This window comes from Spinacia oleracea, chromosome 4 (assembly GCF_020520425.1).
Source record: "Spinacia oleracea cultivar Varoflay chromosome 4, BTI_SOV_V1, whole genome shotgun sequence".
Lineage (NCBI taxonomy): Eukaryota > Viridiplantae > Streptophyta > Magnoliopsida > Caryophyllales > Amaranthaceae > Spinacia > Spinacia oleracea.
The window spans coordinates 25,498,421-25,570,509 of record NC_079490.1 but is presented as its reverse complement, the minus strand read 5'-3'; the positions used below and the strand labels follow the sequence as shown (position 1 = coordinate 25,570,509).

The window sequence follows — 72,089 nt, the reverse complement described above, 5'->3', positions numbered from 1 at the left end:
ATTAACTATTTATTTAATGTGTTTTGCAAGTTAGTTATTTCCGCTGCGTAATTCTGGTAAATAGCCTTAGCCGTTATCACGGCGGCGGTAATATCTTGTTTTAAGTTGGAAAGTGTTTTATAAAAAGCAAGGAATTATTAGGGTGTTACATTTGCGCCGTGGACATGGGAGCCATGCAAATTCCATGCGCCACTCCCATGCCCACCATGCATATTCTGTGTGCCACTCCCATGACCACCATGAAAATTCTGTGCGCGGTAAGTTTATTTGAAAACAATTTTTTTTTTTAATGTAAAGTTTATTCGAATTTATATTATAATTTGTTAATTTAATTTAATTATTTATTTTAAAAATTATGTTAGTGATTTTATAAATTTCTAGAAATTATGTAGTGATTTTTAGAATTTATTTATTTTGGAATTTATTTAATTTAGAAATTATGTTAGAATATATCGTGGATTCGTGGGCGGCGAGAATACGGGAGAACAAACCAGACCGGAGTTCGGCTGAGGTGGTGCCGGCGCAACTGCTAGGGCTGCCGACGAGGAAGGGAGGGAGGGAGGGAGGGAGGGAGGGAAAGAGCAGAGAAGGAGGAAAGGGTGATGAGGGAGGGGGGTGAATTTGATTTTAATGGGCAGGATCGTACTTTCACGCAATAAATTAGGGCGTTTTTAACGGAATAGGAAATCCCCTAAAAAAATCGCACCGTATTTTCTCTTGCAAGTACTATTTATGTGTCTTACTTTGACTATGATTTTCTACTATTTGCCTTCGGGAGAATTATGAAATGATATCTTATATCTTGAAAATGTAATCTTCTTTAACGCTATACTAAAACAGACAATAGAAATAACACGTGTTACTTCATGGTGCAAAATTTTCACCCAAACTATTTTTTTCTAAAAATCATCTATATTGTATTTGTTTTTCATTTTCTATTTTTTTAATTAACTGTATTTTTATGGTAAAAGAAGTGTATCATTATTCGACGCCCGCGTACGCTACATCGGTCGCGCTTTAAGAGTGAAAGTACACTTTTACCCTTATAAAATGTTACTCCCCATTCATTATTTTTACTCAACTTTCACCCCTCCCCTCTCTTTCCCCTCCGGCAGTGTTGGTGTTTTCCGACCGGAAACCATAAATTCCGGCCACATTTTTTATAACAATAATAAAAAAAATAGATAATCAAATATAAATTATATAGTAATAATAATAACAGAAAATAAAAAAAATTAATAATAATAATAATATATTATTAAACAGAAATAAAACAATAATAAAAATGGAAATTTAAACATAAATTATATCATAATAATAATAACAGAAAATTATTAATTATTAAAATAGAGAATAAACATTAATTATAAAAACATTAATTACAAATTCAAAAAGTTCCTTATAGTAAAAAAAAAAAATTAGATAACAAAAAAATCAAACATTAAACATAAATACAAATAAAAACAAAAAATTAGGGAAAAAAACCTTCAAATAACTGCTTTCCCGCCCGCGCACAGCTATTGCGTGGTATTCATAGCTGCCGCACACAGGTTGTGTGCCGGTGACACGGGAGCTTTGCAGATCAGCATGTGCGCGGCGGCTATGAATACCACGCAATAGATGTGCGCGAGCAAATTTTTTTATTTTATTTTTTAAATTTGCTCCACCTTTGGTGTTATGCTCGCTCCGCGTCTGCACTGTCGCTCGGCCGATTACTCACAGAGACCGTATGTTTCGGGTACCCTAAAAAGAAAGGCCGAAGATGAAGGAGAGGGAAAGGAGGATGGAGGGTTGAGGACGAAGGAAGAAGGAGGGAAGGGCTGAGGACAGAGGAGGAAGGAGGGCGAAGGACGAAGGACAAAGGAAGAAGGAGGGCTGAGGTCGTATGTTAAGTTTCGGGTGGGTGGCCGGAATTGTGGGTGGCCGGCTGATTTAAGATGGGCTGAACATGGTTGGGTAAGGGAGAAGAGGGGGAAGGGAAAACTCGTACTTTCCTGTAAAAAATGAGGGCGTTTTTAACCAATAAGGGCGTCGAATAAAAATCCCCCAAAATAATAATGGTTTTACAGATCATGGCAATGTCTATTATAGAAACGTTTTCTAAAATGACTTGTGGTAATTATATTTTAGTCAGATTGGTATATAAATAATTGAATACGATCGAGTATATATTTACTCAATATTTTTGTTAAGTTAACATATGAATTTCTTTTAATAACATGTTAAGATATAGTACGGAATAGTACTTTTGGTCACCCAATAGTGCATATGAGGTGATTAAATAGATATATTCAATATTTATTAATTATGTAGTAACTATTAATAAAGTCTTGATTTAGTGGTTAAGACTAAAAGCCTATGTATGATAGGCTTTAAGTTCGAAACCCCCGCCCGTTTGTAATTTATATTGCCCTTTATAGCTCATTAACACAAGAAGAAATATTTCAATATAAACAATAATAATTTTAAAATATCATGCGTACATGGGATCTAATCTACTATTATAATTATTATTGATTTGATTTTCCCTAAACATGCATCCCCCTATCCTCTATTTCCAACTTGTTCAATATATTGCTATTTCATACTCAGATTTAAGTACTACGTGTAGCCCTTAAACCTTCGTCACTTAATTATTGGATTTACTCCCTTGTTACTGTACTCGATCTTGTTTAGCATAATTTGGTAGTGTGGATTCAAGAACTTAGCTTGTTTAATTTATTTGCATTCATATTGACCTTTGCCTTTTTTTGGATCGATCCTTGTTTGCCCTTATTTGACATAGTAGGCGACATTTCTCTTTGTGGCCTACAGGGATAAAGTGGTCATCGCACACTCACAGACAAATTGTGAATGCACCACAAGGACATTACTAACTATGCATGTAAGAGATGAGATTTGAACCTATGACCTAAAGTACAAGATTTAAGTATTACCAAAATACCAAATTATACTATTATAAGTTGTATGTTGCGACCTTTATCATTTTTGAATTAGGTATTAAGGAAAAAATAGTCAATTAACCATCAGAGGCCAACTGAGGTATTTTTAGCCCCAAATCGCAAAGTAATCACCAGGCCACTTTGTCTTGACACCAGTTTAACCATCCATCACGGCATCACCACTACCATCATTAAGAACCCTAACCACATTTCTACCACCCACGTACATCCTAGGCCTTACACCATTAGGCATTAGCCTACGACCACCCGGGACCTGTATCCTCGTGGTTCTCTTGCTCTCTCTCTCTCTCTCCATCCTGCCTCCTCGACTTCATTGCAACCTATATTATACTACGTCCCGGAGGATTGTAGATGTATTCATGCATATAACGTAATTTAGATGGTGGACCATGATGCACAGTAAACATGGTGGACTTTAACAACGCAGATAAATAGTTAAAAGAATATTAGCTTAAGTAAAAAAGAACTTGAATACATTTTATACTTTTAATATAGGGATTTAGTATCAAATAGAACATGAATCACAGGTGGCTTGTTATTAAAAAGAACATGACACCAGTCCACGAATTGTATATATAAGGATCAAGTAGGCTGGGTTTGGGTTTAGATAAGAATACACTACATCATACGAAGTATTATTCATTTTCCTTATCTATATAGAGATACAAAGTTCAATCCTAACTTTCAGATGCTACATTTTAAACTAGTTAGACAATTATTAGCGACAATGTAGTTTCTATGCTTGACCAACTTTCGAAAGCAATTACTCTATTATTATGCATGGGGATCCGAGCACCCAACCTTAATTAACAGCAAGAATGTACCTTAGTAATCAATTAATCATCACACTTTCCACTAACTACTTCAATTAAACTAATTTAACCAAGCTACAAGTGATGATTATGTTCTTTTTCATTAACTAAAAACTTCAACAAAGATTCCCCGATGATTATCTTCTTGTATGTTTTACCAATTAAATATGTAGTAATAATTACTCGTATTTATCACATATTTATCAGTTGTCTGTTGGTTCATCCTTAATTAAGGCTAATCTGGATTTGGGGCGAGTTTTGGATGGATAGGTTCTAGTCCCCTCCCGATTGTTGTTGCGGGGGATTGAACACGAGTCCTCCTACCAAATTCAGCCTCAATCACCATTAGCTGAACCAACAGACAATTGGTCAGCTACGTTTCATATATAATCAACATGACATAATTACCATTATAGTACGATTAATTAATAGGCCCTAGTAATTAGGAGGTATTACTAGAAAGATTAATAATATGCCACTTTTTTCAAACACCTAATTAGTAATTAGGAGTATCTTTTTACATGGACCCCCAATCAAATTGAAGTTGACATTGCAAAAATAAGGGGGCCGTATTTTTACCAATAAAGTAAAAAAAAGGATAGAGTTACCACTGTTTATAATTGTTTTTATTGCCTAGGTTCCCCTATATTTTATTAATAAAATAAATTAATTATGGCATGTTAGAAAATATAACATTAATATTCACATTTTTGAGTATGCAATGTCTTATCAAAACAATTTCAAATGGACAACATAATTGTTGTAATTGAAGGAAAAAGAATATCTTTTTTTATACCTAAATCAAGCCTTTGTCTTCCCCAACTTTTCTCTTTATTGGAAAACTATTTGAAACAATTAACACTCGAATTAACACCTAACTAAGCTAATATTTAGGGTCGGTTCAAATTAGTGTAAATTTTCAGTGTTTGATTTCATGAATTTAAAAGTCGTATGATTCAGGGAAATCGTGATTTTATATTACATGATATCTATAATAATTTTACAATTTTTTTAATTTTAATTTTCTTAAAAGCGGATTGTTGGGGAAAAAAAATGATAACAAACCGGCCATTTAGCAATTATTTGAAACAAACACATGTTGTCTCAACTCCATGCATGTCTCCCTGCATGCATAAAGAACACCTAAGCAAAGATAATTATGAATGACTCAGAGTAAAACTAAATTTTAGCAATCTTTACGTTAATAGGTGGAATGACTTTAATTAAAGGTTTAAGTAGTACTAGGACATGAATTGTTAAACATGAAGCATAATTAAGTGTAAAGTTATTTTGTGCACAAAGGATTACCATCGATCAAGGTTGAAGTATTGGCTTCCATTAAACCCTCGGATGTCGGATGCATGTAGCCTTTGATACACCAAGTGCTAACTTTTTGCATCTCTCAAAAGTTATGGATAAAAAAAGCGGACATGTTCAAGGCCGATAGCAGTAAATATCGTAAGGTGAATGTAAATTTAACTCAAAATGCTTATAAGTTATCACAGTATAATGTAAATTTTTTTTTTTTTTTTTTTTTGCATGTGTGATAAAATTTTCACTTTAGTAAAATTCTTCTTTCAAAATGACTAATAACGTATACGAAAATGATAAAGGTCACAACATGCGACCTTTAAGCCGTGTCACAATGATGACATGGCATGCTTATGTGTCATGATTTAAATTGGAAACTAAAATATTTAACTTATATAATATATTATACATGTTTCAAAAAATGTAGGAAAATATTAATATTCTAATTTGTTTCCTTATTTATACCGTCTACCTTATCTACATATTTTCATAGTAAAAATATTGAATTGATAGTAAAAATATTCTGATGACACATAGTCTACGTGGCGCCTATATGTACCAATTAAACTGCAACACGTAAGATTGTGATATTGTCGCAACTTGCGACCTTTATCATCACCCGTATGTATAAAGCTAACAATTTGACCCTTTTAAAAAATTATCCATCAAACACTACTTAATAATATAAATATTTAATCAAAACATGTAAATTAAAAAAAAAAAAACCAGTAAAAGTATCCCTGTGTAAAATAAATTTTATCGGACATCGGAAGCGTACAAGTCCTTTTGTCAGGGTTAAGCACAATGATAGCTTTTAAGAAAAGCTAAAAAGTTAGTTATGTTAGCTTTACGTTTAAGTCATTCCCTAGCATTTTGCAATTGATAGGCTCAACTCGTAGAGGGCGTGATAATAGCAGCCATGCATGTATTTGCAAATACATGCCAGGGGCATATTGGTACTTTCGCGCACAATTTGAAAATGCTGAGCAAGCAATTCCGTTTGGCTACGTGGACTCCGTAACGGCCAACTTGTCATCCTCACTCACTCCTCACTTGAATCATCTTCCAACTTCTCTCTCTCTCCTTGGTCGCGATTTCTGAAAACCCAAAAAACGAAATTGAATTTCTAAAAACAATCACTCAAGGTGCGTTTGTTCTCGGAGGAAGCATTCAAGTTCTAGTGACAGAAGTTCTCGCAAGAATCACTAGGAATTTGGTCCAATTTCTGTTCGTGAAAAAGCCCCAAGTTTTTGAGGTAAAACCCTAATTTGAAATTAATTAGTGTTTTTGTTTATATATTTGAAATTATTGTCAATTGTTTATAGATTTGGGCTTGATATGATTTTTGCATAATGTTTGCATAAATTTTTACACCACTTGAGCAAATGTTTGCATAAATTGTATTAATTCGCACTAATTTACCCTATTTTGTTGAGAATGGATTTTTGTTGATTTCAGCTGTGAATTGCTTGTGCATTAATCCTGATAAAGATGATAAATTGAATGTGATAAAGTGCTTGCATCATTCCTGATAAAGATGATAAATTGATACGATTTAATTAATTGCTTGAGTTGGTTTTATAATTCTGTTTAAATGGTTGAAGTAGTTTCAATTTGTTGGTTGAATGGGAAATAGTGTTAGGTTTTTTGTCCAATAATTTGGTATTGGTATTTGCAATTCATCGAAATAGAAATTGGTCATAACTTTGTTTATAATGAAACTCTGATTGATTTTTTTAGAATAAGGTGGTGGCATGCCTTGTTGTGATGGTGGAGGTGTAGGTGGTGGTGGTGGTGGTGGTGGTGGTGGATGGGTCTGCTAGTTGTGATGTATCGATGTATGGTATTTGCAAATCTTGCCTTTTTATCTTGTTTTTTGATTGGTGTTTGGGTAGTCGGAAACCGGTTCTATAAAAAGAGGAGTATTTTGATTTGATTGAATGCATGGTATTTGCAACAAGCTTGTAAGGTTTGTTGCCGTTGTTGTGAAAGTGTTAGGGAACCCCCGCTTCTTGTTTGTCAGTTGTTTGTTGTTCATTGAATGTTAATCGATGTTAATCGAGTTTGTGTAGTTTGAGTGTCCTGGTATTAGTTTTGTAGTTTGACATTCCTGGTTTAATTTTGTGTAGAAGTTAGTATGGCGAATTTAAAGATGACGAAGAAAGGGGGTGGTTCAAAGAAAGCTGGGAGAACCCCTCCGAAGAAGCATGTTGTGAAACCTAGTGCAAGTGGTAGTAGGAAGAAGAAGAGGCAGAAGCTGGTGTACCAGGAGGCAAGTGAAGATCTAGATGGCGTACAATGCAGTGAGGAGGAAAGTAGTGAAGAGGAGTCCTCCTCCGAGGAGTCCTCCTCCGTGGAGTCCTCCTCTGAGGAGTGCTCTGCTTCATCTTCTGCGTCATCCACGGAAGGGTCAGAAGGTGATTCCTCGTCTTCATCTTCTTCGGAGGAAGAGGAAGAGCCAAGAAAGAGAAAGAGGAAGAAGTCCTCGAAGAAGGCCTCGAAGAAGGCCTCAAAGAAGGCCTCAAAGAAGGCCTCGAAGAAGGTAAATTTTAGTATTTTAAGTAATACTAAATTATTGTTTTAAATTAAATAAGTATTATTTGCAATAAAATATAAATTTAAATCAATTTAGTATTATTTTAAATAAGCTTTAACAGGTTTGCGTAATATATTTTCAGGTTTCGAAGAAAAAGAGCAAGAGTGCCGGGGAGATTGTCAAGGCACATAATCGTGTTGTCTTGACGCATTTACGAACTTGTGAAAAGGTAAATTGTGTTATTTATGTTAGATTTAACATTTGAGTATTAGAATTTCTTTAGTAATGTATTATAAAAGTTATATAAGTTATAAAAGTTATATGTATTATTTTTAAAATATTTCTTAATCAGGCCCCTAAAATTATTTGCCGGGTCGAGTCGTTCGTCAAGTTAATCAAGAAACTGGATGATTCAAGACGGGAAGAAGTAGAGAAAATGGGTTTCTCGGGGTTGTTGGAAATGAAGTTGGGGAAGTTGGACAGGAGGTTCTGTTACTGGTTGATGACCGGGGTAGATGCTGAGGGGCATGTAGAGTTTGGGGATGGGAATGTGTTCCGGTTTACCCCGCAACCTGTTCAAAGGATTTTTGGGCTGCCAATGGGAACGAAGGATGTTCCTGCACCTGTGGCAATTGATTGGAAGGATCAGCAAATGGTACGTCCTGCCATTGAGCTATTTAAGATGTACAGTACTGGAGTTGCTGATCCTTCGAAGGATATGGTGTTGTTGGCGAAGGTAGCCAAAGTTGTGGAGGGGGAGAAAGATTCAGCGGGGGAGGTTATACCTCTAAGTACCCCTGGTGAGAAGCTAGCATTTAGGAATGCGTTCTTGGCTGTGGTAGTGGGACACTTACTTTGCCCTACAGCCATGTGCACCAACCTGTCACACAAATTGATGGTTGTTGTTTCGTTGGGTGGTGTGGCAGAGGAGTACGATTGGTGCACGTGGACTTATAATAGGCTGATGGAACGTGTGGAAGTGTTTTTGAAGAGTTTTTACGATGATGGTTATGCTCGTGGATGCGGTGGCTGTGTTGTGGCCTTAATGGTAAGATTTGTGTCACATTTTAATTTATTTATTTGATTTTATATAACTGCAAATCTAGTTCTAATACTTGTTTGACTAAATTTGCAGATTTTTTACCTTGATCGCTTGGCGGGAACCCCCGTTGATATAGAACCTTTACCTAGGTTGAAGGTTTGGGGGAACCTGGAAGTGAAAAAAGCAATCAAGAGAGACAAGAGAAAAGGATATGACTATGGTAGATCCAAGGTAATACAAAATTACCTGATGTTTGATTGAAAAATATTTAGTTACGTTGTAATTAACGAGGTACTTATGTATTTGCAGTCAAAGAAGGTGGTTTATGATGGTGAAGTGAGAAACAGTGTTAGTGGCCTGACAAACAAGGAAGTTGACAAGCGGATTGATATTGTAGATGAGCCGTTGACCGGCAAGGGCACGGAAACTGATCCTAGTAGGGCAGATGTTGGCAATGCAGGGGGAAACGCTGGTGTTTCCCTCTTAGGAAATCTAAGTAGAGATAGTGCCGCTGTACAAGAACTGGCGCATCAGGTAATTTATGTGCAAATCAGGAAACTACTTTAGATTGAATTTTTGTGTTATTGTTGGTTAGGGTTAGTGTAATTTATGTGCAAACCCGAGCGTATGATTTTTTTGGATGTTGAGTTGAGTTGAGTTGTTTTGGTGCACCATGTTTGGTTTGTGCAGGTACTTGAGTTGTTCAAACCCGAGTTGGAGCGTATGATTGTGAATGTTGTGTCCGAGAGGGAATGGTTAGCGAGCGGTAGTGGTATGGGTGTTGGTGGTGATGGAAGTGGGTGGGGTGGTAGTTTGGTTGGCACTGAGGGGTTTGCTGGCAGTGGTTGGGTTGGGCCTCGTGGTGGGTTGGTTGGCACTAGTGGGTTTAGGGGCACTAGGCGGTTTGTTGGCAGAGGTGATTACGGTGTTGGTACGAGTATGGGAATGGGAAGAGGGGCTGGTGGTATGGGAATTGGAAGAGGGCCTTTTGGTTTTCTTGGGGGTATGGGAAGAGGGGGTGGTGATGATGTAAGTTTAGGTCTAGGTCTAGGTCCTCCTGGGTTTGAGAACGCTCCTCGTCAAGGCTACGATGCTGCTGCTCGAGCACCGATCGGCTTTGATGCATTTGCAAGTGGAAAGAATTCAGGTGGATCAGGAGGTTCAGGAGGATCAGGTGGAAAGAACATTGCTGGTGGGGGTTACTCAGCAGGAGATTCTGGTTCGTTCCACTATAACATTGGTGGTGGGGGTGGCGGTGTTTCAGCTGCTGGTTCGAACGGTCTCTCGACTGCTGCGGCACCTGTTAAGGTCGAGGAAGGTCTTGTTGGGATGGTTGGAATGGTGGCAGCTTCGTGTGTGAAGCTAGCTAATCAACTTTCGTCTGAGGAGATGCTAGACTCTACAACTGGATCTTCAAAGAAATCAGACGCCGCAGCCGTTCCACCAAAAAGTTGAGCAAGTGACAAATGTTGAGCAAGTGACAATTGTAGATAAAGGAAAAGAGAAAGAAAAAGAGAAAGAAAAAGAGAACGAGCCAGCAATTACTCCCGGGACTGGGCCCAAGAGAGTGACTAAGCCTGCGTTGTCTTCTGCTGTGTAAGAGTTGTCTACGAATCCACAGAGAATTACAGCGTTTGCAAACCGTGTCCTTGTATTCATCCGATCTTGGCGGTCATCAAGGAACATCCCCACCTGGTATGAATATTTAAATAAATCGTTTACATTTATTTATATTTATTGAATGTGGCTCTAATTGCAAATGAATTGTATATTGCAAATGAATTGTATATAGCCCGGGACCAGAGATGATTAGCTGTGATGGTGGGGTGGCTGATCAAAGGGATTGTTACCACACATTGATGGCGAGCCAATGTGTGAGTACCGGGTATGTTCGGATGGCGTCCTTTCTGTACACTAAGGTGTGGAGGGTGAAGGAGTTCGTTGGAAAGAGTGAAAGGATATTGCTGACTGCTGATTTTGCCGTAAGTATTGTCGGGTTAACTTTATTTTTCTTTCCCATCTATGTTGGTTTGTATTATCTGACTGTTGTTTTTCTTGGTTCAAAGTTAAGGGTATTGGAACCCAGAGACTCCAACTACATCATAGGCACCAAGTACGGCAAGGTTCTGAAAAACATCCCGTTTACTTCTCTAGCGACGGTATGTTTTATGGTTTAATATATGTGTGGTTAATTTTTAAGTGAAGCAGTTATAACGGGACACCTGTGTTATAGGTATTTGTCCCCGTACTGGTCAAAGAACATTGGTGGGGTGTCTGTTTTGACATTAAGGGGAAGGCAATAAGATTGATTGATTCGATCTTCAAAAACCCAGCGGAGAAACATGCCGATAACCTTAATGATCTGGTAAATGTTGAGGACTTGACTTTGTATTGATTTTCATAAATTTGTAGGAGTTTGTTGAGGATTTAAAAATGTGAATATTGGTATACTCGTACCAGGTTAATGCAATGGACACCATGTTCGAGGTGAATGTACCTGGATACCAGGTAGGGACAATGAGCAATTGGCGTACTGAGGTCATCAACATAGCAGGCAATGTGGACAAGTAAGTATATATGCGATTTATTTGTATTCTTAATCGTGCCTGTAAAGTTTATTATTTGTTTGACTTAAAAATGTGTAAATGTGTTGTAGTAAGTCGTGCGGGGTTATAATGTTAAGCTGCATGAAGGCATGTGCGCCTCGGTTCATGGCACAGTATGAAGTGGTAAGTATAATTTTCTCAACTTCAACTTCAAGATTTTGTGTGGTCCAACATAGTAGTAGGACTTACATTTTTCCTGATTTTGTAGCATGATTTGGTGAAATTAAGAACGACCTTAATGCTTGACGACTTGCTGTCGAAATACAATGACGTGAGTTACGCCATGCTTGAAGCAATGCTGCCTCGAGCTAGGACAAGGGGGGGTAGTAGTGGTTTGCCCTAAACTGGTTCTTGGATGATTTGCAGGATAATGTGGGTGATCATAGTTGTTGGATAAATTGTTATTAATTTGTAAATTTGGTAGTTGGAAGACTTTGTTGAATATTTAGGATGTATGTTGTTGGAAGACTTTGTTGAATATTTAGGATGTATGTTGTTGGAAGACTTTAGGATAATATTGCATCATGGATAATATTGTTGTTGTTGTTGCGATTTAGGATCGATTTAGGATCATGGATAATATTGCAGTTGGTTCAAGAATTTGTGATCATGGATGGATTGCAGGATGAATATTTCAGGCTTTTGAGGATGTATTTTTTTGCAGGATGCATATTTCCAAATCTTTGCAAAATATGGCCCAAAGTCTTTGCAAAATATGGCCCAAATTAAATGCAAAAAATGACCATATTCGCACCATTTTTTTCAAAAAACAGTACCAATTTTGTACCCTTCTTAACACCATAATCATACACTTAAATACCAATTTATATAACACGAATACCATTTTTAAATAATGAGAACCATTCAATGTAAATTAAGTGCAATGAGTACCATTTTTATAACAAATAACACCATTGTTCTATTAATAAAACCATTTTTGATGACTATGTACCATATTGGAGAAAATAGTGGCACACTATTTATAAAGTAATACCATTTTTCATAAAACAATACCATATATAAACGAGTGAAGTATGGTTTAATTATAGAAAATGATTAGAGTGAAGTAAAGTATGGTTTAATTTTGAAATTAGGATGAATTTCTATAATTAAGAGTGTAAATATTGTATGAAATTAAGGATATGATTTAACGATTTGATTTATGATTCATATTCACATAACGATTTATGATTCAATTATACAAATGATTCAAATTTACGATTCACATAAGACTCATGGTTACTCAAGAGAACATGGTTCCCTCTAAATCATTTGAATGGGAATTTGATGGTTAATGACTCGATTTAATGGAATAATTAGGAATCATAGTTTAATCAATAAAATATGGCGAATGACTTAATAATCAATCCAATTACAATTGCTATATTATCATTTTAATTATAAAACATAACTTTTCAAAGATAACTTAATACCATTATAGATATCTTAATACCATTGTAGATATTTTACTACCACTTTCTTTAACCATAACACCACCTTTGACAACATAGTGCCACTCATTTCATAAATGAATACCACTTTTACCTATTTGAATACCATTTTTATGTATTTTGAATTAAATTTGGAAATTTTGAATTAAATCATTAATTTGATATGTGGTTAATTTTAATTTTAGGGTGTGTAATTATAGGTGAGAGTTAAATCATGGATAATGATTCGTATAAAATCATGAATTGTGATTCACAATTCGATTCTACAATGAATTCAAATTAATGATTCAAATGTAGAGTTGAATAAGGTGAATGATTGATGATTCAATTCCATTCCATATTGAACTAGGATATTCGGTAATTATGTGAATAAGGATGATTGGATTCATGGTGTAATGTTTTGATTAATTAATTCGAATTATGTACGTGGTGTAGTGACTTAGTGTGACTTAATGGGGTTTAGGGTTTGGGGTTTGGGGTTTGGGGTTTGGGGTTTAGGGTTTAGGGTTTAGGGTTACATGGTGTAAAATTTTATTCTGTTTTTGAATGCCATTTTTGGGGATGACTGATACCATTTTTGACAATATAACACCATTCTAAATGTATGTTAAACCATTTTTCAGAAATCAATGTCATTTTTAAATTATTAAATACCATTTTAGGAATTGGTAATATTGTCAATTTTGAAGTTAGAGTTAAAATTTTTAATTTTTAATTTTGAATTTAGAGTGATATTTGAGTAAAATGGTTAATTATTTGAATATGGTTGACCCTAAGGTTGATAGATTATTCGATTTCTAATTCGGCATATGAATCAAAAATCATTCTAATGATTCGATATACGATTCGATACTTTTACTTATAAACAATGTTTCTCCTTCACATCATTCGTATAATGATTTGATTATGATCCGATGAATTCGATGAATTAATGATTATCGATTTCACGAATGATTCAAACATGGTGACTCAAGCGAACATGGTTCCGGCATATGAATCAAAAATCATTCTAATGATTCGATATACGATTCGATACTTTTACTTATAAATAATGATTCGATTTCACATCATTCATATAATGATTTGATTATGATTCGATGAATTCGATCAACTAATGATTCGATTATGAATCGATTTCACGAATGATTCAAACATGGTGACTCAAGCGAACATGGTTCCCTTTAAATCATTTGAATAAGGGTTTGTAGCTCGATTTATGTATTCGATTTATGATTCATTGTTAGTTTAATGGAATAATTGGACTTAATTATTAATCATAGTTTAATCTATAAAATTCATGGTTTAATAATCAATCTAATTTATAACTTTTATTTATAAATGGTTTATTTATTCAAGCGAACATGGTTTATTTATAAATTTATTTTATTTATAACTTTTCATGGATTTTATTTATAAGTTTTCAAAGAATATTAAAGAATCCCATAATAAAGATAATTTAATACCATATATGTTCATTTTAACACCACTTTATATAACTGAATACCCTTTTTACCTATTTGAATACCACATATATTCATTTTAACACCACTTCAATTTGGAAAATGGTTAATTATTTGAATAAGAATAAGGATGATTAAGGATGATTGGATTCATGGTTTAATGAATTGATTCTAAGATTCGATTCCATCAAACGTATGAATTGCGATTCGATAACAATACTCGATTTGATGGAACAATTAAAACTACTTAAATATTTTATAAAATAAAGTACTTAAATATGTCATAAAATTAAAGTACTTGAAATTGGAATTTTTTATGATATTTAGAAGTTATATCTTGAATAACACCTTTAAATGAGTACCACTTTTGTAAAAGTAATACCATTTTTATGTAAATGAATACCATTTTTTGTAATTGTGTACCATTTTTATGTAAACGAAAACCATTTTCATGCAAATGAGTATCATTTTTATGGGCCATTTATATGGCCCATGCAATATAACTTCATTTTTATGTAAATGAATACCATTTTATGTACATGAGTGCCATTTTTATGTAAATTAGTGATAAAAAACAACGTATGTTTGGATACTCCAATTTTGAATATGGGCCAATTTTGCATATGGGCCTATTTTGAATATGGGCCTTTGAAACTATGCACTAGGATAAGGATAATGTAAAAATGTACCAAATCAATTGTAAACAAAGGAAAATTAATTCACAAACAAAACAACTATTCCAATTGAGTAAATCACAAACACAACAACTATTCCAATTGAATGAATTACAAGTCCTTAACCTTCGCCATTTCCTCCCAACAACATATTTTGTATAAATCTAGGAACCACCATCGTCGCCTTTGAACCACCATCGTTGCCTGAAACAGGTTGCATAGAAACACTTCCATTTTGCGTAAACGAAGGAAAATGGTTATTATAAACAATAGCAGTGTTGTTGTTGATGTTGTTTAGTGGACGAAACTGACCTACGGAGGAGGAACACCCTTGACAAGATGACGACCCAGGATGGTACGAGTTTATAACAGGGATCGGATGGCCCATTTGAGACGGATGGCTCACCTCAGAAGGATGGACAATTTGAGAAGGATGACCTATTTGAGTAGGATGGCCCATTTGACAAGGATGGCCCATTTGAGGATGCACCATTTGAGAATGCCCCGATTGAGGAGAACCAAACGTGACATGGTCCCCAGACGGGTCTATGTAGCCATCAATATATCCATCGCCAACATATGGTCGTTGTTGTTGATATACACATCCGGGAGCTGAAACAGGCCGGGCATAGTACCTAAAGGAACCATCCAACATTTGTATACCACCAACACTTTGTACAAATTCCTGAAAACAACAGTGAAAATAAAGATCCAACTTGTCCACTTAATTTCTGAAAATAAAGACCCAACTGCTAAAACCAAATCAAATCAAATAAGGATCCAACTGCCAAAACCAAACCAAATCAAATCAAATCAAATCAAATCAAATCAAATAAGGAAGCTTAATTTCCAAATCAAAACCAAACCAAATCAATTCAAAACCAAACCAAATCAAATCAAATAAGAAGCTTAATTTCCAAATCAAAACCAAACCAAACCAAATCCAATCAAATAAGTAGCTTAATTTCCAAATCAAAACAGACTAACAGACCAACTGCCAAAACCAAATCTTTACTTTGAAACTGCCAAAACCAAATTAGAGACTTAATTTCCAACTGCCAAAACCAATTCTTCTGGTTCTATTTTACTAAAATAGACTTAATTTCCAACTGGTGCTATTTTACTTAATTAACTAGCTTAATTGTTTAATTTTTCTATTTTACTTAATTAGCGTAACTGGTTCTTAAACTACATAACTAGCTATTTCTTAAACTACATAACTAGCTTAATTAACTAGCTTAAACTATATTTCAGACAAAAGATGAACTTGTATAATGAAAGCTTTGTAAATTACCTGTTGGGGTGGCTGGGGATGCACGAAGTTTTATTGCGGTTGTTGTTGCTGCGGATGCACTATAAGTTGTTGCTCATCAACCTTCTTGCTCTTCCGTGGCTTCCTGGGTGCTGCTGGCTTCCTGGGTGCTGCTGGCTTCGTCGGTGCTGCAGGCTTCCTTGGCGCCGCTGTCTTCCTCGGTGCCGCTGCCTTCCTCGGTGCAGCCTTTGGTTGAGCTGGAGGAGGACATGGAGGACAAGGAGGGGGACATGGAGGAGGACATGGAGGAGGACATGGAGGACAAGGAGAAGAAGGACCAACATCATTGGTTGAGCTAGGAGTTAGAGTCTCTCTGTTCATTAGTTGTTCTTGGGTAATTGGCCGCTTCAGACGCTCGATACATGACCTATACCGGTAACTAGTAGTCCTGTGGGCCGGTCTTGGAGGTATTGGAGGATCTAACAAAGGAAAAACCTCATTGCCATTTGCTTGGACCCCATCTAGGCCCACATCTATGCTTCCAAGGCTAGGACTGCCACCAACATCATCATCATCATGACCAAAGCCACCTGTTAAACCAGCTGCAATTGCATCCATTGCATCTATTCTATCATTGAAGCTTCCTGATAAACCCCGAGCAAAGCTGCCAGATAAACCTCCAACGCTTCCCGATACACCATCACCACCAGCACAACTTCCTTCATGTTCATTCGTTTGTGGGGGAATCAAACACCATCGTACGTCGTACCCCAATAGGTTGTAACTGGCCAACGGATGAGGGGGTCAATTCCGTACCACCTTTCTCCAAACACACAGATGACGGGGTACCAACTACAACATCCTCATTTTGCCTTTGCCTGTCAAGCATTGCAATCTTCTCATCCAAACGCATTGCCAACAAGTGAGATATATTTTAACAACAACATCCATAGACTCTTTGTAGGTAGCTGCCCTTGAAAGTAAAGGCTCAAACAACACCATTAGCTTATCGTACCTGTCAATATTAAACATTATATGTGAACAACAGATACACAATGACAACATGTACACATTATGAGGTATGTCAGCTTTAATAAAATAATAATTGTTTTAATAAAATAATAATTCTTACCTACACACAACTTCTGTCTTCAATGGGTCGTGGTACATCACCCTGACCTTCGTATGCTTCCTTTCAACATCTTTCCGCCAACGACGAAGTATTTACTTGCCAGGAATTTCAGTCTGGTTATTCAAGTCATAAACCAATATCATATGCCTACACATTATACCGTGACATTCAAAGTGCTTACAATCACAAGATGCTTCCTTGGTAACGTAATTATACGTTGCAACAAACTTCGTCTTATGCTTCGTAATAATCTCCTTCCTTGCGTGTTTAGGCTTTATCCAAACCCTATCCTCAAGCTCGTACTCTTCAACAGACTCATCCAACATTTTCTTGCTCAAACACCGCACATACAGTACCCTACTACACTCTCTTTGGACCTCATGAAATTTGGCGTCCGTGTATAATTTCTGGAAAAGTTCCTCAGCTGGGAAACAGGTGACAATTTGCCTTAGATTTCTCGCAGTGCTCGTATCGGCCATACTTTCTTCATTTGCCCTTGCCTCCATTGCTTCACAGTAAGCCTCAACAAACTCATACAAATGAGTATGCTTGTGTACAAATTGATCAAAAAAGCTGTTTATACTTTCAACTCGTTGGGTCGTCTTCATGCCAGCCCAAAATAAATGCTTCACATACGCAGGAACCCACATGTTCCTTTCCGCATACAACCCTGATCAGATGAATTTCACCAAAAACTCAGGTAACTGATCAGTTGCACAGATCAGGATCACTGATCAGGTAGACTGATCAAAGCACTGATCAGGAACACTGATCAGGTGCACTGATCAGGTACCCTGATCAGGTACACTGATCAAGTACACTGATCAGGTGCACTGATCAGGTGCACTGACCAGGTGCACTGATCAGGTGCACTGATCAGGTGCACTGATCAGGTGTGTGCAAAGATCAGTGGTGGTGTGTGCACAGATCAGTGGTGGTGTGCACAGATCAATGGTGGTCTGCATCAATCACTACTACAAAAAATGGCAAAGAGACCCTTCCAAAATGGCTTAAGAGATCTCCTTTCAAGGGGTCTCTATCTCACAGGTCTCTTTGATAAAGAGACCCCCTCATCGAGAGGGGGTCTGTTTGTTAAAAGTTAGAGACCTCCACGTAAGAAAGGGGGTCTCTTCTGTAAATGTTGGAGAAAATATTTTAGAAGGGGAAGAGACCTCTTAATAGAGATGTGAGATCTGTTTGTTAAAAAGTTCAGACCCCATAAGTAAGATATGAGGTCTCTTTGAATATTTAGTTAAGACCTCATATGTAAGATAGGGGGTCTCTTTGTTATTTTTATTATTATTATTTTTCACAAATTAAGACCTCGTATCTTAGATATGAGGTCTCTTTGAATTGTTTTATTATTATAACTAGAGAGCCTTTATTACACCTGACGGGTCTCTTTGCAACCTTATTTTTTTTTTAAAAAAAATCGATAATAGCAGAAGCCAGCTACGCCAATTCAGAATTAACATACATAATACACCTGCGTTTACACCTCTATAAATATCGGGCAGCAGGAATCAAACGCACAAAACCACAAAACCACACCTGCTAATCTGCTATAATACATAATTTGTAATAATTTGAGAACAATTCCATAATCCATATATTACCAAAAAAATATATTTCCCACAAGTAATGCTCAAAACGCAAGCTTTTGCATAAATTGTAATTTGCATAAACGTCAAAGATTTACATCGCAATTTCCAAAAACGTAAAACAAAAATAAATTTCAAAATATAATCATTCATGCCAATTTACCAACAATTGGAACCGAAACTAGTGGAGTTATTTTCATACCATCAACTTGGTTTTCTTCATCTGCTTCATGCTTGAGCAAATACTCGACCCACATGTCTCTAACCTCATCCTCATTTTCTGATGAATAAGTTTCTTCATAAAACTGTAATAAGTAGCATAATTAGTAGTTAAACAAAGGATAATTTGTAAAAACCGACTCATTTACCGATTTACGATAACATGAATGATGAGAAAAATATAAACAGTTAAATGTAACTTTGAATACCAACCAGCAATATATTAAGGGTAATTTATTTGGTTGCCTAAACTAAAGGGCATCAACATTAAGGCACCAAGAAAACTCCAAAAAAAATAGCAGGTAGCCATCCAACAACACCAACCAACTGAAATTCTAACAGGACTGCAATCCCACTGATCCACAACAAAAAAAAACACCACCAGAGGCCTGTTGCAGCAGCAAACCCACATGACATCACTTCATACCCCATTCGGAACTCATAGAACAAACTGGATGTCCATTTATAAGTTTTCAGAGCCTGGTTTTGAGGTTCATAATTGGACTGTTGGTGGTCAAAACAATTGATGCTTGTTACAAATGATTGAGGATCAGTGGATATCAAAGTTAACTTTCTAAAGAACAATTTATTTCACAGGAAGTCATCTAAAACGAGCAACATGGATATCTTGTTCATTCACCAGACACTAATTCACACATAATGGAATATGGCAAATAACATAATCTTTCTAGTAAAACAATATCGTATCAGGATTCAAATATTGCAGAAATATGACATTTATAATACTGAGCACTATCTTTTCAGAAGCTTTCCATACCCCGAGTAGCTTGCACTATTAAAAGTTCCATACTTCAGTTTACTGTATCCAAGTAAGAATGACAGATTACAACAACAATGTAAGATTTAAGATGTACTTGTTTGCAATTCGGTAATAAAAGACAAACCTTTATGAACATGGACGGTGAATTTATTATAAACAGACAAGTTCAAATTCAAAATTACGCAGCAACTATCAAAAGAAAATCAGCTAAAACTCAGGAATTAGGGCAACACAAGTATACTTGAACAATACCCAAAGATCTTGCAGAAGCTCCACAAATTAGTTGTCATTTGGCTACAAGAATGACAGGGAATATTTTCGACTCGCTTTGAACAAAACTATTCGCCAAAAGACAAGATAGCAAGCAGTCTTGCAACTAAGTATGAAGAGATACGCAGAGAAACTAGCAGATTCTTCAAACCTACCTTTTACAGTGACAAAACGCAACCACGGTGCTGGTGCACAAGTCTGCCATAATATATGCCCAAGTGTGCGTGGTCTAGGTGGGTATGGAGCAAATCTTCATAGCAAGTTCATAATTCAGCTCACAAGATGTCAGACAAGATAAATGAAAGAAAACAATGTAGTCAAAGTACTTGAAAGAGAAGTGATCAAATACCAATAAGTCGCATACACACAAACGCAGACCACGCAACATACCATTCAGTAGCCAAACTCTGAGGCTCCGAGGCCCAACAGTAACGTTCTTAACGTTCTTAAAACATGACATTCTTAACTTTCTCTTTCAGGCCAGGAAGAGGTCGCACAATTTAATTAGAAGTAGGAGATCTTGTACTTCGCCCGCCTGCTGAAGTGATACCCCCACGACCACCAGCAGCCCCAATTGTCATCGAACCACTATCTGAGGTCTCTGGCTCCATGTAAAAGTGAGCATTAAATGCAACAAGATGGGTATACTATGTTTGTGGGACTGTGTTAATCAGAGGAAAAAAAATTAGAACCAAGACATTGGAAAACTGTAAATAACCACACAATCCAGGACAAACAGATCGGCTACAAATAATCATAAATTGCAGACACAAATATTTGGATATGATATTACTAAAATTTTCATATCCAACTCTAAGCATTATCTTGCAAAGGGGTTCCAATGTTGGTGCCTTTTCCAACAGCTGAAACTTATAACCATCAAGATCTTCTATAAAAGCAATAACAGAACTTTCACCATTGACCGGACCAGGTTCTCGTGTCACCTTTCCACCCTTTGCCTTTACAAGGCTTACTGTTTTAGCAACCTACATCAGAGAAGTATCCTTAATAACTGGCCATATTCTCATACCCTGGTAGTACATTCAACCAAAGACTAATTTCTAAAGAACTCAAGACCTTCAACAAAGAAAAGAGTCCAAAATGAGAAGGAAATGAGAAATGTGAAAAGAAGCAAAAAAGGCTGCAGTGATGCTAGAAGCTTGCAAAAGATCAATAACTACTTTTCTCAATCAACTTGAATAAAAGATGTTCATTATAAGGCAGGTTATTCATATCTGATGCAATAGGAAAACATACAAGCCAAGAAGGCTCGTGATAGGAAAATACCCATATTTAAGTCAACATGTTCTATTTTGGGATGTTCCACATTTGAGTTAACATCTACTTTTGTAAGTTTTATATCTCCACATTTCTCTTAAATTAGGATCCACTCACTGGCCCACTTTTTTTATTTGCTTTTCACTCTCCTTAATCAGTTAATCTCAATGCAAAACATAAATATTAACGTAAATACGAAATGGAGGCAGAATACAAAAAATATCAACCCAGTAATTAAGCAAAAAGATATTGGGGGGGGGGGGTGTTGTGAGCTCTCAAGCAAACAAATTGACTTCCATGAAGATTTTGAGGTATAAATTCTGAATAGATATAAACAAGTTTCAACTTGTCTAAGATTATTCTTCATGAGGGTGATATATAATGTATTGTAGTTTCTAGTTTCTACTCATCTTAGCGTAGAAGAAACTCCAGAGTACATAGTAATCAATATCATTTAGTGCAGGAAATTCTAAGAAATTCAAGGAAACTCACATCCTCAACTGCAACACCAAAGTGACCAAAACAAGTCCCAATATCATATTTGCCAACTCCATAGTCTGCAACCATTGTTTTAATTGCAACACCTTGTTATTTAAGATGCACTACGCACAGAACAAAAATGAGCAAGTATACGGTAGCAAAGGGAAGTCAACAAAATGATAGGTCTATATGTTCATTGTAAAAAGATGGATTTAAAGCCAGATAGCTTACTGTGTGAAAGTTCAACCGTAAAATGTGACTCTTCGGGTCCAAAACCAAGAAAGGCAGTTGAATATCTTTCCTCTGGGATGTCTCTTTTCCGCAATACCTTCATGCCAAGGCACTCCGTACAGAATCTACAGTTTTCTCACAATAATTAGTCATCTGCTTCATAATAAGCAATCCAAAATTTGCAGATGTTAAAATTGGAAATGTACTTTATAATCTTATCTAAATCTCCAACGCTATAAACAACATGAAGTAGTCTTCTCTTGTCATTTTTAGCCCACTGTACAACACTTTCCTCCGTAACAGAAGGCCTTGCTTGAGCTATATTGCCAACTGTACCAGCCTCCACTGTATTCCTGTCTGGGCTTGGCTGTGTAGATTCCTTTATACCAACTAAATGCGGCTGTGAGACAGCTGTAGAATATGAAATACGTATTAGTGCAAAGTTGATAATATTTACATTAACTTCATGAGATCAACATACATTTCTCCATATTCTTCATAAGATTCCCTCCAACACAAGAACATATACCAAAAGAATACTAAAACATAACACGTATTAAACTCCTGGCAGAACCACATTCTTCCGCAGAAAGTCAGAAACCAAAGTACAGTTATCCACCTAAGCCTTTCTCTTACGCAGTTCTACCTATTGTAATAAGCTCGTTCAATAGGAAAACTCTCTACATCATAAGTCCAAATGGACCAATAAGATGAACTAATAACAAGAATCAAAATTCCACGTGGTATCGCTTCATTTGTTTTTAATTTCACTTAAGGTTATTGTTAATCTGCAAAGAATCATCAACTCCACTGATCAAAGTCACTTTCTTCCCAAATTCATCGATCACCAGAACTCCCATTTTTTAATAAAAAATAAGACAAGACATATGAATTATACATCAACATCAGATTGGAATTGGGATTGTCAGAGCAGATTGGAGAGTATCACCTCCACTTTTTGAGAGTGTCATACACGAATTTTGTTGGTATAACCTTTGATTGCAAATGATACTTATACCCAAATAAATAAAATTCTTAAACAGTCACCAGTAAGAGCAAAACAGAACGAAAAATGACTACCAATAAGAGGAAAACAGAATTGAACAAACTAGGAGAAGGAGCAGAACCAAAAACACTCCAATGCTAACCAGCATACCCAACATGATCTCTTATAACAGAATCTAAATCAGAAAAATAAATGTACTCTTCTGCAAGACGAGAAGTACCCACCACACCAAACTTTAATAAGGAACGTACCAACTACAACTACAATCATAAAGTAAATTGTTAATTTCTATTTTCAAAACATTAACCCTTAACTTGAAACCTATGACCAAATCATCATTATTCATTACCTCCCCTATTTGGCTCAAGCTCTACCAATTTTCATAAGCCTTTCCTAGTGGCATTAGAGAATAAAATTAGACAGTTCCATTTGACTCAAGTTGGGTACAAATCCAACATTTGTAGAACTAGTAGCAATACGGAATTAGTAGATTTCACAATTCACATCAAACAAAGAAACTAACAAAACCAAGTATGACTAGTCACATTACAACAATAGTTCTTAAATTCACACACTACATTTCGTAGAAGAAACACACAAAAATAACCAAATTCAATCATATTCCGATCAGTTCCTCGATTAACTTTATACCTTGAAACATTTAAACCAATCTGAAATCCAAATTCCGCTCAAATCCTCCCGAAGATCGATCCCTCAAAACCCTAATCTCACAACACATAACCATAGAATTAAAAAAAACCCCTAAATTCCGTGAAATCAATAACAAACAAGAAAAAACGCAACACAGTTGCAGCAAAATCAACATGAAATTCAAATGAAATCGACAAAAATATCACAAAATCAGAAATTAAAGCTAAAAAGTTACAGACCTGGAAAATGGCGAGAGCGATGAACTTTTCGAGGTTGAGCATAATCAGATGCCATAGGTTCTTCTGGTTCAGATATGCGAGTGTATTTTAGCTCGTTGAACTCTGGATGTTCGCTTCTAGGTGATTCGATTTTCACACCCTAGTTGATCAGATCGAGAGGTGCTCGATGGAAGAGAGATGGAAAATCTAGCCCTTGATTTATTTATCTTTCAATGAAACATAGTTGTTGGAGATTTTTGAAGAAGGAAAAGCTAGAGACCCGGCAAACAAAAAAAGGTCTCTTCCTTTTCTTTTTCCTCCGAAGTCTTGTGGGTGCATGAAAAAGAAAAAGCTAGAGACCCGTTAAATTAAATAACAGATCTCTAGCTTCTTCTATTTTATATTCTGCAAAAAAATTGTGGGCCCTCTAATAAATAAGAGACCCGTTAAATTAAGTAACGGGTCCCTTGCTTTTCTAATTTTATTTTTCCCACCTTATTTCACTCATTACAGATCCGTTATCTTTAATATTGGATCTCTTGTATTAAAGAGACCCGTTATCTCAACCAAAGGGTTTTTTCTTAAGGGTCTCTTTGCCCATTTTTGTAGTAGTGAATTTAGATTATTTTTTTCAAATTAAATATATAATTCACAGAGACGGAGAATGTACCTTCAAGAAAATCATCATCAACCTGGTACCTCTCCATCACTGTTGCCCAATTTAATTCAAACTCATCACATGTTAGACTATCATATATTGCGCGCTCCAAGTCTACCTTTAAATCGGGGTACTCTACATGCGTTTCAAGCTTCCTACTAAACTTCTGAAGAATGTGCCATATGCACCACCTATGACATGTATTGCTCATGGTTGTTCTCAAAGCCCTCCTCATCGCGGGATCTTGATCAGTGAATATCCCAATTGGGGCTTTACCACCCATACATTCTAACCAATTGCCGAAAATCCACTCAAAAGTGTCACTATTTTCATGCGAAACAAGCGCACATCCAAGTAATATGCTCTAACCATGATGATTCACACCAACAAAGGTCGCAAACGACATTTTATATTTATTGGTCAAGTACGTACTATCAAAGCAGACAACATCACCAAACTCCTCATAAGCAGCTCTATTACGAGCATCAACCCATAAAACATCCTGCAACATCCCTTTTGCATCTTGCCGGTACACGTGAAAAAAATCAGAATTATCCGCTTTCATCTTCTTAAAATAGTCAAACATTGCCCTCGCATCACCACCACTTGTCCTTGCCTTCCTCACCTTCGCAACCACTTCATTAAGATCCTTCCGTAGGAAAGGCATTCTACCTCTACCATTCCGTTGCACCGCCATTAAGTTATAAGTTTGAGCTACAGACATACCAGATTGCGAACATACATTCGCTTGTCTCAACACATGAGGATTTTCCCTTAAAAACTTCTTCCGGTTATAAGCAATAATCCTAGACTTACTAGGGGTGGGGTGATGATTTTCATGAACCATTACTGCTCTACGTATCACCCACTCTCCTAACTTATTTACACTTGCAAATACATGTACGGGACATTGACATTTCTTAGACTTGCGTACCCCACTCCCAATTACTTCATGGAGTGAATCGGATGCCTTGCGCCTTCTTTCCGGCACACCATAGCACTCACAAGTCCACAAACAATTACGCTTCTCTTTCCCGATTCCTTTCTCTTTATCAGAACCAACCACAGATTTCACCGTACCACAACGACGGGCAATACCAAAACCCTTTTGTTTGGCATACCCCCTAAACTGTTCTTCAATCTCCTCCCAACAAGGAAACACCATACCAACCTTCAATTCAAGAACTTCCTCCTCTTCCCCGTAGGCAGTTACTACCATTCGCTTTTTTGGGGTTGTGAAACAATCCTCACCACCCTCCTACAATTACATTAAAGCCAACCCCCATCACAATTACCAATCTCAACCAACCAATTCCAAACCAGAACACACACCAATATAATGCTCAAAAAAATCATCCTTTATAATCTTTTTGGAAATCTTACATTATTATTAATTACCATCAAATTTATAATCTTACATCATTAATTAGCATCATTAATCTTACATCATTAATATTATAGTATTAATTTTAATGATTAATTAATGCATTCAATCATTCATTTTAATGATTAATTCAACAATCAACAAATTCAGTAAATCAATAAATTCATACCAACAAACCAATAAATTAATACCAATCAACACATTAACCAATCGCAATAAATTTCAAATAACGAAAAACAATCAGATTGCTACAAAATAACCAATCCCTAACACATGATTGCTACAAAATACATAAAACATCAAATATTGGAGTGAAGTGCCATTGAATGCCATTTCCAGAAACATATGAGTGCCATTTCCATGAAAAATCAATTGGATAATTTATAGAACAGATCTAGATTCATACCTCTTCGGCGGAGGAGGATTGTGGTTCATACCTCCATATGAAGTCTTCTTCTTCCTCTTCTACTTCAACCTCGCGACTACCTTCACCAATTTCGTCACCAATTTCGTCACCAATGCCCTCCATTTGCGAAATTGAGAGCAACCCCCAAATAATATCACAAACGTGGTGTTCGAAAAAAATGGTGTTCGAATATGGGTTTGATGAATAAAAAGAGGAGAAGAAGAAGAAAAAAATGGGTTTGATTTTATTTTTTTGTATGAATTACAGTGGTGTTCGAAAATGGAGTTCTTCCAATTGGTGGTGTTCGAAAATGGTGAGTCTAGCAATTGGAACCCAACACTCAGTAAGAAAGAAGACTCAGCTAGGGGTTTAATGATTGCCAACTCATCAATGCCACGTCACCATCCCGTTTTACAATTTCACTATTCCGTTATCCATTTCCCCCCAAAATTATTTCACAATTACATTTATCTTTTTTTTTTGGGTTGGCATGTATTTGCCAATACATGCCAGGCATGTATTTGGACTTCCTCCAACTCGTAAACTCCACCGACTTATGTTGTTTGCACCCACGGTGTAATACTCATAATAGTTTAATAATGGGGATTTTTAATTTAGTTATTTTAGGTAATCGTAATGTTTAGCAACAAATTGATTGTGATTTGCAGTCTACTTAGGATTGGGCTTGCTGGCTCACACACAAGAGAATTAGATTGGGCTGAAGTAAGGGACGGGTCCATTATAATTTATGATTAACCCACGGGATTTTCAGCCAAGGCATAATAATGGAGAAATAGGGTGTTTGTGTTTGTCAACTCTCTACAAATACTGATCAAAGTAATAAACGTTCTGCTCATTTTTTTTGGGAAGTCCATAAATTCATTCATATGCAAACCTTACGTTCCGTTATTGGAGTCAGTGGCGGAGCCAAGTAGGTGCATGGGGGGTCGTCCACCGACCCCCCAAAAAAAATTGGAAAAAAAAATTACTTATAGCTGAAATCTAAAAGACATGTTATTATATAGAACCGATCTCTTAGGTTATACTTAAAATCACCCGCCACGCACGTAAGACATCGGGTATACTATAAAGATAATCTTAAGAGACCATCCTTTAGAAAGAACTGGTCTCTCATATTTCTGAACAAATATAGGGGGATAATCCTAAGAGACCAGCCTTTATAAACAACTGGTCTTAGAGTATTGAATTTAAACAGCCGCTCTCTTAAATTAAGTTATTCTTTTCAGTTTTCACCACACATATGAAAACCGTAGAGAATAATTGTATAATTTTGTACGATTATAATATGAATATTGATTAATTCTAGGACGATACATTTTTTTTAGTAATATATTGTGGGTTGTGGAAGATCACCGGACACAACACTCTAAAAATCCTGGAAACGTCACTGCCGACACCCCAAAAAAAAATTCCTGGCTCCGCCACTGATTGGAGTACTAGTCTTAATGCACACGATATGTGCGAAAGTATTGTGTAATTATAATATATCACCACAAATAATAGGTAAGAAATACTATTCACAAAAGTCATCTATGGAAAACTTAGACATCATCAATCTCAACATGAACCAAACATGTACATAGTGAAAACGATGTAATATCCATGGCCTTACATGACGAAAAATCTAAATTGTAGTACCATTGTAAAAAAAAAAAGGGAAACATATACTCCGTAATGTGTTTCACTTTTATTATTTTGCTTGTTCTATATTACTTAACCACGTGCACTTTTGAATAACTAGTTTGGCATTGTTCGCCCCTGCAATTACTCTCCTTCACTCCCTCTCAACCGACCACGGCCTAATATCCCTCCTCCCATGTTTCTTTCACTCTCTCTCCTCCTCTTGCCGGAGTGAAGGGGAGTAACTATAGCTAGTATGGCATTGTTTGTCGGCTTCCCTAACACTTTGCGACCTGCCACCATGTATTTTGCAAAATCAACACATAATCCACAAATCATTTTATAAAAATGAAATAGTAATTCGCTAAACATTAAAAAAAAAAAAGATTTTTTACCCCCACCTAGGTCCCCATCTTTGAAAGAACTGAAATCCAAGTGCTCTAGATCAACTCTTTCTTAATGATCCGCATAAGTTTTTTTATACGAACAGAATAAAATCAAAATTCCAAATGATTTAGAGATCTAATTGTAGCTTAAGTGCCATTAAAATTAAAAAAGAAGCAGAATGAACCTCGATCTACAACGTCGATCAAATTGACACTGGAACTTGAAAGTGTAGAGAATAATATCAGAATCACTTCTTGATATTATTGAAGGAAATAATGCCCTTGGTCCAAGTATGCATTCAATGCTAAGTCTAATAAATACGGTTCAGTATTAATTAATTATGCAAGTTAATAATTCAGTGAGATCAAGTGAGCTGAATGCCTAGCTAGAGGCCGCCTCAGTTCGAGTGGAATTAATAATATTAATCCACAACTTACTCTTGACTGAACCCGTAGGGTCACAAAAATAATACGTGAACGGATCAAGTATTTAAGTGAATTAAATACTCCATTTATGAATATTCGGAATCGACAGATCTCGGTTCCAGTGGGAGCTGAAATCGTCAAAAGGCAAAATATGAATACTCCGGAAACGATGATATTTCCGGAAACGGAAATATGGATCGTAACGGAAATATAAATATTATCCAAGTCGTAGATGTTGCCGGAAACGGAAACATGGTACGTATCGGAAAATATTATTGGAAATAGAAATATTGCCGGAATCGGAAATATTGCCGGAAACGGAAATATTGCCGAAATCGGAAATAATGTCGGAATCAGAAATAAATTCCGGAATCGGAAATTGTTCGAATCGGAAATGAATTCCAGAATCGGAATACGAATCGGAAGCGCGACGTACGAAACGATCGTCGGACGAGCTTGCTAGGCGCAAGGTGATATGTGTGTTTTATATAGTGTTTTACCCCCGTCCCTTAGTACTTTTACGCGTCAAATGAGCTCTTAAGAGCCATTTTTAGTACTAATATACGTTATTGAGTGTGCCTTGAGTTTCGGGTTTGATTATGAAGAAATTGGTCTTTTTAGACCCGTTTCATGGTGATTTAGGCCACTACACGAGCCCGAGGAAGTTCGGGACCTTTATCGTCGACTTTCGGGAGCCTTAGATGCTTATGGTTGAGCCCCGAGAGTTAGACTCGGTAATATGGGCGAAGGATATTGAAGATTGCAAATCGACCTGTGAGCTGAGGGCGAAACGCGACCATCGGGCGAAAGGAAGAAAGAATTGAAGTCATCAACGCGCGCCCGATCGGGCGCACTTCGCCCGGTCCGGATCGGGCGGCCATCTAGAGCTGTTTTGAGCTATTGCAAACCGCCCGATCGGGCCGACTGTCGAGCACTTCGCCCGATCGAGCGCCTCCAGTAGATTTTCGCGAGCTTCTTTTCCGTTTTTATGCTTTATTTTAGGCAAACTATATAAACTAGCCTTTATTATTTTGAAGGACATCTTTTATTCTAGTTTCTAATTACTTAGTTTATATTAGTTCTCTCTATTTTTTCTCAAAACACTTAGTTTTAATTTTAATCAAAGATTCAGGCTTTATTATTCCATTGTCCTTTAATTTGGTATTATTTCTTGCTCTAATTTAATTCATTGCTCTAATCATGTTTTCCATTATGTTAATTGCGTTGTTATTTACTATCATGAGTGAGTAGTTTAATTTCTGGGGTTTAGGGGATCCATGAATGCATGATTGGGATTATATGTGTACTTGATTATTGATTGATTGATTATAATTTCTATAGCTTATTATTATTGCTCGTCAATTTTGTTCGGCCGGACTATTTTGATTTGAGTTTGATTAACCTTAGATTATGCGCCGAGAGGTATAAATCTGATGTTTTTGGTCTGTGGCTATTAGATAGGAATTATTTCTAGTACGTAGCAAGAGCCCGCTAGTCGTTCTATCCTAAGGAATTCATAAGATTTGAGAGATGCATGTTTTCCTAGTTATGATTGTTAATTGATTGTTATTGTCCGTTGTCCAATCCCCGGTCTGCATTTATGGTGAACCGCTTCCCTAGATTCCTTTAATATTGTTATTTTCCGATTTGATTACTTGTTTTAGTTTAATACACAAACCAATCTAATTCTTGTTACCAGTAGTCTAGATTAGTAATTTAATAGTAGAAAGAACGCCTGTTTCCCTGTGGATACGATCCCTGCTTCCCTTGCTATATTTTTAGTTGGTGAACGTTAGGTTTATCTTTGATAGGAGTGCGATTTAGCCTGTCAAATTTTGGCGCCGTTGTCGGGGAGACTGTTTTATTTTCTGTTATTAATTGTTTTTCTAGATTATTGTTTGTTACTTCTCAAGGGACTCCCGTTCCTTGAGATCGGATCTCACGACTGTTTTCTAGTTTTTACTTGTTTATGCCCAGGACTGTCCATACCAGCGATCTGACTTCGTTCGATCCTGAACCTGAACGGACCTTTCATAGACGGCGTAGATTCGTTGAACAGTTGAGGGACTATTCTGACTCTGAATCCGACTATCTGATCAGCAATCTATTCCATACAGATTCAGAGATGGGTGACCAAGCACCACCACCACCACCCCCACTTGTGCCAAGGCTTACAGACTATTCTAAACCAAGTCTGTCTATGCTTCCCAAGGCAATCATGCCTTCTATTGCGGTCGAGAATTTCAAGATCGAACTCCAGCTGATAAACATGATCGAGAGACACCAATTCGGTGGGGAAAAGGGTGAAGATCCTAACCTCCATATTCATTCTTTCATTCAGTATTGTGCCACCATTAAGCAGAAGAATTTAACACCGGAGCAGACTATGGAGATACTCTTTCCATTTTCATTAAGTGGGAAGGCAAAGCTATGGATTAACAGTCTCAACCGCGCAGCTATGAAAATCACCGATTGGAATTCCTTGGCCCTTGCGTTCTATGTTAAATATTTCCCACCTGAGAAGACAGCTCGTCTGAAGGGTCAGATATTAGGTATCTCTCAACAAGCAGATGAGAGTTTGTTCGAGGTTTGGGAGAGATTCAAGGACTTGCAAAGAGAGTGCCCGCACCATGGTTTGGATGACTGGTTCCTGGTTCAGCAGTTCTATAATGGTCTGGGTAATGAGTCTAGGTGTCTTTTGGATTCAGCTGCCAGTGGGAGATTTATGCAACTGGAGGTTCCTAGAGCTTTAGAGGTGATTGAGGAGATGTCCATCCATAGTGCCCAATACGGGAATCCTAGAGGTTTTGCCGACCGGGGTGTTAAGCATGAGATGAATTCTATTGAACAGCTCACTGCTCAGCTAACTGCCCTCCATCACAAGCTAGATAATATAAAGATCGCATCTTCTTAATCCACCCAACATGCTAGTGTCGCTGCAATGAGTGCCCAATCAGCTGCCAATGTTTGTAATAGTTGTGGGATGCAAGGCCATTATGCACAGAAATGCCGGAGCTCTATCGAACAATGCAATGCATTCTAGTCCTACAAGCAGAACAATCCGTACTCCAACTCTTACAATGAGGGGTATAAAAACAACCCCCTACTATCATATAGGAGTACTAATGTCCAGAACCCCCATCAGATTCAACACCCTCTGTGAGGGGGTCGAAAAAGCACGAGGCTAATGCGTGACCTCGTCCCTCGTGGGCGTGACGTTGTCAGATCAAGTGTAATTGGATTTCCTGTGAGTTTACACCCAATCGACTAGTAATATAGGAGTCGCCATTCAGTTTTTAACGACAATGAGAAAAACTGACAAAACCCGGTTATCGTGACATAAAGGGAGTGCCATTATGTTCGACCACGACGGCCATAGGTTCCCTTGTGATCCCTGGTGTGGGGATCGCTCAACGTACACCCGCAAGGCAGAGATTGAGAGTTCGGGGGACTGTAACTACCGAGAGGAGTGCTCATCGATAATACTCCAGAGGCAGGTTATCCTTACTAGCTCGGCATAAATAATTGAAGGGACATGCGTTAAATTATTAAACTATTTTGAATTGATTTTAGCAATATGCAACACATAATACTAAATCGATCGTGATTATCTTATTTAGATTGATTTAAGGTACCTAGCATGATAATTCAATTGTCCAGGGTATTATCTTATTAGGCGTGATAGATCAATCAAATGAATAGTTTGACAATTTTATAAAAGGGTGATGAAAGCGATTAAATCATATGAAGGACACATTACAACGCACCCTTGAGAGGTGCGTTGGGGTTCTTAGAAAACTAACCACTTGGCTTTGCTATTTCTCCTTTTATTTAGCGAATCTCGGGTTTCCAAGCAATGTTCCAGTATTTAGGCTTAATTCATCAAGCTACAAGGGGCAGGATGCGTTCTGTTCGACTTTTGGGTCGATTGCGACAGAACGCCGGATCAATTTCGCAGCGTGAGGCTTAAGCTTAAGGCTAGAGTCAATACTCAGATTATGGAATTGTGTATTATTTTCACGTCGATTTTAGGCCGTATTTATAGGAAAAGAGTGTGTGGAAAGATAGATTTTAAGACACGAATCCAAAAAGAATTCGGAGATAAAACGGCCCCAGGTACTTTCAGCGCCCAGGGCTGGGCGCCGAAGATTTCGGCGCCCAGATCCAGGCGTTGAAAATGGGATCTGGCCGAGTTCTTGTAAGATTTGGACTCTTAGAACACTGAGCTTTTTGGGAGATTTATCCGAGCCTTTTAGTGCGTATGAACTTATGACGGAATGCGTCTGGGTTCGTTATGAACTCTAGGTTCGTTAGGAATTTAATTAATACTTAACTCTTATTTTCGAATTATACCAGGAATAGAATTCTTTTGTAAATTCTATCTCTTTAGGATTTATGTTGGAGTGCAACACCTAATTCTGACAGGTTTCTATCTTTTATGATTTTGCCACTTTTAACAACTACCTTTTACGGCAATTACTATTCTTAGCAGGTTTCTATAAATAACATCTTTGGCTAAAATGAAAGGGTGATTGAGATTCGTTATTTTATAGGAGATGCGTTGCCAAGTGGAGATTTATGTTCTCATCATCGAACCTTCCCTTTCGGGAATGGGGACAAAATTAAGCGTCTACAGTTAGCCCCCACTTTGACTGAGTCTCGAGATGAGACGATGGTCAAAGTACTAGACGGAGTGCGTCATACAAGCCATGGTGTATGTGACCTGTTTTGCGAGGGTCTCACGAGCCCCCGAGTGATAACATTTGACTTAAGGGTTATTACTTGAAGTGTTAGCACATTCCTCACGCGTCATTGGAATTGGTTAACTGATAGTATAGAAACTCCCTCACTTTGTCATTGGAAGTATTTAAAGATGTTTTCGAAATCAAAGCTATAAAGTGTAACTAGGCTTGGCCAAGCCCAATCACGAGGTAAAATGTTTTTAAAGTTTCTCATTTTCAGGGTTAGCTAAACGAGAAAACCCCCTTGCTTTTAAAGGACGTAAAACGAAGGAAAATCCAGCACATCGCTCTTTTTTGGAAAAGCGGAAAACCAATCCTTTGATTTTTGGAAAAGGGAAACCATCCTTTGATTTTTGGAAAAGGGAAACCATCCTTTGATTTTTAGAATAGGGAAACCATCCTTTGATTTTTGGAAAAGGGAAACCATCCTTTGATTTTCGGAAAAGGGAAACCATCCTTTGATTTTTGGAAAAGGGAAACCAGGAAAAGTTATCGCTGCAACGACTAAGGACCTGCGCGGTTAGTGACGCAGACCCCGCCCGCTGAAGGTGGGCAAGCCTGTCCGCTGAGGGTGGACACCCCGTCCGATAGAAGTGGACGAATCTGTTTTGATGTTTTGAAAATAAGGACCTACGCGGTTTGTGACGTAGACCCCGCCGGCTGAAGATGGCGAGCCTATTTTTGTTTTGAAGATTTTATTTTCGAAAACTGAGGACCTGCGCGGTTAGTGACGCAGACCCCGCCCGCTGAAGGTGGGCGAGCCCTATCCGCTAAGGGTAGACGCCCCGCCCACTGGAGGTGAGCGAACCTGAATTCGTCTTTTCGATTTGGGACTCGCGTGGTTCGTGGCGCGATCTTGCCCGATCGAGGTGGTCCAGTCCCTATTTCATTTGTTCTTGGGATTTCTATTGAGAATTTCTTTTTATTCATTCCTGTAAGAGCGAATTCTTTCGAGGGATGCTCGGATTTAGCTGCAACCTGAATGTGGGTTGGCAACGTGTCTAAACGGACCATTGCTTCGTGGTCGTCTGCCTTTCGTGGTTTTGAACAAGTCTTTACGGCTCATAGGATGTATGTCACCGTTTAGAACTGGCCTAGTTATGCCATTACTTGGGTCCTTGTGAAATAACCGGTGGGACCATACGTGAATGTTAATGGAGACCTTTTGCTTTGAGGTCGAGTTCATTTTTGAAATTGTCCAAGCACGGGACGTAGCTTGGAAACGTTGTTTCAACTTGCATCCCTTTTTTGAAAGGCATATTTTCTTTCTTTCGAGCCCCCAAGCATTTGTACTTGGTGGTCGTTCTTTGCCAAGAGAAGTACGTATTTTATAACGTCCTTAATCGTGTTTGGGATCGTGCTCGTAAGTGCGAGCGATCTTTGTAGTGGTATGCTACTTTGATGAAGTCGTGGAGTGCAACTTCATTTTCCGGGCGACAAAGTTTGCTTCATTTTTCAATAATTAATACATCGAGCTTACTTTGGCCCGGATTGATCTTTTTGACAAATAAACGCTTTTTAATTTGAGAAACCAACGACTTGATTTTTTTTTTGTGTTTCGAAGAATGACCTTGATTATTATTTTTCTATATTGCCTTGAAAAATGTACACATATTTTTTTCTTGAGATGAGTCTAAGTTTCGACAAGCTTTAACATTTGTTTTCACTATTCGGGCTCTAAAGGTGCTTTGGGCTTGATCTTGATTACAACAAGGCCTCGTGTCTACTAACACGGTTTTAAGTCCTTTCCTACTCCGTGTTTTGAAGGATCCGGGCCTTGGGCTACATTTTCGGCGCCCCTGGCCAGGCGTTAAAAATTTCGGCGCCCAGCCTTGGGCACTGGAAATTCTATTTTGGCAGTTTTTCTTAGTTCCGTATTTCTTAACGCATTTCCGAATGGGATTTGGATGTCACTTGATGCTTTCGTGTATATATAGGGGTTAAGTACGTCTTTCTTTTTCACCACTCTCAATCTTCCTCTCTTTTGCAATTGCTTAGCTTTTATTCTTCCCTACTCTTGCCATGTCGATTCCTCCCTTCTCCCTCCAACGAGTTGTTAGGCGCTGGCTAAGAGCCATTAATCCCACAGAAAAGGCTTTGTTGAAAGGATACCACTTAGAGGCATTCTTAGGCTTACAACAAATTAATATTGATTATAATTTTCTGTACGCGGCCCTAAACTTTTGGGATTCTAATCACCATGTTTTTGTCTTTCGGGGCAATGAAGTATGCCCTTTGCCAGATGAATTTGCCACGATCCTTGGTTATCCTACCAATGCTACTCCTGCTACCCCTGGCACTGTTGAAGAGGGTAAAACAACTATAGGGGCTTTCCTAGGACTAGATGCTAACATGCTCGCTGAGATCGTTGTGGGTGATAAGGTTAATTTGGCAAAGCTTGTAAAACATCACTTTAGACCTAGTAAAAGTATGACCGAACAGAAATTGAATATTCGAGCACTTGTATTCTGCTTGTTGAATCACTATTTACTGTCGAATAATAATGACGAGTTCGGTGACATAAGGTTGATCCCCTTGATCAGCCAGATGGAGAGTTGCTATTCCATTATGCCGTTGGTTGTTGCCGAGACTTTACTGAGTGCGGATGAGTTAAAAAAGGATGCCAAGTCTGAAATTTTTAAGGGGAGCCCCCTATTGCTGCAGGTAATCGATCGTTTATTCGCGCACATATTTTTTCTTTTTCTTTTCTTTTTTCGTTTGCCTCAACAGTCCCCTGCCTGGAGCTGATTTTCAGCGCCCAGATCTGGGCATCGGAATTTCTGGCGCCTGGTCCTGGGCGTTGAAAGTGCGTCCCAGGCAGGACTTTCGTTTATTATTATTTTTCTGATCGTTCCCGTTTTTTGCAGATTTGGCTCATGGAACGACTTAGGCTTTTAGAAGCTCCTGCCGATCCTAAACATTATCGCCCTATAGCCTTGGGTAACCAAAAGTATTTGCACCAAGGCCAAGACGAGGCCGAGTGGGCCTCCTATTTCACTCATGGCATATGCTCTATTAAGTGGGTGGTACCGTGGTGGGGTTTGACTAATATGACGGGGGTTCCGAGGTGTTAGTTTATGTTTCTTTGTTGGGGCTATCTCGACCCGTTTACATCTTTCCTTAGCGAGTCATGCGACAATACGGCTTAAGGCATACTATCCCATTTTCCGATACGGTACCACCTAAAGTAGCAGTCTTTTCACAAGCACGGGTTCAAGCGTGGGCTAAGTATTATGGTGGCCTCCCGCGTTGGACCGTGGCTACAGATGGCTTTGTGGGTCTTTCCGAAAACTACAAGTTTTGGATGAGTTCCGATGATAAGGCTGTGAGAACTAAGGCTCGAAATGAAGAGCCGGCTGAGCTTTTTAGGCCTCGAGGTAGGGCTAAGTATGAGAGCCGTGATCCTGCTAATCCTCGCGACCATGGTATTAAGACTGTAAAAGCTCGTCCTGATCGAAAGCGAAAGAAAGTTCCTCCCCGTTCCAGTTCTAGGCCTAAAAAGGTGCCTAACATGAAGGGGCCTGCCATTCACAAAAGAAATGCAAGCTCTCGCGGAGATCGTCGCCGGAATAATGTATGGGTTAGGAAAGTTCAGCCCCTAGTAGAACCAGTGGCTAATCCAATTGATGTTGATAATCCTTCCCCTACCATTGTTTGTGCCCTTGAGGCTGAGCGGGCTATAACTGTTCAAACTGAAAATGTTTCTGAGGCCTTAAGGGCGATTCTAGTTGGTCAATCTTAAGGCGGATCCGGACGTGCTGTGGACTATCTACGGAGGGACGACACTTGGAGTCCTAAAGACTTGTTCTTGTTCGGTTCGGGCGCAGCTAGGGAGGGCACGCAACAAAGAGTATGCATCTAAATTATGCTATATGATTATGTGTAAATAATATGTTGTCCTGGGTTAATGGTTGTTTCCGCATGATCTATGTAATGTCATATGTATCATAACCTAACAGGAATGTGTCTGAATTTTTCTCTCAAAAACTCACTTTGAATACTTGAAAACTCGTTATAAATTGTGAACCCAGGCCACATATTTATAGGGGTATGGAAAGAGAATTGGAATCCTATTAGGATACGAATTAATTAAATTAGAATCATAATAAAAATCTTATTTAATTAATTTATCAAATAGAATTAGGAATTTAATCATTAAACGAATCATGTACGTTTTAGGTTTCGTATGTGAACACAAACACCCACGCACGCACAGCAGCCCACGAGGGGCGTCATGCGCGCGCGCGCACAGCCCGAGCATCGCAGCCCACGACTGCCGCAGCCTTGGGCGCGCGCTGGGCCTGCCTTGCGGTGGGCCTGGCGCAGCCTTGGGCTGGCGTGTTGTGGCGCGCGTTTCCCTTGCTGGACATGGGCCTGGCTTCGTGCTGGGCCTTCGTCTAGCAAGCTCGTCCGATGCTAATTCGTACGACGCGCTTCCGATTAATTTTCCGATTCCGGAATTCATTTCCGATACGAACAATATTTAACATTTCCGATTCCGGAATTAATTTCCGTTTCGAACAAATATTTAATATTTCCGTTTCCGGAATTATTTTCCGATTCCGATAATATTTCCGATTCAGACAATATTTTCGTTTCCGGCAATATTTCCGATTCCGGCAATATTTCCATTTCCGATAATATTTCCCGATATGTACCATGTTTCCGTTTCCGGCAACATCTACGACTTGGATAATATTTATATTTCCGATACGATCCATATTTCCGTTTCCGGCAATATCATCGTTTCCGGAGTATTCATTTCTTGCCTGTGACGATCTCAGCTCCCACTGAAACCAAGATCCGTCGATTCCGAATATCCATAGATGGAGTATTTAATGCCATTAAATACTTGATCCGTTTACGTACTATTTGTGTAACACCCCGACAATTCTCTCTTTTCTAAAATAATCTTTTAATATAAAACGTAGAGAATTATCAAGGCATTATCGCCCGTGTGAAAACGTAACGGCTTATTCAGAATTTTGCAGCGGAATACATAAAACTAACTTTAGGTTTATAAATAATCTATTACAGATTTAGTCCCCAAAAATCATCCAACGAAAATAAGGAAATATAAATAGTACGACAAGTTTAAAGTCCCAATTAACAAACCCAAGTTAACTTAGCAAATCAAAACTAAATACAAGCTCTCTATTCCCGATCCCAATGATGCAACATCTTCAAACCTGCAGATGGACAATGCTTATTGATCCTTAGAGACTGCTCACCAAAGATTGGGTCATCACAGGATCAATAAGGCATAGCCATGATCAACATGCACAAGCAAAAGCACGTAATCAGCAAAGCTGAGTACTACATACTAAATCAATAATAATCCTAACATGATTCTATTAAACGAACAATCCTAACATGGTACTAAATAAAACATAAGCAAGGATAATCAAGATATATTGACTTGAAAACTATATTTGACTGAACTAGACCTTTGTATCATTAACATTATTTTAATTGAAATAGTCAATGGACTGAGTTGTCTACTAGAAACTTCTTCTTCTTCACTAAGGAAGACGAGGTACGGGCGCGACTCCGTAAACCCCAATGACCTGCGATATCGAGGGACTTTTGAATAAAATAGAACCGGTGATCAATCCGGCCCCAGAAAAAGCCATAGGCTACCCATGACCCCAACTCCTGATTGTCCGTCACTTTAGACGTGCACAGTCTAAAGCTATTGCTACTCATGTTCACTTTACATGACTTAACTTTTAATACTTGGTTATGACTCATCAAACATAAATATTATATTCAACAAGTAAACACAACTTCTTTTATCTTTGAATTAAGCAAGTGATCACAGAGATGTCACACAAGACTTATTCCAATTAATTCAACCTTTCCTTTAATACTGATCAACCCCTCTATATGGGTATAAGGTTTCAACTTACTAAACAAGGTCCTCGGCCCTTATAAAGTAGTGAAAAGCTAAAAGGGAACAATAAACAATCGATCTGAATCAATATATATAAATAATAATCTAATGTTCCCAACCAACATGTTCGCATCAATCATCCATACCAAAATGCTATAATTCTCATAACGAAATATATATGCTTAACATGTCCACCCAACAATATTAAACATGCACTTTCAACATAACCTAGTTCATCAACAATTTCAACATAACCAAGTTCCTTAATCATTTCGACATAACGAAGTTCACGAATCATTTCAATATGGTTTCAACAAATCACACTCATTCCAAGCACACAGGTATGTACGTACCTTGTGTAAACAAACTGATAGGCCACTTTAACGAATTCAAAAGTCGCCTACAAAGAATTCTCCGCCTAAAAACAACCAATAAAATTCCCCAATCAATATCCAACAATTTACAGCAATACTAAAGTACTCCAATACACCCTAAACATATTTTGAACCATCCCCAATATCGAAACTTAACTAAATAACCTCCAAGCATAATAACTATTAAACTAATGATCCCAAATCGTTCTAAACTCCAATAAAACATCCCTTTTAAAATTTCCAGCAATATGAAATAATTTCAAACGTCCACAAAACATACTCAACGTTTTTAAAATCATAAAAATAATAGCTTTAATAACTTATAATCATTCTACCATGATTTTAGAACATTAAAACCTTAAAAATCCACGCTTTAATAAATAAAATCATGATTTCATTTCAATTACCCAATCTGAAAATTAAATTTTATATTTAAACATAGTATATAATCTGAAAATATAATTTAATCATAATAGATTATAATCTATATTCAAGGAGCATGAATTAAATTAATAAAACTTCATTAAAACCCTAACTTAAACGTAGTTAACAAATCTGAAAATAATTAAATTAATTTCAACAACATATAATCTGAAATTAGTAATTAAATCTTAAAAATCATAAATTTATTAAATCAAATCATGAATTAAATCACTAAACTAATTTAAACTCTAACTTATGTATTAATCAACCAAAACTGAAAATAATTAATTTATAATATCAATACCAAATCTGAAAATTATAATTTAATTATAAAGATTAATAATTTAATTCTAGAAACATAAACAAAAATCAATAAACTTATTAAAACATTTAAATAACTTAGGGTTTAAGAAAGTCAACCAAAAGGAGAGGAGGAGTGCTGGCCGGCGGTGACTAGGGCACGGCGGGGACAGCGGCGGCTAGCAGAGGTGGCGTTGGTCGGGTCAGGTGTCGGCACGGGTGGTTGCTGGTGGTTGTTGGTCGAACCAAAAACGCAAGGAGAGAGAGAAACTGAAACCCAAGAGGAGAAGGAGGGTTTCCGGCTGGACAGGCGCGGCAGCGACGCTGCAGGTGGGCGGCGCAGCGAAGGGGAACGACGAGTGGGTGGCGGTGCTCGGTGGTTGTGCGTGGCTGCGCAACAACAGAAACATGTGAGGAGGAGAGCAAGAAAACGAAGGAGAAAAAGAAAGGAAAAACGAGTGAGAGAAGGAGAAGGAGATTACCGGCGATGGTCCGACGTGGTTGCGGGTGGCCGGTGGTCGGCGGCGTGAGCAGTAGCAGCAAGGACAGCGGCGTGAAGGAGAGCAAGGTCTTGAGAGTTCACGTGAAGGGGAAGCAAAGTTTGAGGGTTTAGGTGTTTTTGGTTTCACGTGAAATTGAAGCAAGGAGGGGAGAGTTGTTTACGTGAGATTAGAACATGGGTTGGGGTATGGGTTTACTTATTTGGGCTTTGTCAACTTGGGCTAGGACTAGAATTGAGGTTAATCGAATCCAAAAATAGTTAGGATTGTTTATCCAAATTCAATCGAACGCGTTTTCGTAATTCGAATTCTTTTCACGTAAAATTCTAAAATCATTTTTGATTGCACAAACCGTTAAAATATTTCGAACATATTTAAATAAAATTAAATATACATTAAATATATAAATATAATAAAGTTCAAAAATCGTTAAATATTTAGAACGTACTTAAAATAAAATGAATATACGTTAATTATATATTTATTACTAAAATTCATAAGTTCTATTTAAATATAAATAATATACGTTAAAAATATATTAATAAAATTTATAAATTTACGGGGGATTACAATTTGTGTGACCCTACGGGTTCAGTCAAGAGTAAGCTGTGGATTAATATCATTAATTCCACTTGAACTGAAGCGGCCTCTAGCTAGGCATTCAGCTCACTTGATCTCACTGAATTATTAACTTGTTAATTAATACTGAACCGCATATATTAGACTTATCATTGAATGCATACTTGGACCAAGGGCATTATTTCCTTCAATCTCCCACTTGTCCTTAGGGACAAGTGTGCATTTCCTAATTCCTTTGTCGCTCGATGCTTGCTCTTGAACATAAGGTAAGAGTTGTCATCCTTATTATGTCCAGAGGTGTTCCTCGGTTTCAGAGTTCAACTGATCAAATAAACAGATAATCATAGCCTATGATTCATCCGAGCACGGCCATGCATTTCACAGTTTCTAGCTCTCCGAGTGGCCTTGTACAACTTTTAAGCATCTCATCCCGATTTATGGGAGGACAATCCCAATCTTGCGATCTTGAGATTAGACTTCGTTTGATAGGTGATTACCTGAGCGTTGCCTTTATAGCCTCCTTTTACGGTGCGACGGTTGGTCAACGTCAAAGTAACCAGTTCTCAAACAAGTAATCTCAAATCACTCAGGTATTGAGGATTTAGTGTCTAATAATTTTAATGAAATTTACTTATGACAGATTTTCATCTCTTACAGTAAAGTTTCATAGGTCTTGTCCGATACTAGTCTTCCCAAAGTAAGTATCTATGCAAATGATTATGACATTGCCATGTCCACATAGTTCAAGAAACAGAACTACTAGTCATCTTGCATTCTAATCGTCTAACGTTTTCTATGCGTCCAATTTTATAGAAAACTCCGACTAGGGACCATTTTCAACCTTTGACATTCAAGTTCACTTGATAGACATTTCTTAGTCACAGGACTGGTCCTGACAGTCTATCTTGAATATATCGTCAAATTGAAGGGACTCATCATTTAATAAACCACAAATTAAATGGAAAAATGAATTCTTTTCATTTATTGTGAATGATTAACCAATAATGTTTTACAAAGATTTAAACTCTAAAACTTTAAAACATTAAACAGAGACATCAAAGCCATTTTCCAATATGCTTGATTCCCATAGCTGCAGTGTGCGAGTTGTGCTTCGCCTGCGGCAGAGGTTTAGTCAATGGATCTGATATGTTGTCATCAGTTCCAATTTTGCTTATCTCGACTTCTTTTCTTTCAACGAACTCTCGTAGAAGGTGAAATCTACGAAGTACATGCTTGACTCTCTGGTGGTGTCTAGGCTTCTTTGCCTGTGCAATAGCTCCGTTATTATCACAATACAGGGCTATTGGTCTTTTAATGGAGGGTACTACACCAAGTTCACCTATGAACTTCCTTAGCCATATAGCTTCCTTTGCTGCTTCATGTGCAGCAATGTACTCCGCTTCAGTTGTAGAATCCGCAATGGTGCTTTGCTTAGCACTTTTCCAGCTTACTGCTCCTTCGTTGAGGCAGAAGACAAACCCAGACTGTGATCTGAAATCATCTTTGTCGGTTTGGAAACTTGCGTCCGTATAGCCTTTAACAATTAATTCATCATCTCCACCATAGACCAGGAAGTCATCTTTGTGCCTTTTCAGGTACTTCAGAATATTCTTGGCAGCAGTCCAATGCGCCTCTCCTGGGTCTGACTGGTATCTGCTCGTAGCACTGAGTGCATACGCAACATCCGGGCGTGTTCATATCATAGCATACATTATTGAACCAATCAATGATGCATATGGAATCCCATTCATTCGTCTACGCTCATCAAGTGTTTTTGGGCACTGAGTCTTGCTTAGAGTCATTCCATGAGACATGGGTAGGTAGCCTCGCTTGGAGTCCGCCATCTTGAACCTATCAAGCACCTTATTGATATAAGTGCTTTGACTAAGTCCAATCATCCTTTTAGATCTATCTCTGTAAATCTTGATGCCCAATATGTACTGTGCTTCTCCTAGATCTTTCATCGAAAAACATTTCCCAAGCAAAATCTTGGCAGAGTTCAACATAGGAATTTCATTTCCGATAAGTAATATGTCGTCGACATATAATACTAGGAAAGAAATTTTGCTCCCACTGACCTTCTTGTATACACAAGATTCGTCTGCGTTCTTGATGAAACCAAAGTCACTGACTGCTTCATCAAAACGTATATTCCAGCTCCTGGATGCCTGCTTCAATCCGTAGATTGACTTCTTTAGCTTGCATACCTTTTTAGCATTCTTTGGATCCTCAAAACCTTCAGGCTGTGTCATAAACACAGTTTCTGTTAAAACGCCGTTTAAGAAAGCAGTTTTGACATCCATCTGCCATATTTCGTAATCGTAATATGCAGCGATTGCTAACATTATCCGAATAGACTTTAGCATTGCAACTGGTGAAAAGGTTTCATCGTAATCCACACCGTGGACTTGCCTGTAACCTTTTGCAACCAATCTAGCTTTGAAAACTTCAAGTTTCCCATCCTTGTCCTTTTTCAGTTTGAAAACCCATTTGCTTCCAATGGCTTGGTAGCCATCTGGCAAATCGACCAAATCCCATACTTGGTTTTCAGACATGGAGTCTAATTCAGATTGCATGGCTTCTTGCCATTGCTTGGAGCTAGGGCTCGTCATAGCTTGTTTGTAAGTCGCAGGTTCATCACTTTCAAGTAATAGAACGTCATAGCTCTCGTTCATCAAAATACCTAAGTACCTTTCCGGTTGAGATCTATATCTTTGCGATCTACGCGGGGTAACATTTCTAGTTTGACCATGATTCTCACCAGATTCTTCTAAAGATCTCTGAGTTTCATCCTGAATGTCATCTTGAGCATTCTCTAGAGTTTGTTGTTCGACTCGAATTTCTTCGAGGTCTACTTTTCTCCCACTTGTCATTTTGAAATGTGATCTTTCTCCAAAAAGACACCATCTCGAGCAACAAACACTTTGTTCTCAGATGTATTGTAGAAGTAATACCCCTTTGTTTCCTTTGGATAGCCCACAAGGATACATTTGTCAGATTTTGGATGAAGTTTGTCTGAAATTAATCGTTTGACGTATACTTCACATCCCCAAATCTTAAGAAAAGACACATTTGGAGGCTTTCCAAACCATAATTCGTATGGAGTCTTTTCGACAGCTTTAGACGGAGCTCTATTTATAGTGAGTGCAGCTGTATTTAGTGCATGTCCCCAAAATTCTAATGGAAGTTTGGCCTAACCCATCATTGACCTGACCATGTCTAGCAAGGTTCTGTTCCTCCGTTCTGACACACCGTTCCAATGTGGTGTTCCAGGAGGAGTCAATTCTGATAGAATTCCACATTCTTTCAGATGGTCATCAAATTCATAGCTCAGATATTCACCGCCTCTATCAGACCGCAGTGCCTTAATCTTCTTGCCTAATTGATTCTCTACTTCACTCTGAAATTCCTTGAATTTGTCAAAGGATTCAGACTTATGCTTCATTAGGTAGACATAACCATATCTACTGAAGTCATCAGTGAAAGTGATAAAGTAGCTGAAACCACCTCTAGCATTTGTACTCATTGGTCCACATACATCCGTATGGATTAAACCCAATAGTTCATTTGCTCTTTCTCCAACTTTAGAGAAAGGTTGCTTTGTCATTTTGCCAAGTAAACATGATTCGCATTTACCATAATCCTCTAAGTCAAATGGTTCTAGAATTCCTTCCTTTTGAAGTCTTTCTAAGCGTTTCAAGTTTATATGGCCTAATCGACAATGCCACAGATAGGTGAGATCTGAATCATCCTTTTTGGCCCTTTTGGTATTTATGTTATATACTTGTTTGTCGTGATCTAATAAATAAAGTCCATTGACTAATCGAGCAGATCCATAAAACATCTCTTTAAAATAAAACGAACAACTATTGTCTTTTATTAAAAAGGAAAATCCCTTAGCATCTAAGCAAGAAACTGAAATGATGTTTTTAGTAAGACTTGGAACATGGAAACATTCTTCCAGTTCCAAAACTAGCCCGGAGGGCAACGACAAATAGTAAGTTCCTACAGCTAATGCAGCAATCCGTGCTCCATTTCCCACTCGTAGGTCGACTTCACCCTTGCTTAACTTTCTACTTCTTCTTAGTCCCTGTGGATTGGAACATAAATGTGAGCCACAACCTGTATCTAATACCCAAGAAGTTGAATTAGCAAGTATACAGTCTATAACGAAAATACCTGAAGATGGAACGACCGTTCCGTTCTTCTGATCTTCCTTTAGCTTCAAGCAATCTCTCTTCCAATGCCCCTTCTTCTTGCAGTAGAAGCATTCGGATTCAGAAGTGGGTTGACTGACCTTCCTCTTTACAGATTTGGCGCCGGTTTGCTTAGTTGGGCTGGCCTTGTTGCCACCTTTCTTAGCATTCCTCTTCTTTCCAGATTTCTTGAACTTGCCCCCACGCACCATAAGCACATCCTGCTTATCACTTTTGAGCGTCTTTTCAGCGGTCTTCAGCATACCGTGAAGCTCAGTGAGCGTTTTGTCCAGACTATTCATACTGTAGTTCAGTTTGAACTGATCATACCCGCTATGAAGAGAATGGAGGATGGTGTCTATAGCCATTTCCTGAGAAAATTGCTGATCCAGCCGACTCATATTCTCAATGAGTCCAATCATTTTGAGAACATGTGGACTTACGGGCTCGCCTTTCTTAAGCTTGGTCTCAAGAATTTGCCTATGAGTCTCGAATCTTTCGACTCGAGCCAGATCTTGGAACATGTTCTTCAACTCACTGATGATTGTGAAAGCATCTGAGTTGATGAACGTTTTCTGTAGATCCGCACTCATGGTGGCGAGCATTAGACATTTCACATCCTTGTTGGCATCAATCCAACGATTGAGGGCTACCTGAGTGACCCCGTCGCCTGCGGCTTCGGGCATCGCCTCTTCTAGGACATACTCCTTTTCTTCCTGCATAAGAACTATTTGCAAGTTCCTTTTCGAGAATTGATCGAATGTTGAATGAATTGTTGTTTGCCATTTTAAAAACTACAATTGAAAAGAATAAACAATTAAATAACCATTCACAGTTTCTCTTAATAAACTTAAATTCTAGCATACATGCATAATTCAATGTTTATTAAGCATTTTATTCAAGTTATGTGTTCCGGCAGGTGTGAATAAAATGATTCCAAGATCCTAAAATCATTGAAGAACTAAGCACAGTTTGTCGACTTAATCCTAAAACATCTTAGGTAAGCAAAAGCCTTTTGCTAATAGTCTAGAAACTATTCTTGGTTGATAGGTACGTCTAAGAACTTATTAGGTAAGCCTATCGATTTTGCCACGACATAAAAGGACTCCTTACTTATATCGTTGAGTTTCACCAAAACTAACATGTACTCACAATTATTTGTGTACCTTGCCCCTTTAGGACCAATAAGTAACACCTCGCTGAGCGAAAACTATTACTAGATTGATGTAAAGGATATCCAAGCAAGTGTATATTTTGGCATGGCACCTTTTAACTCAATTTTTAAGTTTGGAACTTAAGCCTCTTACTATGTTGGTTAGATTTTAAGTGAACTAAAATCCTTAATCATGCAACATAATCAAGCTTATGATCTCATGCATTTTAAGACATATTTAAAAACAATAAATACCTTAAAACATGCATAACATAAATGTGATCTAGTATGGCCCGACTTCATCTTGAAGCTTTAACTTCAAAGTCCGTCTTGAAAATATCCGTGGGAGGCACCATTTTCTTCAAATAGGACAAGCTATAATTAAAACTAATTACAACTATTTGATGGTACGCAGACCATATTTGAATTGAAAAACAACTTTGGTACTTTAGACCAATTACATTCAAAATAATGGTACACAGACCATATTTTCTATCCTATTTGGGCCATACTAGTCACTTCATAACCTGCAAAACAGTACATATACAATATATACCATTCACCCATTCATTATCATGAATGGCCCACATAGCTGGTTAGTAAAACACATTATGCATCACGTAAACATTTGCAGCAATTAATCAAGGGCACCAATAATCTACCAATTATTCAGTCCTTATTAATTCTAATCAAGTTGTTTTAACCTTAAGGATTTGTAGACCTAATCAAGAGTTTATGACTAAAAAGGGCTCCCACTCAAACCAATAAATTCATATGCTTTACTAATTTTAAACATAAAAATGTATTTCTAGTCTAACCGGAAACATACAAATTTAATTAAAATTTAAAGCCCATATAAATTTATAATTGAATCCTAAAAAGTTTAATTTAATTTCAGTCGTGTTTAAATTAATTCATGATTTTAATTTTAGTAAAATAATTAGAATAAATAAAAATTTATTATAATTACAATATTCAAAATTAAAATCCAAGAAAATAATTTAAATTATTAATTTTAAAATTAATTAAAATTACGTAAACTGAAAATTTCAAATTAAACATTCAAAACGATCTAATCGCAACGCAAACACCCTACGCATCGCACGCCCATGGGCCACACGCACACAGCCATCGCTGGCCATGTGCGCGCAGCCTATGCGCTGCGTCGCATAGCTGCTGCTGCTACCCTTCGCAAGCCATCGCACGAGTTGGTGCTCGCTGCGCGCGCGCCAGTGCTCGATGCACGCGAGCCATCGCTCGCTGTGCGCGCTCGCCAACGCTCGCTTGATGCGAGCCAGCGCTCGCTGCGCGCGCTCGCCAGCGCTCGCTTGTGCGAGCCAGCGCTCGCTGCGCGAGGCATCGACGCTGGGCGCAGCACTCGTGGCACGCGAGCTTGCGCTCACTGCGCGCGAGGCTGCGCGCGCTTGCGCGAGGCAGTGCGCGTTGTGGCGCAGCTCGCTTGCTGCCCACACGCGACTGCCGTGCCTTGCCTTCGCCCATGCCCATTCGTCCATTGCTCGTTGCCCACGACACAAGGCAGTGCTGCTGCCTCGTGCTCGTGCACCATGCCCTTGCTCATTGCATTCGTGCCGCACGGGCGACGAGCTCCCTTGCTCGTCGTCGCATGCCCGCACTATACAACACCCCTTAAGGGTAACACGTAGCGTCCATTGCTTTGTGCGTGCAAGTTATATGAACGAATCGCATAAAATTTATATTTAAAATTAATGACAAATTAATAAATTAATATTAATTTCATAATTTTAGGGCGAAAAATCGAAAATTTATTATTCAATTGATTTCCGATTAACATGGATTCAAGTCTAGGTCATAAAAATTCAAAATTTATCATAAATTTACAATTTTTATGGTGGTTTTTAATCATAGGTATCTAATTAAATTATAATTAATTATGAAAATCAAATTAATTCTAAATTATTCTAATTTTCAACAAATTAATCATAATTACAAATTAGATTGCATAATTAACAAGGCTAGGCATTCAAACTTGTTAAACATATACAGTAGGTCAATCAAAAATTCAAGATTTATCAACAAGAATCGCAAATATTTAATTTAACATCTTTAATTTACGAAATTTTGCATTCGAAAAACTAAAACCTTCGAAAAGTCATAGTTAGGCTTCGAATTTGAGAATTCTGGGTTCGGCAGAAAAATACTAATTTTGTCAAAATTTTAGAATGCCTTTTACATGCGGAATTGACACAAAAATCACTCGATTTGGATGAGTAACGAAGAAACTGCCGAAAAACTGCGTACGTATAATTAAATAAACGCAATTTGCAATTAATTAACAATTACGAAAATTAATCACCCCTTTTAATTCTTGCAAATTTGTAATATTTAACCATGTTCATGCAATTTAGATTATGAAAATAATAAGAGGCTCTGATACCACTGTTAGGTTATGATACATATGACAATTCATAAATCATGCGGAAAAACCATTTAGCTAGGAATACATATTATTTACACATAATCATATAGCATAGTTTAGATGCATACTCTTTGTTGCGTGCCTTCCCTAGCTGCGCCCGAACCGAACAAGAACAAGTCTTTAGGACTCCAAGTGTCGTCCCTCCGTAGATAGTCCACAGCACGTCCGGATCCGCCTTAAGATTGACCAACTAGAATCGCCCTTAAGGTACTAAAATTTTCGGCACTTTTGAGCAAGGAATGTGTCTGAATTTTTCTCTCAAAAACTCACTTTGAATACTTGAAAACTCGTTATAAATTGTGAACCCAGGCCACATATTTATAGGGGTATGGAAAGAGAATTGGAATCCTATTAGGATACGAATTAATTAAATTAGAATCATAATAAAACTCTTATTTAATTAATTTATCAAATAGAATTAGGAATTTAATCATTAAACGAATCCTGTACGTTTTAGGTTTCGTATGTGAACACAAACACCCACGCACGCACAGCAGCCCACGAGGGGCGCCATGCGCGCGCGCGCACAGCCCGAGCATCGCAGCCCACGACTGCCGCAGCCTTGGGCGCGCGCTGGGCCTGCCTTGCGGTGGGCCTGGCACAGCCTTGGGCTGGCGTGTTGTGGCGCGCGTTTCCCTTGCTGGACGTGGGCCTGGCTTCGTGCTGGGCCTTCGTCTAGCAAGCTCGTCCGATGCTAATTCGTACGACGCGCTTCCGATTAATTTTCCGATTCCGGAATTCATTTCCGATACGAACAATATTTAACATTTCCGATTCCGGAATTAATTTCCGTTTCGAACAAATATTTAATATTTCCGTTTCCGGAATTATTTTCCGATTCCGATAATATTTCCGATTCAGACAATATTTCCGTTTCCGGCAATATTTCCGATTCCGGCAATATTTCCATTTCCGATAATATTTCCCGATATGTACCATGTTTCCGTTTCCGGCAACATCTACGACTTGGATAATATTTATATTTCCGATACGATCCATATTTCCGTTTCCGGCAATATCATCGTTTTCGGAGTATTCATTTCTTGCCTGTGACGATCTCAGCTCCCACTGAAACCAAGATCCGTCGATTCCGAATATCCATAGATGGAGTATTTAATGCCATTAAATACTTGATCCGTTTACGTACTATTTGTGTGACCCTACGGGTTCAGTCAAGAGTAAGCTGTGGATTAATATCATTAATTCCACTTGAACTGAAGCGGCCTCTAGCTAGGCATTCAGCTCACTTGATCTCACTGAATTATTAACTTGTTAATTAATACTGAACCGCATATATTAGACTTATCATTGAATGCATACTTGGACCAAGGGCATTATTTCCTTCATGTTGGTGATGTAGCTTCGAGACGCACTAACCTTTGGTTTTCAGATCGACACCAAGTGGTTTTCAAATCTGCGCGGCTAGTGACGCAGACCCCGCCCGTTGAAGGTGGGCGAGCCCTGTCCGCTAAGGGTGGACGCCCCGCTCGCTGGAGGTGAGCGAACCTGAATTCGTCCTTTTTGATTTGGGATTCGCGTGGTTCGTGGCGCGGTCTTGCCCGATTGAGGTGGGCAAGTCATGATTTCTTTTGAGAATTTCTTTTATTCATTCTTGCGAGAGCGAACTCTTTCGAGGGATGCTCGGATTTAGTTGTAACCTGAATGTGGGTTGACAACGTGCTTAGATGGACCATTGTCTTGTGGTCATCATCTTTCATGGTTTTGAGCTAGTCTTTATGGCTCAATCTTGCCACTACCTGGGTCCTTGATTAGGGGACTATGTATAAGTGTCAATGGCGACCTTTGTCTTGAGGTCGTAAACCGGTTTTATTTTTTGAGACATCCAAACACGGGACTTCGTACAGCGTAGTCTGGGAATATTGTTTTAACTTTGCATAATATATATTTTCTTTCGACCCCCAAGCATTCGTGCTTGACGATCATTTCTTGTCAAAGAGGTTCCTTGGGGATACGCATTCTGTAATGTCCTTGATCGTGCTTGGGATTGTGCTCGTAAGTGCAAGCGATCTTTGTAGTGGTGTGCTACTCTTAACAAAGCCGTGAGGTGCGACTTTCAGTAAAGGAATCGGCAATTTTCAAGTCGAATAAATATGGCAGGGCCCTATAGAAGTCAGAGCTGTTTTTTTTGGGTCTGGAATCATTTTCGGCGCCCATGCCTGGGCGTTAATGATTTCGGCGCCCAGCGCTGAGCGCTAAAAATAATTTCTGGCGAGGTTTCTTGATGACACAGCCGGCCTCTTGTTCGTCCGTTTTCCTCTTCTTCTTTTTTTTTCTTTTGAACGCGTTCGTAAATGTTCGATACTTAGAAAAGATGATATGTGTGTGTGAACGAGCGTTCATAGAATGGCCGTGGTGTGCGGTCCATTAATCAGTTTGCTTGAATTGTTTCATTTTTTTTGAGCAACGACTGATTTTGAATAGTTTGCTTAGAAGCTTGATAGGGTTCAGGCCCATTCATGAAGTGGGCTCAAACATCGTGCCATTTCGATTGTTCAAACATTTGCTTCGAGATTTTTTTTTTATTTTGCTATGGTTGTTTCGTAGCTTGGAGCCCCCAAGTATGCATGTTGGGATGCTTTCCTTTTGGCGTACGATTTTTGTAGGTTCTTTCGAGAAAGATGCCTTGGGGTTCCGCTCGTGTAGGTGCGAGCTATCCCTTCCGTGGTAGGTAATATTTTGCTACCTTTAATCCTTAATGTAGAAGTCATGTGGCTTGCATTTTGAATTTGGGCGATAAGTAGTCTTTGCCTCTTTTACACGTGCTCTTGGTCGTGCCTACATTAGTGCAATATGCCTTACTCTTCTTTTAGACTTGTACCGTGGGACGGTTGAACTTATGGTGCGACGTAGGCTTGTGTGGCCTAACGGCGTGTCTTAGAACATTCCTCCAGGTGTTGGGATATTATCATTTTTTGCATTGGAGTACTTCATCATGCCTCGTTCAGGTGTTCGAACAAGTGTAGCACCTTCTGCGTGGGTTTGCACGGCTTATTACTTCGTTCGATGCGGGGATTCATAGGTGTTTCTTTTTTATATCTGGGCAAAATTTGGCTAGCAGAAAGAATCAGCGCCCAGGCTGGGGCGTTAAAGATATCGGCGCCCAGCTCTGGGCGTTGAAAATGATTTCTGATTTTTTTTGACAGTTCTTATCCTTGATTTTTCTTTGCGTTAAAGGTACTCGCTTTTGCTTTTGGAACGACGTAGACCGTGTAACGGGCGCTTGTAGGGCGATCGTTATGTGCAGTAGTTTGATCGGAGTTTTGGTGACTCGCGATTTTCAGTTACCCTTGTTAGTGGGGCGACTTTATATACTCTAAGTAGTGCTTAGAATTTGGGAGGGGTTGTAGCCATTCTAAGGTTCGTTTTTACACGATTAAAGCTTAGGATTGTGCCCCTATGGCATATGTATAGCATTAGCGTCGAGAATTTGCGATAAAATCGTCATTTCGAGCATTTTTAGAGTGTTTTTCTCAAGCCCCCAATTGTAGCTACGGGATTGGCTTGGTGCTATAATGCTTTGCATACATTTTTTATGCATTCATGGTGATACGGATCATGAATAGTTTGAACCAGACTCGTTTAGTGCGAGGTATGTTCGAGTAGTGATTTTTCTACTTCTCTTGTAAATGTCGTATTGTGCTACATTGCCATGGTCAAGGTAGTCACATGTTGAAGTTTGCCTTGTCCAAAAGCTAGGTGCCTTTCTTTACCCATAATCATATTTGGAAATCTTTTGACTCACTTGCAAAATTGAGATAAACGCATACTTAGCTTAAACCAACGACACTTTATTATGTTCGAAAAAGTCTTTGAAAATTATTTGAAAATTATTTAAAATCCGAATCCTACTGTGTACAATCCGAGGTGTCTTAAGTAAGTTGACTTATAGAAGGGTTATATGAGTGAATCAAAATACTGTTACGTTTTTTGGAATGCTGTCTAAGGATTTGCTAGAAGCCAGGGTGCAGGCGTCAAGATATACTTGTGCCCGTTTGGCATAAGCTTTCAGGCTTTTAGGGCCATCTTTTCCAGAATTGCGGGAATATAAACCGTTTCAAATCGACTTAGATTTACTTGGTGTATGTCCGTACAAAAGGTCAAGGTATACTTAGTTCTTTCCCTAGCTCTTTCATTTCAATTTTTTTAGCCCCCAGTTGCTATTATGTCTTCCCATTAATGATGCTTTCAGATTTCGATTTTAGATGCCCGTGTCATATGTCTGAGTAGGGTGAGCCTTGGTTAAGTGCCAAGTCCTATTGACAATGTCTGTTTTTTTTCAAAGGGGATTCGCAAGCATTTGAATAACCATGGACGGGTGCCCTGAGTTCGAAGGAACGATGGGGCGATGCCGTAGAACAATCCTCTTTATTGCAAGCTTACTGCCTTTACTACTTGTTGGCGATTATGACTGTGTCTAGTGGTGAAAGAAGGTCTTTAAGCGAACGAATGTGTCTAGTGGTGAAAGAAAGTATTTAAGTGAGTTAGTTTGCTTTAGGGAGGGTCAAGTCGAGTATTTTAGAGGTCATGGACGCTTGCGCTAGCCCCCATTCGATCGAGGCAAAGCGGTCTTTTGAGTCTTGGCTAAGTGCCTAAGAGTGTGAGTGCTCCTTCTGGCAAAGGTACGTGCCCTTTATTATTTTTCGATGTGTGCTTATTTTGGCATCTTGATGACTTGGATTCTTCTTCGTGCTTTCAATTTTTCTTTCGACTTGGATTGCAAGTAATTAAATTTCAATAAGGGACTTCTATTTTTATTCTTGTTTTTTCTATAGGCTTTAATATTTTTGCAAATTGGTTGGACCGAATCATGGATTGCCTACGTATCCTCCTTAAATAGATTTAATTTGGAATCAGGTCTTGCGTAGTTCTTAGCCTAGAAAATGGTTTCTTATAATGCTGATTTTAAACAAGTACGTTCGAGTGGAATCGTAATGTTTGAAATAGGGTGAAATAAGTGAAGTTTATTATTATTTTATCTGCCGCTTTGCCGTAAGCCAAAAATTTGTTTTATATTATTTTTTTTTGATTGAGTACATGTATTTTTTGGTGGTACGTATATCTGAATACGTGATGTACCCCCCCAAGTGTTCGTTATTGTTCCGTGTATGTGCGGATAAAATGACGAGCACTTCTGGACAAATTTTGGCGAGCAGAGAGATTCAGCGCCCAGGCTGGGGCGCTAAAGATTTCGGCGCCTAGCTCTGGGCGCTGAAAATGATTTCTGGGTGGATCTTTTTTGGTGCGCTAAATGCTTTTTTTTTTCTTTTTAGACTAACTTTAGAGGCGCTTTGCAAAGTTTGCTTTTTTATTATTTATTCCCTTTTTTTGTACCTTTCATTTGTTTCCTTTTTTATTCGTGACTCGAGACGGTTTGATAGGATAATTTGTATTGGTCAAGCATGAGGATTACATCTGCTAGGACTCACAATTTGCAGCCTCAAGCTAGGGTCATGAGTTTACATCAACCAAGGCTAATGAGTAGCATGGGGACGGCTCAAGGGTATATCAATAGGATGTATCCAAACAAGTTATATGGTCATTATGCTAATGGTGGTGTAAGAGCAGGTTTGGACTTTGGAAATGATGGGCATGACGCACGTGTCAATGGCCGTGCGTGGTTTGCGGTTGATAACAAGTTCAAAAACAAGAGTTGAGGTAATGGTTTCTTGGGTTATGGCAATGAGAACATGGATGGGTTAAATGAGCTGAACAGGGACCCCAGAGCGAAGGCGTCTAAGAGCATAAGGATTGGAAAGGGTAGACATCGTAGAATTTTATGATTTGGATTGGTTGACTCAATTCTTTTCCTTCGTTTACTTGGGTAGATTTCGCACTTTGGGAGGTACAGGCTAAGTATTTCATGGCTCTTTTCGCTCTCCCTTTTCTCTTTCTCTTTTTTTCTTTTTGCTTGGGATTTCTCCCCAACATGAATTCTTCAATCAAAAATTTTTTGTTTGGGCTAAAAGGTAGATGGTTGTGGTCTTTGAGTCACGAGGCGAGACTGAGTGAGCCTCGTTTGGTAGGCCTATAGTGGACCTTTAACTTTAGTAGGCCTAGGGTGGACCTTTAGCTTTAGTGGGCCTAGGGTGGACCTTTTAAATTGTCTTACTTTGCAAGCGTATTTAGTCGTTTCTTAAAATGTGCAAATAGCGTTGATTCAAAATGTTGTTTTTACCTTATTGAAATTTAATGAAAGAATTACATCGAAAATAATTTTTTGCTTCTTTTTCAGATTCCAGTTTCTCGGATTTTAACTGGAAGTTGTGATTTAGACTCAAACTTTCATTAATCTTTCTGATTATAACCCGTGTATAAATAAGGAGGTGGCCTAGACTCAAAATAATGACGTGGCGTAAGCCTATAATACTTGACCAAGCAACTTTCAGGTTTAGACTTATTGGACCATAACTTTCGTTGGTTGACACTTTAGATTTTAACCCTTAGGTGTTCATTTGTCATGCGCCATTTGCTTAATATTAGCAAGGTAGTCAGTTGGGGAGATCGAATTTTTATTTTTGCAAGACTAGAATCATTAGTGCGGCTTCCCTCTTAGTGTGTATTGCTTTTACCCCAATGGTAGCCTTATGGCATGCCGATTTGGGTATTTTCATGGTTGGTCATGTTGCATTCATGGAAAATCTTTTAGTCCGTACTTAGGAGTATTTAAAGGAGCGAGTGGCTCGAGAGGGCTATGATAGTCGTGACCCAATGTGATCTTGAGCCTTGAGGCCATTAATTTTTTTGCTAATGGTATTGACACCTTAGGTTCACTTAGGGGGTTGTGCGACTATGGGGGAATGATTTTCAGAATGTGACTAATTCCATTTTGCAAATACATAACATATTCTTTTTATTGGTGAGAGAGAGTATTGAGGCCGTAGACTCTTAGCAAGGGATGACAATTACATATGGGTGCTTATTGATTTAAATGTTAGGAAGGGAGACTCAATATGGTTTAACCTTCTGACTTGCAGAACGACACCAAACATTAGGACCGATTCTATGGATAAGACAACTAAGACTTAGGATTTGGATTGTACTTTGGCATAGCCTAGTCTAGACTCGGATTTATTTATTTTTTATTTGAACATTTATTTTTTCTTGGAGACTTTATTCGAACATTATTTTTTTTGAATACTTCGCCCATGTGACATTCAAGGTCGTTTAATTGGCATGTTCGGTTTTGATGTCGAGCATTGTCGTCGTAGGAGGCCTAACAACGACACAAAGAGTTATTTATTTTTTTATTTTTTTAGTCGCTTTTAGAGTCGAGTGCCTTTTCATACGCCCTTGCAGCAATTTTAACGAAAAGTTTTTTTTGCTACGTATATTTTTTCATGCGCGGGCACCGAGGCTGCTGTGCCTGACCAAAAGGCCAGGCAGCAACTTCAGCGCCCAGCAGTGGGCGTGAGAAATTATGGCGCCCAGCCAGGGGCGTTGAAAATGCGTCCCTGTCTGGTTCTCGTTTTCTGTTTGCGTATACTTTTGTTTTTGCGACTTTAATTTTGTGTGCTTGCCTTATAACGTCCTTTACGCGTTGTGCAGCGTTTGTGGGATTCGTTACGGCCATCCCGAGCGTCGCTTATTTTTGTGGCGATCGTTCGGGCTTGTGGAACACGTATTTTGGTATAACTCTTTGGCCAATTGGTTCATGAATGTTTGGGCAATTTTTAAGGTCGTTGGTTTTCTAGCATTATTTGTCTAGCATTATTCGTACGCACAATCATAACATTGTCACACAGTTCGCTACACATAACTACATTACAAACATGGATTTGAAAATTAAATATGTCACGTAGTTTATGATAGGCTTCTATGGGTAGTATTCGCGCCTGGCTTGGTACCGCTTCTATCGTAGATCCAACACATGCCCCGGTCGAGGTAGTGTCTTCAACAGACGAATTTCGCTCAAGAGGCCAACCCGCAAGTGCAAGCCAAGGGGGCATGCAGGCGAGAGAGACCTAATGAGCGAGCGATTGGGTTCGGGATAGGTGTACTACCTGCACAAGTACCGAGTGGGCAACATGCGCGGCGTATGCACCCCCCTATTGGCGAAAAAAGGTATCCTTAGTCCCAACTCCCGAGGGAGACGAGATTCGTTACGCTGTTCTGCCCGTTCACATTAATATGCTGATTTTCAGGTCGTCCCAACTTGATGAGGAAATAAACGCGGGGTAGGATCGTTTCACCCTTCGGCTATTTTGATTACCTACGAGCACGAGTATTTCCTTCACTATCCCCAGTGGAGTCGCCACTGTGAGGGGGTCGAAACAGCACGAGGCTAATGCATGACCTCGTCCCTCGTGGGTGTGACGCTTCTTTTTTATTCAATCAAGTGTAATTGGATTTCCTGTGAGTTTACACCCAATTGACTAGTAATATAGGAGTCGCCATTCAGTTTTTAACGACAATGAGAAAAAATGACAAAACCCGGTTATCGTGACATAAAGGGAGTGCAATTATGTTTGACCACGACGGCCGTAGGTTCCCTTGTGATCCCTGGTGTGGGGATCTCTCAACATACACCCGCAAGGTAGAGATTGAGGGTTCGGGGGACTGTAACTACCGAGAGGAGTACTCGCTCGTCGATAACTCCAGAGGCAGGATATCCTTACTAGCTCAGCATAAATAATTGAAGGGACATGCGTTAACTATTAAACTAATCTGAGTTGATTTTAGCAATATGCAACATATAATACTAGATCGATCGCGATTATCTGATTTAAATAGCATTAAGGGACCTAGCATGATAATCCAATTTCCCAAAAATATTATATTTGTTAGGCGTGATAGAACAATCAGATTTAGTTAGTTTAACAGTTCATAAAAAGGGCGAGGAAAGAAATTAAATCATCGAAAAGGGACACATTACGACGCACCCTTGAGAGGTGTGTCACGGTTCTCAGAAAACTAACCACTGTGACTTTGCTATTTCTCCTTTTTATTTAACGAATCTCAAATTATGGGACAGGATACGTTCTGTTCGATTTATGGATCGATTGCGACAGAACGCGTGAACAATTTTGCAGCGTGAGAAGGGCTTAGGGGTTCAGAGTCAATACTCAGAATATGAATTGTGTGTTGTGTGTGTTTCACGTCGAATTTAGGGGTCTATTTATAGGGAAGAGTTCGTGGAAAGATAGAATTGCAGAGTTCTAATCCACAAAGAATTAGGAAAAAACACGTACCCAGGTATTTTCAGCGCCCAGGCCTGGGCGCCAAAGATTTCGGCGCCCAGCTCTGGGCGTTGAAAATAGGATCCAGGCAATTTCAGCGCCCAGGGCTGGGCGTTGAAATTGCTGTTTGGGCCGTTTCTTTGTCAGATTCGGATTCCTAGAATCCGGAGTGTTTGAGACTTAATCGAGTCTTTTAGTGCGTAACAATTTCATGACGGAATGCGTCTGGGCCCATTACGAACTCTAGGCTCGTTAGGATTTTAATTAATACGTAACTCTTATTTCCGAATCATATTAGGAATAGGATTCTTGCAGTTTTCTATCTCATTTAGGATTTATGTTGGAGTGCAACACCTAATTCTGACAGGTTTCTATCTTTTATGACTTGCCGCTTTTAACAACTACCATTACGGCAATTACTATCTTTAGCATGTTTCCATAAATAGCAGGTTTCTATAAATAGCAGGTTTCGGGTGAAATGAAAAGGGGAATTGAGATTCGTTTTTTTATAGGAGATGCGTTGTCAAGTGGAGATTTACGCTTTCATCATCGAACCTTTTCCTTTCGGGAATGGGGACAAAAGTAGGCGTCTACAGTTAGCCCAGAGGCAGGTTATCCTTACTAGCTCAGCATAAATAATTGAAGGGACATGCGTTAAATTATTAAACTATTATGAATTGATTTTAGCAATATGCAACACATAATACTAAATCGATCGTGATTATCTTATTTAGATTGATTTAAGGTACCTAGCATGATAATTCAATTGTCCAGGGTATTATCTTATTAGGCGTGATAGATCAATCAAATTAATAGTTTGACAATTTTATAAAAGGGTGATGAAAGCGATTAAATCATATGAGGGACACATTACAACGCACCCTTGATAGGTGCGTTGTGGTTCTCAGAAAACTAACCACTTGGCTTTGCTATTTCTCCTTTTATTTAGCGAATCTCGGGTTTCCAAGCAATGTTCCAGTATTTAGGCTTAATTCATCAAGCTACAAGGGGCAGGATGCGTTCTGTTCGACTTTTGGGTCGATTGCGACAGAACACCGGATCAATTTCGTAGCGTGAGGCTTAGGCTTAAGGCTAGAGTCAATACTCAGATTATGGAATTGTGTGTTACTTTCGCGTCGATTTTAGGCCGTATTTATAGGAAAAGAGTGTGTGGAAAGATAGATTTTAAGATACGAATCCAAAAAGAATCCGGAGATAAAACGGCCCTGGGCGCCGAAGATTTCGGCGCCCAGATCCAGGCGTTGAAAATGGGATCTGGGCCGAGTTCTTGTCAGATTTGGACTCTTAGAACACGGAGCTTTTTCGGAGATTTTCCGAGCCTTTTAGTGCGTATTAAATTATGACGGAATGCGTCTAGGCCCGTTAAGAACTCTAGGTTCGTTAGGAATTTAATTAATACGTAACTCTTATTTTCGAATTATACCAGGAATAAAATTCCTTTGTTAATTCTATCTCTTTAGGATTTATGTTGGAGTGCAACACCTAATTCTGACAGGTTTCTAACTTTTATGATTTTGCCACTTTTAACAACTACCTTTTACGGCAGTTACTATTCTTAGCAGGTTTCTATAAATAGCAGCTTTGGCTGAAATGAAAGGGTGATTGAGATTCGTTATTTTATAGGAAGTGTGTTGCCAAGTGGAGATTTATGTTCTCATCATCGAACCTTCCCTTTCGGGAATGGGGACAAAAGTAGGCGTCTACACCCTCCACCACCACAACAACATTACCAACCACCACCACAACAGTCATACCAACCGCGGAGCAACTACAACCCGCAGCCTAGTGGACCACCTGGCTTTTCTCCACAACCTCAACCCACACAGCCTGATCCCATGCTTGTAGAGATGAGGAATATGATGTTGGAATTGCAGAGGTCTCTGAGCGAAAAGGATGCCAAAATCGATGCCCTCACTTCTCATAACAAGATCATGGATAAAAAGTTGGCACAAATGGCTACTACTCTTGCAGAGAGACCCAAAGGTCAACTCCCTTCACAGCTTGTGACCAGAGAGTCTGTAAATGCTGTCACTTTGCGGAATGGATATGAGTATGATGGGCCGCCTATGACTATTGAAGAAGAGGTTGAAGTACCTGTCAGTAGTGATGTGCCAGTAGAAAGTGAGAAAGTGGTCAAGGAGAAGGAGGCTAGCACAAGGGTTGAGAAGAAAGTTGAGATACAAGTCCCACCTATCAAACTTCCCTTCCCTCACCGTCAACTAAAGAACAAGCTAGACAAGCAGTTTGGTAAGTTCTTAGAAGTGGTAAAGAATCTGCAGGTAACAGTCCCTTTCACTGAATTAATTACTCAAGTACCTGCATATGCTAAATACATGAAAGACATCTCGACTAGGAAGAGAGCATTTAGTGAGGTGGAGACTGTTGCATTTACTGAAGAGTGCAGTGCCTTACTACAAAATAAGTCTCTACCCAAGTTGAAGGACCCCGGGAGTTTCTCTATCCCGTGTAATATTGGCAACCTTTTTATTGACAAAGCCTTATGTGATTTAGGTGCCAGTGTTAGTGTCATGCCCCTGTCTGTATGTACTAAGTTGAACATGGGTGATTTAAAAGTTACCAACATAACTCTACAAATGGCTGATCGATCTGTGAAGTACCCCTTAGGTGTTCTAGAAGATGTGCCTGTTAGAGTAGGTAAATTTTTTATTCCTGTTGATTTTGTTGTGTTGGACATGGAAGAGGACAGGCAGATTCCTATTATTTTAGGTCGACCTTTCCTACACACTGCGGGGGCAATCATAGATGTCAAGAATGGCAAGCTGACCTTAAATGTGGGGTATGACAAGGTTACTTTCAATTTAACCCATGTTGCTAAGAGCCCTATGGTAGAGGAGTCATGTTTTGGAGTCAATGTTTCTAATGATTATTTTAATACTGAATTGACTCATACTAACTCTAACAATCCTTCGAAAAAAGCGCATGTTTCAAATTGTTTTGCAGGTGGAGGTGATCGGAGTATGAACTCTTTGGCATGGGTTGGAAAGGAGGCACGATTTGATGATGCTGAGACCCGAAAGGCCGAAAGCTCTGTAAACGGTGGGCACCGTATTCATGATCGAGGTCGTGATTTGTCACTTCCCGCGCCACATAGCTCATCCAAGGCCATTGATTTGACACCAGATGGCACCATCTTTGGTGCCCCCATTCGATGAGCTGTCATGGCTCTCATCCCCTTTCCTGTCGTTGTCTGCGCATAAGCTGAGATTGTGTAATGGAGACATTGCATCAATCTAATAGGAGATGAGTATTTCATTATCCATTTATTGCTTTCCGTAGTGTAATTTTTGCTTTCGTTTTGTGTGTTTTAGTATAAATTTTGATCAAGTGTGTGATTCAGTGTAGTCTTTGGTATTGGAGAGGCGAGAAGAGGGTATTTTACGATTTGGGTGTTTAATTTTGTGCAGGTCCAAGGCTCCAAGTTCGAAAAAGTTGAATTTAAGCTGAAACGGAGTAGCCTGCGTATGGCCCAATCCGGATCGGGCGAAGAGCGCCCGATCGGGCGCGTGTTGATTCAAGGAAAAAGTTGGGAAATCGCCCGAACGGGCGACGGTTGCCCGATCGACTCAAAGGGCGAGCCAAATGCCCGATCGGGCGGTTGGTGATGACGTCTGTTCGAGGTTTTGAGATGTGTTCTAGGTTGAAGAGTGGAAAATAAAGGTCATTGCATTTCGCCCGATCTGGATCGGGCGAGGAGCGCCCAATCGGTTGCGCACGGATCCAATGAAAAGGTTCAAAAACCGCCCGATCGGGCGAGCTGCTGCCCGATCGGGCAAATTGCAAATTCAGCGATTAAGGAGCACGGGATCTTCACTTCCTCATTCTTTTCTTCATCTTCAACCTTATTTTCTCTCTTTCTTCCATTAAACCCCAACTCTCACAAACTTCAATCCTTCATATCTCCCTCAAATCTCCACCAAATTCAACAAACTTTACATCAAAATCTTCCTCTCATCACCCTCTACAACCTATACCTAACTAATTTTAATTTCCTCCACTCTCCACCAAACCCCCAAATTCAACCCAAAACTCAAAACACCACCAAGAATTCAGATTTTAACCATGACTAGCCGACCAAGGAGGAGTTGCACCACGCAACCAAGGAACCAACACGAGGCTTCAACTAGCCGAGCTCGGGAACCGACACCACCACCTCCACCGCCCCAATTCGAAGCCGATGAGGACTTCCCGGATGTTATTTTTGCTACGGAGTGGCAACGGGACCGATTCATCCACCTCAAGAAGAGGGAGGTAATCCCCACTCGTTTTATATGTCAAAAATCTCTTCATGATATGGGCATTGAGCATGATGTAAAGCGAGTCTTTTATGGTGTCGGTATGAAGGATATGTATAGTATGTTGCGTCTCACCTTTAGGCGTTTAACTTTGGAATTTCTGAGTTCGTTGGTTTTGCGTAGAGATGGTTATAGAAATGTGTCGGCGGTTCATTTTCGCTTGATGAACCGTAATGTTAGTTTGAGTATAGCTGATTTTGGTGGGATTTTTGGTTTGTCCACCACCCATAGTAGGAAACCTAGTAGTTCTCATAATAACTGTACCATGTGGGGAAAGCTGACTGGTAATGATAATCCCGGTAGTATGCAGCACTTGCATGCTTCCAAGATGCAACACCCTATCCCTATCGTTTTCTACAGGTTCCTGGGGTTCACAATTTTTGGTAGGGAGGAGACCCAAAATGTTAGGAGTACTGAGCTGGAGATTTTGGGTGGCTATGTTTTAGAGGGGGAAGAGAGGTATAAAATGAACCTAGCACATCATATGGCCTCCCAACTCTATTCTATAGCCACCAGCACGCACACCCCTCGCATTACCGTTGGTGGGTTGATCACCCACATTGCCATGGCCACAGTTAACTTTGTTGAGGCTAACCAAACCCCGGTTTTGGGTAGTAACTTACTTGATTTTGCCTATTTTGCTGGACTTCGCCGCCTACAGGGTGAGCATGGGTTGTTTAGGCCGGGTGCCATGTTTTGGATGTTCGAGGGGAACGGGCTTTTCACCTTGCCTGACCCTCAGGGACGAACCCGTTTCAGACCCGGTCAGGCTCACTATTTATATGTTGGATTTGAGGGTGAGCCGCAGCCTGAGCCGCAGCCCCAGCCTGACCCACAGCCAGAGCCCCACCAGTTCGAGCCCGAGCCTCACACCTACTTTAGGAGGGGGCGTCGAGGGGATGAGGGGAGGCCACAGGGTAGGCCTACACTAGAGGAGGAGCAGGGGTTCATTCATGAGAGGTTGGGCAGACTTGAGCTCGGTTTCCATGAGTTCGCGACTGATCATCAGAGGACCATGTTCCCTTTCTATGGTCAGTATGCCAGGCAGGGCTACATTGCTCCGGACGCTCAGCACCCTTCCTGGTTTACCTATCCCGCGGAGGGATATGGAGCTCCCGGTTCCATGGGCATTTTCACACCCACCCACTACGGTGGGTATGGAGCGGGCACTAGTGGTTATGGTGGTCGAGGTGGTGATGATGGTGATGATGGTCAAGGGGCATCAGTGATGCTGGGGAGGATCGAGATGGTTCGATACCCCTTAAGCCAATGAGGACATTGTCTGATTTAGCTTGGGGGGGTGTTTCACTCACTTGTACATTTTAGGTATGTTTTCTTTTTATTTCTGCATTTACTTATTTTGGTGTGTTTATTTTTGTGTGTTTTTTTCTATCTATAGTAGTTTATTGTTTTGAAAAAAAAATTACAAAAATACGTTCCGATGAATACAAAATCATGCTTCCCTGTGCCCCTTGAGCAAAAATTGTTTTGATTCTTGGTATTTGATGATGAGCAATGTAGATGTGTTAGCCATTATTTGATATTCGATTGCTTTGATGCCTTACCATGAGTCAACTTCGACTAACTATTTGTGGACTTGGTGCTTGACTAGTTGACTTGGTTAGGATGTGTGATAGCTTCCTGGTGTGTCATTGATTTTGAGTATTGATTTGCAACTGTTAGTAGTGTTTTATGACTCATATACATGCACATTGTGGAGGACGAAGGCATTTTTCTGTTTAGGTAGCCTTCAGATGAATCTAGATACATTTGTTCCCTCCTTTTCTACCCATGTTGTTGCTTGTGCCCTTTATTCGGTGACTAGCCACATTACAAGCCTGTGAAAACCCCATTGGTTACTAGTCCCAAGCCTAGCTTGGGGGAGCTAATAGTAGTGAGGTGAGGGAGTTGTAGTGTGCTACATTTTGAGCACAAAGTAGGTATTGAAAAAGGAGTTTGTCTTATCATGTTTGTTGATTGAAAATGAGTTGAAAATGAAAAGAGATGAAAGAACAAAACAAATGTGAAGGTTTCTAAAAAGAAAGAAAAAAGAGAGATTGAAAAAGAAAAGAAAGAGAAAAATCTATTACTCTCATAAAAAGTTCAAAGTATTGTTTCAATCAAGTTTTGCAAATTCATACCCTTATGAGTGATTGGTTACAATTATGAAAAAGGAAAGAAAATATGGTGTTGGCTATTTGCTGTTTTGTCATGTGTTGAGTGGGAGAGTTATGGTCATTATATTGCTTGATCATGGTTGTTTTTAGGATTTATGCTCCCCAAAGCCAAGGCTTTAAAGCTCACATTATACCCAAATTTACCGCACCCTTACCTAAGCCTAACATTACAAGCTTTGAAGACCTTCCGACCTTTGTGCATAGAGTCGTACTTATGTGAAAATAGTTGTTTATCAATGCAAGTTATGACATGACGCATTTCGAGTCGACTACTAGGTTGAGTTATGTTTTTCTAGACACACGAGTGTTGTGAGTTTGGGAGGGCATTGTTCACTTATATGTTGGGAGGAGAGCGAACGGGTACATCTTTTATCCGCCACATAAATGAGTGACGAGTGTGTGAGCACTAGTCTTGAATTCCATTGTGCATTTGTGGTTCGTTTTGCGTGACGATTGTTAGGGTGGATTAGTGGTTGAATGGATTTTATTGGTTGACATTGATGCATGCTCGTTGGATTTTGCCTTGAATTATGTTTTTCATTTTGAAATATGTTAGGGGTGAAGTTGGTCTTGTATTCATCGATGATTTCCTTGCTTAGGGACAAGCAAGGATCTAGCTTGGGGGAGTTTGATATGTGTGTTTTATATAGTGTTTTACCCCCGTCCCTTAGTACTTTTATGCGTCAAATGAGCTCTTAGGAGCCATTTTTAGTACTAATATACGTTATTGAGTGTGCCTTGAGTTTCAGGTTTGATTATGAAGAAATTGGTCTTTTTAGACCCGTTTCATGGTGATTTAGGCCACTACACGAGCCCGAGGAAGTTTGGGACCTTTATCGTCGACTTTCGGGAGCCTTAGATGCTTATGGTTGAGCCCCAAGAGTTAGACTTGGTAATATGGGCGAAGGATATTGAAGATTGCAAATCGCCCTGTGAGCTGAGGGCGAATAGCGACCATCGGGCGAAAGGAAGAAAGAATTGAAGTCATCAACGCGCGCCCGATCGAGCGCACTTCGCCCGGTCCGGATCGGGCGGCCATCTGGAGCTGTTTTGAGCCTATTGCAAACCGCCCGATCGGGCGGCATTTTGCCCGATCGGGCCGACTGTCGAGCACTTCGCCCGATCGGGCGAAGCGTCGCCCGATCGGGCGACGCCAACCTCCAGCAGATTTTCGCGAGCTTCTTTTCCGTTTTTATGCTTTATTTTAGGCAAACTATATAAACTAGCCTTTATTATTTTGAAGGACATCTTTTATTCTAGTTTCTAATTACTTAGTTTATTTTAGTTCTCTCTAGTTTTTTCTCAAAACACTTAGTTTTAATTTTAATCAAAGATTCAGGCTTTATTATTCATTGTCCTTTAATTCGGTATTATTTCTTGCTCTAATTTAATTCATTGCTCTAATCATGTTTTCCATTATGTTAATTTCGTTGTTATTTACTATCATGAGTGAGTAGTTTAATTTCTAGGGTTTAGGGGATCCATGAATGCATGATTGGGATTATATGTGGACTTGATTATTGATTGATTGATTATAATTTCTATAGCTTATTATTATTGCTCGTCAATTCTGTTCGGCCGGACTATTTTGATTTGAGTTTGATTAACCTTAGATTATGCGCCGAGAGGTATAAATCCGATGTTTTTGGTCTGTGGCTATTAGATAGGAATTATTACTAGTACGTAGCGAGAGCCCGCTAGTCGTTCTATCCTAAGGAATTCATAAGATTCGAGAGATGCATGTTTTCCTAGTTATGATTGTTAATTGATTGTTATTGTCCGTTGTCCAATCCCGGTCTGCATTTATGGTGAACCGCTGCCCTAGATTCCTTTAATATTGTTATTTTCCGATTTGATTACTTGTTTTAGTTTAATACACAAACCAATCCAATTCTTGTTACCAGTAGTCTAGATTAGTAATTTAATAGTAGAAAGAACGCCTGTTTCCCTGTGGATACGATCCCTGCTTCCCTTTCTATATGTTTAGTTGGTGAACGTTAGGTTTATCTTTGATAGGAGTGCGATTTAGCCTGTCACAAGGCCCAGCACAAAGCCAGGCCCACGCCTAGCGAAGCCCGTGCGCACAGCAGCAGCGAGCAGGCCCAACCGCGCACAGCATGGCAGGCCCAGCCAAGCAACGAGCAAGGCCAGGCCCAGCCGACCAAGCGAGCAAGGCCGGCAGCAGCGCCCAAAGCTGGGCCGCGTGCTGCCAGCGCTGCTTGGGCCGAGCCGCGCACAGCGCTGCCCTCGTGGGCTGTGTGTGTGTGTGTGTTCGTGCAATGCTACGAATCCTTAGCCGCTTAGAATTGTTCGATTAATTATTTTCCTAAATCCACAAGAATTATATGTTTGATAAAGCATTAAATTCTAAAAGATTAATTTAACTAAGATTTTAATTGAATTAGTAAATTGAATCCTAGTGGAAATCTAAGTCAGATATTTCCTCTCTATAAATAGGTGATTCATAATCACAATTTATACATCACAACAATCATAAGTATTCATATAGTTTAAGTTTAAACTAACTTAATAATTTGTCAAAATAATTAAGCTTTCAAATAACATAAAACCTTAGATAATATTCTATTTAATTGAATCTAAGGCGGATCCGAACGTGCTGTGGACTATCTACGGAGGGACGACAATAGGAGTCCTAAACTTGTTCTTGTTCGGTTCGGGAGCAGGTAGGGAAGGCAAGTGTCCCATGTATGTATCCTAAATTATGCTAATTGACTATGTGTCAATTAATTTGGATTCCTGGCTTTATGGTTTTTCCGCATGAAATATATGTTTTATATTTGTCATAACCTAACAGTGGTATCACGAGCCTCTAATTAATTCCATAATCAATTATATTTAACATGGTTAAATTTTATAAATTTGCAATGAATTAAAGGGGTGATTAATTTCGTTGTATGCAATTAATTGCAAATTCGTGCGATTATTTAATTATATGTTCGCAGGATTTTTAGCAGCTTAGTCAATAATGGTCGGAATCGTATAATTTTATAGTGAATTTCGCATGTAAACGACGTTTTAAAATTTTGACTAAAATCATAGATTTGATGCCGAACCCAGAATTCCAAAATTCGAAGCCTAACTATGACTTTTCGGAGGTTTTAGTTTTTCGAACGCAAAATTTATAATTTTTATAAGGATTTTTTGTCATTTAACACCTTAAAAAAACTAGTTTTTGTAATTTAACACCTTACTTATTTTTTATTGTTTTTAAACACCTTAAAAAACAAAAAAATTAGAAATCAACACCACTTGACAATTTTTGTTAGGAAAAACATTAGTTTTTAACTATGCTAAAGTTCCCAAGGCATGATATGGTGGTAAACAACTCCTTCTACCATCAAATTATGCTTTGGAAGTTATAGCATGATTAAAAATCAACGTTTTTTTCTTATGGAAATCGTTAAGCGGTGTTGATTTATAAATTTTTAGATTTTTAAGGTGTTTAAATATAATAAAAAATAAGTAAGGTGTTTAATTACAAAAACTAATTTTTTTAAGGTGTTAAATGACAAAAAATCCTTTTTATAATGTTAAATTAAATATTTGCGAATCTTGTATGTAAATCTTGAATCTATGATTGACCTACTGTATATGTTTAACAAATTTAAAGCCTAATCTTATTAATTATACAACCTAATTTATAATTGTAATTAATTTGTTGAAATTCGAATAATTTAGAATTTGATTTGATTTTCATAATTAATTAGCAATTTAATTAGGATCCTATGATTAAAAACCACCATAAAATTTGTTAAAATTGAAAAGTTTTAAAATTTTATGACCTAGATTTGAATCCGTGAAAATAAAAGTAATCGGAAATTAATTTGAATAATAAATTTTCAATTTTTCGCCTAAATTTATGAAATTAATATGAGTTATTAATTTGTCAATAAATTTAAATTATAAAAGTTTTGATTTTTATGAAAATCGTTCACAAATCTTGCATGCACGAAGCAATGGAAGCTAAGTGTTACCCTTAAGGGGTGTTGCATAGTGCGGGCATGCGACGACGAGCAAGGGAGCTCGTCGCCCATGCGGTACGATGCAGCGAGCAAGGCATGGCACACACGCGTGGAGGGTTGCCCTGCTGTGCGGTGTGTGCTGTGTGCACGTGGGAGAGAGGCGAGACGAAGGCAGCAAGCACCCGAGGCCGCGCATGCGGGCAGTGAGTAACCTAGCAATCAAACTTCCTTGGTATCATATACCCCTTGAGGTTCTTACTTCGGTAATAACTCAAACAATGGAAGCTAGGCTACACTAATGGCCTACAAGTGGGAAATGAAGCATGGAAATGCTACATTAGTTGTAGGGTCATCTAGTTTGTTTTAAGTCCTTTCAAGGCTGGAACTTAATGGCTATTTTGTTCCATAATCAGCATACCTAAATTTCTGCTTCAAACACAAAAAGACTCACATTCAAGAAAAACAAAAATAATGTTTAATATATGTTAAGATTGGCAAAGCATGATAACTAAACCTATGCAACAAGTGAGAAGCAACGCTCACATTGTGGCACTGGAAATCAAGCATAGCTTTGAATTCCATGACCTGTTTTAAAGATGGGTTAGAGTCCCATGGTTGTAAAACATCGGGGTTGAACATTTATCATATATGAAATGTATTTTTTCATATTCCATTTAGTCTTTGTTTAGTATTAAATGATGAGTCCTTTCAATTTGACAATATATATTCAAGATAGATTGTCAGGACCAGTCCTGTGACTAAGAAATGTCTATCAAGTGAACTTGAATGTCAAAAGTTGAAAATGGTCCCTGGTCGGAAGTTTACTATAAAGGTGGACGCATAGAAAACGCTAGAGGACTAGAATGCAAGATGACTAGTAGTTCTGTTTCTTGAACTATGTGGACATGGCAATGTCACAATCATTTGCATAGATACTTACTTTGAGAAGACTAGTATCGGACAGACCTATGAAACTTTACTGTAAGAGATGAAAATCTGTCATAAGAAAATTTCATTACATTATTAGACACTAATCCTCAATACCTGAGTAATTTGAGATTACTTGTTTGAGAACTGGTTACTTTGACGTTGTCAACCGTCGCACCGTAAAAGGAGGCTATAACGGCAATGCTCAGGTAATCACCTATCAAACGAAGTCTAATATCAAGATCACAAGATTGGGATTGTCCTCCCATAAATCGGGATGAGATGCTGAAAGTTGTACAATGCCACTCGGAGAGCTAGAAACTGGAAAATGCATGGTCGTGCTCAGATGAATCATAGGCTATGATTATCTGTTTATTTGATCAGTTGAACTCTGAAACCAAGAAATACCTCTGGACATAATAAGGATGACTACTCTTACCTTATGTTCATGAGCAATTATTTTCACCTACCACCATTACCCTTCCATTCTTAATTTAATTTTCAATTTAATTTCAATTTTCTGATTGATTAATTCAAATAAAAGGGGATTCAGATCACTCACAAACACCAAGGTTTGGATAGCTCTACATTGATAATTAGCAAAAGAATCTTGGTGAATTTCCGTGTTTAAATTGCATTAGATCAACATCATTAGTAAACAATCCGAGATTGTCAACTAGATTGGTTTTACAAGTTCAAAAACATTGCTTGGTTTTAAAGATTTAGGGATTGTATTTTGAACTTAATTAACATGAGTTGCAAAAACCGATACTTATATCGTACACCCAAAATCAAGCTTTGTACCATTGTAACAACACTAGATTGATGCATTCATTTGTTTCATATGCCATTTATTTTTGTTTTTGTTATTGATGCCATTTAATTGTTGTACAATTTTGGGTGATTTGAGTTGAACTTAATAGTGCTCATTAAAGTTGTGTATGTTTTTCCTGTTGGCCACTTTTAACTTTGGATGTTGTTCATGCATATAGTCCAATAGAACCAAGAAGGTCGGGATTGTTGGGAAATACAGTGAGTTCTTCTGTGATGATGTTAAAAAAGGATGTCATATTGCATAACATAATGCCATTTTATTGGAATAGAGTCTGTGACGTAATTGAAGAAAACAAGAAATCATATCTGGCATTCTTGATTATTATGCATTAGATAACAACTTCATATTGAACTGGTGTAGCATAATGAGAAGTTAGTTCAAGACTTTCCTGTTTAAGTGGTCTTACTTTTGTTGTCTGGTCTGGCTGAGTGGATGAAATGTATCATCACAATTAATTATTATCATTATATTGTTTTGTTTAGGTACCCGGTATGGTGCTAGTCTGCGTAAGAAGATTAAGAAGATGGTGGTGAGTCAACACAACAAGTACATAGGTTTACTCACTCTCTCTCTCTCTTACTATCTCAATCTTTTGGATTTCTTAATTTATTTTGTGGATTTATGTGCAATTATATTGTTTCTGCTCCTAAATGTGGTTCTCTAATGAAATTGTTTGACAATTATGATAAATTTGACCTGTGTTTATTGTTGTTGTTGAAATCTTAGGAAAATCTCATGTCTCGAGTGATGTTTTTAATTTTAACCCTGCAGTCCTGCATCTTTACTTAATTGTTACTTATGGTTATCAGTGTCATACAAATGTACTTCAATTGGTAGATTAGGTATTCTGTATATATATCAGTGTTTGGTTTAGTAAATATTTTGAAATGAATTTCACTTTCTCTTAAAAGTATGTTCTTTAGAAGTCAGTTTGAAAACACAAATGGTAAGAACCTTGTTGGAGTAACATATATTAAACATGTCTAACAAAGTACAAAATTCAACACTAAAGAATTCAATTCTTAAGACTATAAGAAAGGGTACAAGAAATAGGAAAACAAGGAACAAGTGAAAGGAACTTACAATTCCGTTTCTACCTATAAGTTTATGTTTAAAGAAAAAGTAACCTAGCAATCAAACTTC

The 72,089-nt window shown here is 38.6% G+C and overlaps 2 protein-coding genes and 1 pseudogene across 4 annotated transcripts; all 3 read right to left on the bottom strand.

Moving 5' to 3' along the window:
• Nucleotides 1–18,548: 18,548 nt before the first annotated feature.
• Nucleotides 18,549–24,301, bottom strand: LOC130471264 (probable lactoylglutathione lyase, chloroplastic). 3 transcript variants are annotated; one of them, XR_008931935.1, is made up of 7 exons: nucleotides 23,996–24,301; nucleotides 22,306–22,510; nucleotides 22,100–22,224; nucleotides 21,881–21,945; nucleotides 20,501–21,096; nucleotides 20,266–20,360; nucleotides 18,549–19,145 (listed from the first exon to the last, which is right to left on the bottom strand). XR_008931935.1 is itself a non-coding variant. In XM_056841296.1 (5 exons), exons 1-5 carry the CDS (start codon nucleotides 24,048–24,050, stop codon nucleotides 20,758–20,760), a joined length of 789 nt encoding a protein of 262 aa, XP_056697274.1. In that variant the 5' UTR covers nucleotides 24,051–24,301; the 3' UTR covers nucleotides 19,930–20,757. The 3 variants fall into 3 exon arrangements, 1 of the variants encoding a protein (XP_056697274.1); XR_008931936.1 differs by having other exon boundaries at nucleotides 20,266–21,096; XM_056841296.1 differs by lacking the exon at nucleotides 18,549–19,145 and having other exon boundaries at nucleotides 19,930–21,096.
• Nucleotides 24,302–24,996: 695 nt separating this feature from the next.
• LOC110780584 (protein FAR-RED IMPAIRED RESPONSE 1-like) lies at nucleotides 24,997–26,545 on the bottom strand. The gene is made up of 2 exons (XM_021984944.2): nucleotides 26,423–26,545; nucleotides 24,997–25,890 (listed from the first exon to the last, which is right to left on the bottom strand). The coding sequence occupies exons 1-2, from the start codon at nucleotides 26,543–26,545 to the stop codon at nucleotides 24,997–24,999; spliced, it is 1,017 nt and encodes a 338-aa protein (XP_021840636.2).
• A 4,867-nt stretch (nucleotides 26,546–31,412) lies between these two features.
• Nucleotides 31,413–31,512, bottom strand: LOC130460197 (uncharacterized; annotated as a pseudogene).
• Nucleotides 31,513–72,089: the final 40,577 nt, after the last annotated feature.

Coding starts and splice junctions, on each gene's coding strand:
- LOC130471264 (XM_056841296.1), bottom strand. CDS start 24,050: ATGGCATCTGATTATGCTCAACCTCGAAAAGTTCATCGCTCTCGCCAT. Junction 21,946..22,099: donor TACGGTTGAACTTTCACACA/GTAAGCTATCTG, acceptor CAATGGTTGCAG/ACTATGGAGTTGGCAAATAT. Junction 21,097..21,880: donor TTGGTGTTGCAGTTGAGGAT/GTGAGTTTCCTT, acceptor TCTCTGATGTAG/GTTGCTAAAACAGTAAGCCT.
- LOC110780584 (XM_021984944.2), bottom strand. CDS start 26,545: ATGGAGGGCATTGGTGACGAAATTGGTGACGAAATTGGTGAAGGTAGT. Junction 25,891..26,422: donor AATCCTCCTCCGCCGAAGAG/GTATGAATCTAG, acceptor ATGTAATTGTAG/GAGGGTGGTGAGGATTGTTT.